Source organism: Megalops cyprinoides, chromosome 6 (assembly GCF_013368585.1).
Source record: "Megalops cyprinoides isolate fMegCyp1 chromosome 6, fMegCyp1.pri, whole genome shotgun sequence".
In the NCBI taxonomy this organism is placed as follows: Eukaryota; Metazoa; Chordata; class Actinopteri; order Elopiformes; family Megalopidae; genus Megalops; species Megalops cyprinoides.
The window spans coordinates 30405068-30475963 of NC_050588.1; the positions used below are offsets into that span (position 1 = coordinate 30405068).

The 70896-nt window shown below is 40.8% G+C and overlaps 6 protein-coding genes, 1 long non-coding RNA gene and 1 other non-coding gene across 9 annotated transcripts; 3 read left to right on the forward strand and 5 right to left on the reverse strand.

The window, feature by feature from the left end:
- The first annotated feature begins 305 nt into the window (after nt 1-305).
- On the forward strand, nt 306-2385 carry LOC118779056. Its single transcript, XR_005005027.1, has 4 exons — nt 306-570; nt 867-1136; nt 1347-1487; nt 1756-2385. It is a non-coding gene; the product is annotated as an uncharacterized LOC118779056 (long non-coding RNA).
- Nucleotides 2386-5450: 3065 nt separating this feature from the next.
- Nucleotides 5451-10944, forward strand: si:dkey-222f2.1 (keratin, type II cytoskeletal 8). Its single transcript, XM_036530916.1, has 9 exons — nt 5451-5857; nt 7205-7413; nt 7536-7596; nt 8147-8242; nt 8679-8843; nt 9096-9221; nt 9459-9679; nt 10127-10173; nt 10416-10944. Exons 1-9 carry the CDS (start codon nt 5558-5560, stop codon nt 10526-10528), a joined length of 1338 nt encoding a protein of 445 aa, XP_036386809.1. The 5' UTR covers nt 5451-5557; the 3' UTR covers nt 10529-10944.
- A 3399-nt stretch (nt 10945-14343) lies between these two features.
- LOC118779854 (pre-miRNA 5'-monophosphate methyltransferase) lies at nt 14344-16255 on the reverse strand. Its single transcript, XM_036532154.1, has 2 exons — nt 16046-16255; nt 14344-15541 (listed from the first exon to the last, which is right to left on the reverse strand). The coding sequence occupies exons 1-2, from the start codon at nt 16253-16255 to the stop codon at nt 14963-14965; spliced, it is 789 nt and encodes a 262-aa protein (XP_036388047.1). The 3' UTR covers nt 14344-14962.
- Nucleotides 16256-16935: 680 nt separating this feature from the next.
- On the reverse strand, nt 16936-17009 carry trnai-aau. The gene has a single exon. It is a non-coding gene; the product is annotated as a tRNA-Ile (tRNA).
- A 116-nt stretch (nt 17010-17125) lies between these two features.
- On the forward strand, nt 17126-18292 carry LOC118779931 (cytochrome c oxidase assembly protein COX14 homolog). Its single transcript, XM_036532268.1, has 2 exons — nt 17126-17234; nt 17906-18292. The coding sequence occupies exon 2, from the start codon at nt 17916-17918 to the stop codon at nt 18093-18095; it is 180 nt and encodes a 59-aa protein (XP_036388161.1). The 5' UTR covers nt 17126-17234; nt 17906-17915; the 3' UTR covers nt 18096-18292.
- Nucleotides 18293-19032: 740 nt separating this feature from the next.
- On the reverse strand, nt 19033-40460 carry cers5 (ceramide synthase 5). 2 transcript variants are annotated; one of them, XR_005005029.1, is made up of 11 exons: nt 40204-40460; nt 30357-30462; nt 28284-28414; nt 27527-27584; nt 26817-26867; nt 25624-25716; nt 22874-23002; nt 22483-22589; nt 20537-20693; nt 20114-20263; nt 19407-19466 (listed from the first exon to the last, which is right to left on the reverse strand). XR_005005029.1 is itself a non-coding variant. In XM_036531154.1 (10 exons), exons 1-10 carry the CDS (start codon nt 40374-40376, stop codon nt 19290-19292), a joined length of 1182 nt encoding a protein of 393 aa, XP_036387047.1. In that variant the 5' UTR covers nt 40377-40460; the 3' UTR covers nt 19033-19289. The 2 variants fall into 2 exon arrangements, 1 of the variants encoding a protein (XP_036387047.1); XM_036531154.1 differs by lacking the exon at nt 20114-20263 and having other exon boundaries at nt 19033-19466.
- Nucleotides 40461-45244: 4784 nt separating this feature from the next.
- gpd1b (glycerol-3-phosphate dehydrogenase 1b) lies at nt 45245-53191 on the reverse strand. Its single transcript, XM_036531159.1, has 8 exons — nt 53102-53191; nt 49834-50011; nt 49385-49525; nt 48513-48651; nt 48007-48119; nt 47512-47748; nt 47227-47333; nt 45245-46076 (listed from the first exon to the last, which is right to left on the reverse strand). The coding sequence occupies exons 1-8, from the start codon at nt 53143-53145 to the stop codon at nt 45980-45982; spliced, it is 1056 nt and encodes a 351-aa protein (XP_036387052.1). The 5' UTR covers nt 53146-53191; the 3' UTR covers nt 45245-45979.
- Nucleotides 53192-53629: 438 nt separating this feature from the next.
- On the reverse strand, nt 53630-70505 carry smarcd1 (SWI/SNF related, matrix associated, actin dependent regulator of chromatin, subfamily d, member 1). The gene is made up of 13 exons (XM_036530931.1): nt 70293-70505; nt 64477-64649; nt 64247-64289; nt 63049-63171; nt 62298-62420; nt 61455-61571; nt 61121-61222; nt 60398-60559; nt 59933-60030; nt 59667-59802; nt 56741-56863; nt 55907-56008; nt 53630-55126 (listed from the first exon to the last, which is right to left on the reverse strand). Exons 1-13 carry the CDS (start codon nt 70485-70487, stop codon nt 55073-55075), a joined length of 1551 nt encoding a protein of 516 aa, XP_036386824.1. The 5' UTR covers nt 70488-70505; the 3' UTR covers nt 53630-55072.
- Nucleotides 70506-70896: the final 391 nt, after the last annotated feature.

A 70896-nucleotide genomic window follows, 5' to 3' on the forward strand; every position in this document is an offset into this window, starting at 1 on the left:
ATCTGGCGACCATATTTGATGGGAACATCATCTCTCATTGTGACAGCAATAAACAGAAAGATTTGCCCCGTGAGGACTGGCTAAAGGGAATGCTAAGCGCAGATGAGCTGGAAAAAAGACACAAAGAGTGTCAATATGGAGTGGCGTGTACAAAGTCACGTTGTTAAGAGTCTTGGAAGTGACAAACAGCACTTCAGGTAAGCAGTAAAAAGAGTGTGCTTTGGTTTGGTCATGTCTTTTCACAGAAAGAATTCACATATTTCAGAGCTACTCCAGCACAGCATGTTTCTTTTCCAGGCCTTCTACAGAGACAGCATGGCTGTTCTGTCAGTACAGATGGATCATTAGCTACTGGATCTGATAAGTGGGGCTTTAATGGAGAAGACTTCCTGACCTTTGACTTGGATGCTGGTACCTGGAGATCAGACTCTCCACAAGCACTTAGGGCAGAGCAAGAGTGGAATCAGAGGACATTAGGCAATAAAATTTATAAAGACTTTCTCCTAAATAAATGTCAGAATTTACTGAACAGGTTTATGAAGAAAGAAGAGGAAGGAATGAAATACACAGGTACGACAGAAACATTCTACAACCATGTCTCCAGTATAAGGGAACTATTTTCCAGCACATATACTTTATTTTCCTCTCGCATCTGTCTAATACTGCAGCATTCAAATCTGATGCCCAGTCTACTGACCATTATTGATTTTTTTTTCCCCAGAACCTAAATGCTTAATGTTGTTGCTGTTTAATCAATGACCGCAAGTATACATATTGTGTAATACCAATATGTTGTGTATTATATAATACAGTCACTGGACAGCTGACTATAAAATTTTCTACTAGTTTTTTTGTGTGTGTTTCAGTCCCTGAGGTGCACACATTTGCCAAGTTTGTGCCAGAGAAGAAGGCCGTGTCTTTACGGTGTCAGGTGGCGTGTCGTGACTCAACAGGGCTGCAGATCCAGGTGACACGAGGTGGACAGGTAGTGGCTGACAGGAGGACAGCCACAGGGCCACTGCCTAATATGGACGGGACAGTGCAGCTGAGGCTGAGCATTGAGATCAGTCCTGCAGACACACGGGGGTATCGCTGTGAGATACACAGCAACACGGGCAACATGTCTGTCACATGAGGTAAGGCCCTCACTGGTACATCACTGAAAAACCACAGCTATTTGATTGATGTACATGCAGATAAAGTGCACATTTCAATATATTGTAATCTGTTTGTGATTCTGTGAGCAATTTTCAGTGTCTTTAAATTCTCTGTAAGTATAAGGAGACAGTCTGCTGACAATTTCATTGATGTTTTGAATTAATTATCATATATAATCTGTGTTGTAGTTGACTTCATGAAAAATAAGTCTGTGGAAACTTCCCCAAGCAGAACACAATCGAAGACCTCAGACCAAGCCCACTATCTAATTCCCTGTATTTCGTTGGTGGGAATACTACTTTCTTGTTTTATTTTGGTGAAAGTGAAAGGTAAGAGTGTACTGCAGAGTTACTATTTTAGTGAATCTGAAATAATTGTCACAGTGTGATCTCAAATTCCCAGCATGTTTGAACTCTACACTGTATGATTTAATTAGTTGAATTTATTATATGGTATTAGTGTACAAATACCTAAAACTGTATATTTACAGCTACATGCCGTAGTCAATAGACAAATACTAAAATCAATTAAGGAGATTAAGTCCAGTCTTCTACCGTGATTCTTACACTGTGTTTTTTTTTTTTTTTTTTTTTACAGACAAGCCAAAGTCGAAACTGAAACAGACAGCTGTGGATCCAAGCTTGGTGAAGTGGTTCATGAAGATAAGAGACAACATTAACTTCATACTGGCAATGGTGACAGACATCATGATCTTTGAATCAAACACCCCAGAATGTCACAGAGATATAAATGAGCAATGGCATAAAATGGCCTCAGATGATGATGAATTTTATGCTCCTTGGAAACACAGGCAACAGCACACTGAGCTTGAGACTTCACTCTGAGATTTTGCATCATGGAAGAGTTTGTGGTGTTATTCTTTTCCTTTGTCTGTAGAAAAACAGAACTATGTACAAACCAGGGTGCCTTACACAGCAGTATATGTCTTAGATGAAAACCAATGGACCTTCTTATTTTGTATTATGTGAAAATATAGAATTTAAATCACATGTTAAAAGAAATGTGCTGCCTACCAAGTAGCCCAGTGGTCAAGGAATTTGTTAAGATGGGAAGCTATCTTGAACTATCCTTCACAAACTGCAGTGCATCTCAGCACACATATGATAGATGTTAGATAATGTGGTGTGGTTTCCCACTAACAACTGCTTCAATGAAATGGCCAGCAGAGGGAGATAGTGTGTTCGTTGTTTACAATAAAGTTTTAAAATAACCCCACGTCTTTTGTCCATGGGAGGGCGTTGCAGCTCTGGAGCTCTCAGACTGCTCCAGCATTGTTAATGTTGCACAACAGAAGCACTCCAGATAGAATGCAGTGCTAAAGGTTGATAGTCAAGTTATCAAATGCTTTCTCCTGCTTGAGATGCACAGAAATTCCTTAATTAGCTTTACCTCTCCTATCAGTTATGTCACTATCTATCTTACTATCATTTGTGACCTCTCTTCCAAATACATACTCTTAAGCTTTATATTACTTTACAGCTCTCTACATTTACCTGACTGTATATTTTATTTTAAAAAGTTTCATTTTAGTTTTAAGACTTAACATTCTCCATACTAACTGCAGTATCCAGAAAGCTGTTCTTGTGTTGCTAGCTGTCAGCTCATATCATTCTGAAACCCATCTGATACTGTCAATTTGCCATTTTTTGCTCATGTTTTCTTATTTGTTGTGGTTGTGACAGACACAGTGCATGACAGACAGAACGTCAGTGTCGCTGCTGAAAATACCAACAGTACTGCAGCTACCAACAGTGACTGTGCCCTCAAGTAAAATTCTTAAAAAGTGAAAAGAAAAGGAGAATGAAGCTGAAAGTGAACAGATAAAACATCAACAGAGACAATATCTGCTTACTATGCAAAAAAAATAGATGAGCTTGAAATGAACACAAACAACATGCATCATAATGATGGATTTGGGGTGCCACACAAAACCCTGGCAAGCTGGTTGGTGTGTTCTTGGATGTTAGAAGGAAATGGGGTTATTCAGTGTAATCAGAGAAGCACTATTCATGGCTAAAACTAGGCAATTGTATCGCTGCTGAGTTTCCCCTGTCCCATTTTTGATATATTACTAAAAAATGATCACAAATACTCTAAATACAGATGAGACTACTCAGACCAGAATATGTTAAAGTTTCAGTCCATCATTGTGCAGAGCTGCGTTTCCCACTATTAGTCTTGGCAGCTCACTGTGATGGTATTCCTTCTAGCTGAGATCTCCAGTAATTGGGTTTTGTACCCCTCTTTTAGAACAAATTCATATCAAATAATCTGCGAACTGATGATACTTGTAATGTCAGATAACTTTTGAATACAAATTGCCATTTTACTGAAAACAAAGAGCCGTTGTGTTTTGTCATGTTTTCCCTTTCCACCTCAGATACCTTCCCATGCATTTATTTTTTTGTCATATGCCTAAGACTTAGATTGTCTGCATAAGATCAGATCAGTTTCATTTCATTTCAGTTCATTTTATCCTGGTGTCTCTGTCAATGTAATTGGCCTTTTAATGGCTTTCATTTTCAGATGTTATATTGGCAGTCTCCTCTGATCCCTGTCGTTTCTGCAGCCTTCTGCCTTCTGCCTGTCTCTTTATGTAGTTAAAAGTTGTGTTATGGTAATAGACTATAAACTGGGCCTATCTACTAGAATAGATAGGCCCAGCCAATGATACAGCAGACAGGATTTAATGTGGCCTCTCCCTTGACCTGTATTGCATTGTTCAGTTTGCCAGTAGGTTAGGTCTCTCTGGCATAGCTCTGGCAGCCTTTTGAGGTACGCAAACTTCCCCACAACAATAGGGTACATACTCATGTAACTGAGCTGTGCATTTCAAGAAGGGGCGTATCAGATAACAAAGTCCTTTGCTGAACACAGCAACGAAAGCATGAAGGCAACATACATAAAAAAACAGAAATTGTGCATTTCAAATAGTGTGTCTGAGAACTAAGTGAAGTATTACCTTGGCCCAACATGCTTTCACTATGTTTTTGCATGACTTTGGTATTCTTTTGACCTTTCACTTCCACATAGCTCTGGAGTAATTCAAGACAACAATCTACCCAGAAAAAAAAGGTCAAAACAAACTCACTATAAAACAACTTTGCTTTCAAGGGCAGGTAAATTGAGTTCAGTGGGCAAGCACTCTCAATCTGCTTTAAGTGTTCTATACACACTATATCAACCAGCTTTCTGAACAATTTCCTTTTATTCCATTCTTTCTGCAAAGACATAGGCACCACATCCACATATCATTTTCATCTGCATGATTCCAGCAGCTGAGCACACAGGAGCTGCAATAGGACATTTTCTTTCACGAAATTCGTCTTGAGATAACTTTAAGAACCACGAACAAAGCTGACTTTGCTCGTTTTTGAAATTTGTAGATTTAAGTTTTTTCTACATATGTGAGAGTGGTTATGCGAATTCTCAACATACCGTGTTCTGTAAATGGTTTTGTTAATCTTTTCATCTCCCCCCATTTGTCCTGGAGGAATACTATTGAACATACTGTACCTAATGCCATCTGATTAACCTGGCCCTTTTATCAACTTCAGACAGCACTGCAGCAGCCAGACCCCCCCCCCCCCCCCCTCCCCCCCACTGGCATTTACAGTATGTGCATCTGTCTAAAATGTGCACCTGTCAAAATGTTTTCTTTTGTGTCCTTGTTGCTTCACACTTTCCATGGAACTTCATCTCACAAATACTTCTGCAGAATTTTCTTTGCCATTGCCAAAAAAAAAAATAATAATTAAAAACTTGTCTGACACTACCTCATGCCAGTTCTTAGCCATTGAAAGGAGGCACACCCTAATTATTTTGGTTAACATGTCATTGTACAACTAAAGAATATGACAGAGGAATGTGAATTTTTCACATTTTCACTGAAATATTGTAGATCACGAGTAAAAATCAATACACATCATATTTTGACGTGGAACTGTGGACAACCCTTTGTGGGTGTACATGTGCTTGTGGTGTGCAGTGATATGCTATTTTGGTATTAATGAGTAAGAAAAGAATGTTAATTACATAATAGTTTTTTCTTTAGAAAACATCCCTCCAAACCCTACCGAACCACTTATAATTAAATTTACTGTGACTGCTGAGAATCCAGGCCATGATAAATGATAATACAGCTAGACACTGAGGGAGGAGTTGTTGGTGGGGGGGAGTTGTTGGTGGGGTCATTAGCAGAATGCCTAACTGGTTCTTCCACATTAAGAACACACAACCCCGGCCCCACCCAGAAGTGAGGATAAAAGGAATTCAGTCGCCACAGGGAGGCTTATCTGGGGTCAGCCCTGCTATCCTCTCCTGCAGCATCCGCAGTAAGCCTCTCGCTCCCTCTCGCCATCTCTCTGCAACTTCCACCATGAGTGTGAGGATCAAACGTGTCAGCTCAACCAGCAGCACGGTTAGGACCACTAAGTCTGGCGGCTATGGCTATGGCTATGGCTTGGGCTTCAGTGGCCTCTCCCTGGGCCCCTCACACGGGTTCAGCAGCAGCAGCAGCAGCGGAGGTGGCTACAGCAGCATCAGCTCAGTGACAGTTAACAAGAGTCTGCTGGCCCCCCTCAACCTGGAGATTGACCCCAACATCCAGATCATCCGCACCAAGGAGAAGGAGCAGATCAAGAGCCTCAACAACCGCTTCGCCTCCTTCATTGACAAGGTTAGTCTGTCTGCTTTGGTCCCAGCGGTCCATGCTTAAGATCAGGGCCAGGGACATTTTTTCCGTACATGCATGGATGCTAATTGCATAAATGCAGCCCTGTTCTGTGCCACACATGTTTTGTAAAGGTACCAGTTGTGGCATTATTTATTATAAAATTTTACATACTTAATTCTATTTATAAAGTAATTTGGAAATATGCTATTTAACAAATAAGAGCAGATTATGCAGGATCAAAACAAATAAATACATAACAGAATCCATGCTCAAAATTATGCTGACATTATACCTTTTATCTGTGCAAAGTATTTATCAGACTGCACGGTTTCCTGTTTCCCCAGAGTGGATTAAAGCACAAAAGGCACTACTGTACATTTTGTACTTCCACTGTCACTCTACAAACGCATATTCCAAAATCACTTCCTTTCTAATTTCAGGTGATAACATGAGCCACTTTGCATAACAGACACAATGAAATGTGTTCTAAAACTGTTCATTAATTATCGTAGCATTTGTCACCCCATGTCCTCTTTCTAACATTTTGGTAACCTAACAATAAACAGGTTGGACTTGGTTCAGTCATCTGAGATCTTAATACTGCAAATAAAAAGTATGTTGGCTGCTTTTTTCACATGGAACAAATGCAACACAATACCTTGGCCTGGGGCCTGAAATGGGAACTTCAGATTTTGAAAGCACTGGCTCACTGTTGCCACTAGTATACCATGGCACCTATGTTCCAGTAGAGACTAAACACTATTTCAAGCAGCTGATTTCATTTAAAATAATACTTACAATCTGGTTCAACAGGAGGACTGCTCTTCAGAGGACATTAAATCACAAGTCATTTTAAAAAGTAATTAACTGCTTAGTGTATAAACTCTACAGGTGCAAAAATATGTGGTGAATACTAATGCACAGATTTATTGCACTTGCGCTCTAAGAGGTTTACAGTGTACATGTATGAGTAACACAGAACCTCAAAACACAGCAGAGTAAGAATCTGCACCACAGGCTGTGTCACTGATCCTCCCTGATTTTCTGGGCCACAGGCATTGTACAGGCGCTTAGTGGGATAAATACGGTACACTACACTGCAGCAAAGTAGTTCATGGGAACATAAGCTGGCTGCAACAATAGTCACAGAAACACAAAACTAAAGGAAAATGTTTAGTTTCTATTAGGATGTTGAATAATGTCTATAACTTATCTCTACAGGGGAACTGCTTATCCCCCAGGGGTCCATTGACCCCTGTGCTAGTCCCTGAAACACCCTGTATAACCATTACAAAGTGAAGGTTCAGAATTAACCCACCAACACTAAAACTTTCCTCTGTCCCCTGACAGGTGCGGTTCCTGGAGCAGCAGAACAAAATGCTGGAGACCAAGTGGGAGCTCCTTCATAGCCAGACCACCAGCCGCTCTAATATTGAGCCCATGTTTGAGGCCTATATCGTCAACCTGCGTCGCCAGCTGGACGTGGTCAACAACGACAAGACCAAGCTGGACGGAGAGCTAAGTAACATGCAGGGCCTGGTGGAGGATTTCAAGCACAAGTGAGTGTTAGGTCCTGCGAATGGAAGCACAGTAAATACAATAAAAATACTATTTCACCATGTGATCGTAAAAAAAAAGGTGAATCTCTAAGACTTATTTTCTTAATGTTGCCTCGATCCAGGTATGAAGACGAGATAAACAAGAGAACCAGCCTGGAAAATGAATTTGTCGTGCTAAAAAAGGTGAGGAGAAGTGTCCCTCTGTGACCTGCATTGTGTTTTCACAGAATGGCTTCACTTGTGCCGCTCCTGTGCTCCTCACTGACCCTGTGCACATGATACCATTACCTCATTTCCTTATATGGTAGAGGAAACACAGAAATCCTCCATAACCCCCTGAGATGAGAGTCTGAAAAGAACAGCCAGCATTGATACACATGACAGCACACTGTGTGAGTGAGACACAGGAGATGGGCGAAACTGCCCCACCTCACAGAGAAATAATAAAAGGCCAGGCTGTCAAGTATCACATCACTGCTGCAAAACAATTGCAGAGAGAAAATAACCAAACTGTAAAACTGCCACTGAACGACCTGGGTGGAACATACTTGTATGTCGTGGAGCTCTGCTCTGAATCTCAGGAACAGGGCTAATCCGACCCCTTCTTAGAAGGCCCAATGGATTACTTTAAATAGACACTCATGCTGGGATTGGTTGCTTTTTGATAATAATGACATGCTTCCTCTAATTGAACTGGGGGTTCATTTAATAGCTATCTGTTTTGTTCTCACAGGACGTCGATTCTGCTTACCTGATCAAGGCGGACCTGGAGGACAAGGTGGGAGCCCTGACCGAGGAAATCAACTTCCTGAGGGCCATATATGAGGAGGTAATTCCCACAGACAACATCCGCTGCTGGTTTCTGTCATTGCTTCCTTTGAAAACCAGAAAGTGATCACCATTGAAACATATAGAATATGGCACATAAAATACAGTAAAATATGATGATATCACACAAAAACAGCTTTCTTCTAATTGTGCAAGTCAGCAGTTTGAGAAGAATTCCGTGTGTGACGATCTGGAAGGGTATTGTCGCCCCTGGATAAGGTGTAGCGGTCTGTCTACTGCTGGATTATTCAGTCATACAGCATTTCATTGAAAGCTTTCCTTTCTTCCCCAGTTCTGAGACATCTAGTGGTTTGTAACAGAGCTGCTGGTTTAATTTTTTTTTCCGTGATAGGCCATGATCTCTGCTACAATTCATCGTGATATTCAGTCACTAATGTAATGTTTCAACACTTATTGTTGCATTCATTCCTCACCAGGAACTCCGTGAGCTGCAAGCTAGCATCAAGGATACCTCTGTCATTGTCCAGATGGACAACTCCCGCAATTTGAACATGGACCAGATAGTGGCAGAGGTGAAGGCTCAGTATGAGGAGATTGCTGCCAGGAGCCGTGAGGAGGCAGAGGCTTGGTACAAGACTAAGGTGAGAGACAGTCATTGAAAGACCATTCAGATTAATTTGGTTTGTCTGGGCTGCTGCAACCCAGATGTGCAGTGTGCATTTCATTGGGATGAAGGTCACACTTCCAAGACTCCTTTAATTATTAATTATCAAATTATTCACAGAAACTGAGGTGCATTCCTCCCTTGTTTGTGAATGGTGAACATTTCTGTGTGAACAACTACCTCAGATGGACACCTCTTTTCAGTCGGTTTTCTCCCTTGCGCTCATCAGTTTGACCAAATATCGAAGAAGGCTACTGAGTGTGGAGACGAGGTGCGCAACACAAAGCTTGAGATTGCAGAGCTCAATCGCATGATCAGCCGCCTGCACAATGAGATTGATGCTGTGAAGGGACAGGTAAGACTTAAGATCTGTTCACTGGGTCTTGTGGAGCAGATCTAAAGTAGGAACACACAATAGTACATAAAAAGTTATTCTGAAGTAAAGATGCTCTACATCAAAGCTCTCAGTCTCTCTCCCAGGAGAGCTCTGCAGTCAGAGTAAAGATCATACACGGTCCTAGCTATTTCATGGAAAGACTCATTTTGAGGGTTGGGTACCCTGTGTAACATTTCTTAATGTAATGTTGCTTAGCGTGCCAACTTGGAGAGCCAGATCACGGAGGCAGAGGAGACTGGAGAGCGGGAAGTGAAAAAAGCCAGGGCCGTCATTCACGGCTTGGAGGATGCTCTGCAGAAAGCCAAGCAGGAAATGGCCCGTCAGCTGAGAGAGTACCAGGAGCTGATGAATGTTAAGCTGGCCCTGGATATTGAGATCGCCACCTACAGGAAGCTGCTGGAGGGAGAAGAGGACAGGTGAGGAAACAAGGGGTTAGCCTATCACAGATGAATGCTCTTAACTACTGAGCATTCATCTTAATGAGCATTTCACGTGGAAAAGAGAACTTCATTTGAAATGAATCCCCTTCGTAACAGTATGACATGTGAAATGAAATTTATTGATAGCATTCATACGGGCACTTTGTTCAGATTTGTACAGAAATGAGAAAATTTAAGTTTGGGCAGGTTATATGTTATTTTATTTTGATAGTAATAGACAGTAATTCAGAATGCATGATCAAAAACCGTTGATAACCACATAACCAAGTAAAACCTAGGAAAAGTTCTTGCAGTGGACTACAGGTTGCTATTATGGCAAGGACAAGCAACTGTTCTGCATAGAAAAATCAATGGCACATAATTCTTGTGGGTAGAAAATGAGACAACTTCTTAATCTCCAACTTTTTCTCTTTTTTCTCTCAGACTTGGACAACAGTCCATAATCAGTATCCAATCAGTGCCTAGCTACAGTAAGTATTATGTGAAAATAATGGTAAACTGTATATTTACACATCTCATTTACCTTGATGGATAGTTATAATTCAGTTAGAAAAAAAAATACATACTCAATATACATCAAAGAATTCCTTGCACTATCACCACAACAAACCTCAGGAATGTAGAATTGACCTTTTATTGTTCTAGCTATTTGCAGGCAAAACCTTGTACCTGCCACCTCAGCCTAATTTGCTTCCCCTGTCCTGTCTCCCAGGCTCCAAAATCTCCAATGGGTTTCAGCAGCAGCAACAGCAGACCAGCTCTGCATCAAAGGTTCTGATCAAGACGATCGAGACCCGTGACAACGCCAGATTCAGCACCCACTAGGAATACTCTCTCAAAATGTGTGCTCATTTTTGTAACCCAAAGGTCTTTATGAGCCAGAGCCCCTGCCTCTATCTGCTCCTCTGCTGTAACTATGGTGTATTCAAATTCAACTAAGGTGTATTGAAACAGTCATTTTTTTACTATTCTGATTCATGAGGTGGACCTGATCCTGTCAGAGATCATGTATAATCTCTGTTACAGTCTCAATCTTTGTGTAAGAACTTCAGTTTTTGTACCTTTGTCCTTATACTCTCACAGCATTTACAAAGTAACTCATTATTACTATGAGAAGATTACAGAGGTGCATCACTGTAAATGACTGTCAGTCTTCTATGTCTTGAGTGAAAATTTCTATGGAATGGCAATGCATTATCTCTGAGTGACTCTATCCTCACAATATATAAATACAACAAACATATCTGATGTTTTTCCTCCTTCTGGCACAAAATGCCACAGAATAAGTGGTTCCTGCTAAACAGATCAGTTCCTTTTCCCACATACTAAACTGAAGTTAACTGAATTGTCTGTTTATAATTTTGTCCACATATAACAGGATAACCTGTAAGTCTTTTACGTCTGCTCATTTAACAGAAAATACCCATTGGCTGAAAGACATCTGATCTGTGAGCCAAGGTGGACAGTATTAGACATTACTGCATTTTACAATCCTACCTAAATCAGATTACAATTGCAATCCTACCTAAAGCAAATTCCATGAAAAAGTCAATATCCAATGAGTTATACTGGCTTGCACAGCACTCAAATGTAAGGAAAAGAAAACACACAATTCTTGGATTTTCCCTTAAAATGCATAACCTCCCACAAATACTGCCTAATTAATGTCTACAACAGCATTCTTCAAATCTCAGATTTCACATCTTTGTCTACCATGGTTTCATTTGGTTAAACATAGATACAAGCATTGAAATGTAGGGCTGTGGCTTATTAAAAAGATGTTAAAAATATTTTCAAATATTTTCATGGACAACATAACCTTGTATGTTACTGGTTACACAATCCATGTAGGTGGGCATAATAACACCACACCCAACACCAGAAAATGGCATGAAAATAACTCACATCCAGTGATGCATACCAGTGTTATCTTATCTGCTGAAACACAGGAAGGGTGTCATAAGAATATAAAAAAATATCCTTGTATTCAATAATGTGCTTACTATGTACAAGCTGGTTGATGGATATGATGTTCTGAATAACATTAATTCAGGATATGCTCAAAAGCAATTATATAAAGTGATTAACAAAAATCTTCAGTGGAACTAATAACTTACAGACAGTTATATTTCTGATGGATACTGTCTCTTGTAGTTGACAGAAAGGGTGTTCTCACAACAAAGTTTTAGGGTCAAACCATGTGAAAAACACATTCTGTATAATTTTTTAACATTCAAGCACACAACCTCCAATTTAAGTCTCTTATCATATTATGGTTTGATAACTTCAGCCTTAGAGAAATGAAACATGACATGGTATACACTTGTCAGCCTGGTTTGTCAGGAAGCGTTCACAGTGCTAAGATTGTATCTACAGCAAACATCTAAATTGGAACACAAAGTCAAATGAGACGAGCAAACTACAGTTTGAAAAAAGTCACCAGTATATTAAATCAAGGACACTTTCACAGGTTAGCTAATGATTCATTCTCCATTCTAACTACCACCATTCTAACTATTTTCCATTCTAACAAGTTACATTCTAAGCTACATTCTCTACAACTAAAATATGTTTACATATATTTACAAAACATTTACATTTATATACATTCAATTTAGGATAGAAACAATTTAGAAACGCCTGTTGTGACAGGTCCAAGTGAGGGAAAGTTACAGAATATATTGTAGAGTGTGTGTGGCCTCCAAGCTTTGTTTCACCTTGTACATGGAAGAAAGAGTTGGGGACAGGGGACTGTGGTCAGAGAACATTTATTCCCTGTTGTTACAGGATAACTGTGGGTTGTGCAGGTTGCAGAAAACAATAAAGTTGCCTTTGGTTTTCTAACAGTCAAAGCGACTTATCCCCCCCCCCATCCTTATTGGCATCCTCACTACAGGGTGGTGAAGGGACACTGAACTACAAAACTGCACCAGACTGGTGCATACCAGGACATTATCCATGAACACTACATTATGAAAAACCCCTGGATGCCCTGAGGTAGAGCTACACTTTCTTGTCAGAAGTCATCAGCAAATGCATTCCCTTGAAACTGGGTGGAGGTGGACCTGTTTTCACTTTTCACCCTTGGCTTGAGATGCTTCCGTGTGACAAGGATGCCACATAGCATTGGGAGGGGATACTACAGCGTGCCAAAGCAGTCATTACATCTGCTTATCTGTCATTTATCAGCCTCCCCTGCATCTGGGTGGGGAATAAAGATAAGACCGAACTCCTGGTTTGGGAGGACCTGACAATACAGCATTCAAGACCATTCTAGTTTACACCAGCAATCAGGCAGTACAGCTGGTGTACCTGCATACATGATCAGACACCTGCAATCCTCATCAATGCTACTGCTCAGCTGGTCCACAGTCTCCTGAGGTACTCCTGCATCTCAAACTTCCTGATATCCCCCAATTTTATACCACTAATGGTTCCAATCCATTTTAAATGGCTGGTGTTGGCCTATCTGGTGGCAAGGGTAATGACCCCATATGACATCATATCTGCATCATATCATAAGCCCATGCACCCAAGGTAGATTGCTCCACTCTGCAACTGTCTATCTCCTGTGTAGTCCCACACCCCGGTTTTTAGTCCTGAAGTGGTAAAATAAGATTCCAGACTGAAGACCCACCTCTTCAGAGTGCAACTTACCTCCCCGACCCAGTCCTATCTCATTTTTACCTTGTTTGTGCAGTGTGCACTTTTGAATTATTGCAATTATGAAATCACACATGCAATTGTTGTCACCGTCATTATTCAAGTAAGAGAAATACTCTGATGTGGTCAGTTTTGTTCAGTTGTCCCGCTGTTCCTGCAACTTTTTCAGATGCATTTCATACATCTACTTTGTAAGTAACTCTAAACAGGAGTGTCTGCTAAGTGCCAATGTAAATGTACCAGTACATGAAAATAAAAAGACCTATTTTCCTACAAAGAATGAGAATACAATTTAGTTCTTCAACAGAAGCTATAGGATTTTTTTCTTAGAATATTAAAACGTAGTTCTATAATACTAGTTTAATACTTGAGGACAGTTATGAGAACATGAAAGTATGTGGCTGCCCTGAGAATCACACCTGTGCATTCATGTCATAGACCATTAAAGATTTCCTTGGAATTGTGTGGAGGCGGAGCTGTTTTTAATATTTCACTCTGGGCCGAGCTCATATGAAGATGCTACTAAACTCATATGTTTGGAAGGACCCCACAACCGAGAATGCAAGCTTGGATGCTTTTGCCTGCTCTTCTACAGTCTATATGACAAAAGCTGCCCTGTATTTAATCCATATAATGTCAACAAGCTTATCAGTCTCAGCCCTTGGACCAGTTGAAATAGGTAAAACAACCAGTAGGCACTTGTGCTGCAGTTTACATGGAAAAATCTGACTGCAGCATTATTTAATATGATCAAAACTGCTATTGACTTGCATAAAAAGTCATTAGCAGTATTATTTAAATAATTGGTAAATTCTAATTAAAACATTTCCAAAATGAATTAAAGTTACCTTTTCAAAAACATCTTAGGTCTAATATATTAATACAGTCTTGTGTTTGATCTTGTCTTAAATAAAAAAAAAAAAGAAACATCACTGTTGTGTGACTAGTAATAAGACTACATGTGCATCAGACAAACATTTTCAAGGCATGGTAATTCCACTTGATTCATGAATGTTATGGTGGGTGTGGATAGTAATGGGTGTTCCTCATATTTCAAGATGAAAAGTGAGATTGACTTTACATTTTTGACTTTACATGCATAATATTAGCTTGCATGAGGGTCAAAGTAACTCAGGAAATTCATTTTGCAAGTTTAAATTTCTAAAGATTTTCACTCACTGGTTTTATTATAATTAATTTTAAGAAAAAAACAGGGGTCCCTGCTATATGGCCCAAATCACCCTCCCACAACACTACATACCAATGCACACCACCACCACCTTGCGTTAAGAAAGTAACATCACATTCATATGTCTCCATTACTGATTGCTGTCACTGACTGCTATCTTTAAAAAATCATCTCCTTGCGGTAATCTGATGGCCTCGAGGAAAAAAGAAACCACCGGGCAATACTCAATTACAATTAATACAAATAACCATATGCAAGTGGTTAAAACTAAACTTCAATTCTGCTCCGTCTTCTCTGGCTTCATGAACATGTCCATTGGCATCCGAACAAAAGAGAACGTAAACACCTTGTATTTTGTCCGCAGCAACAAATCATATTGTAATAGGTCTAATTTGTGTTAAAACGTATCACAGCTCTCCTTGTCTCCCTTCACGCCTCCTGAAGAGCAGCAGCCTACGGTCCCAGGTCGTGTTACCGAAGCTGCGCACTAGCTCCATGCCACAGCGCTTCTCTAGATGCTCTCTGGCATGTTCTGCCATGTCCCCGCGAATCTCCAGTGTCCTGAAATGATCAAAGTCGTTGCGGCCCAATTTGCGCAAACGACGGGCAGCTGAGCGGTAACATTTCCAGGGCTGAGCCTCCAGCAGCAGGTGATCGCAGATCGAGGCCAGGCGAAAGAGTACTTCCAACAGGGCCGCGTCACCATGGTTTAGGTGGACCCACATGGTGACCGCCAGACACACACACAGGTGAAAGCGAGATCGCCCAAACCTAGCCAGATAACTCTCTAGCTGCGTCCGACATTTCACATCTTGGGTAATGTCAAGAGGAATGAAGGAAATATTATTCGGGAAAGGGTTAGATTGCTCTGCTCGTAAGATAAGGTCATCATCCAGGTCGAACCCCAGGAGGTGAAGTTCTCTCCCTGCCGTACCGCCACTGAAGTGGTTCCCTTGAAGATGCTTGTACAGTGCTACACTTAAATCCTTAACAGAAAGCAGAGAGTAATTAAAATTGCTTACCAAGACAGATTACCAAATGGAAAATTAATGAAGACTTAACTAACCCTATGCATGAATAACAGGTAAATCTAGAGTTCACTAATGGCTAGCATAGTTAGCTACATTAACTGAAACTATTAAGCTAGTTACCTGCCTAATGATTGTCGTTAGCTAACATAACCCGACATTCCCAGCTGCCTGATGCGCATAGTTAGTTGGTGAGCTAACATGGTACTGGTGAAAAATCACTCTACGTTACATGTAGCTTGTTAGTTAGCTAGCCATGAACGGGTATAGGGTAACGTAAGTTACAGCTCTTTCAACAGAGTTGGGGAAGGCTGTCTGATATCCTAGCGTAACTCACACACCGGTACAGTAGGTGGCAGTACGAACCTTACAGGTTGTTTTCTCCGGCCATTAAACTACAGTAAAAGAAGGGGAGGTGGCAGCTAGCTAGCTAACTGGATACACCACAATGCACATACTTACCCCCGAGTTACAGCCAACGTCAAGCACCAATATAGTATCGCCGCTCTCAGTGTTGTACCCCATATCCTGAAGTAGGGTATTCGGTATGAGATTCAAACGATTCTCCGGAGGGTTGAACGTGTAATAGTTTATAAAATTTCCGTAAGGTGCTGCTCCAGGCTCATTTGTTTCATCGTCAACGTGACAATCGTCGGCGTTTGGTACTGCCATTTCTATCCGACGTTAAAATGGGTCCGGAGGAAAAGTGGTGCTACGAGTACTTTGGTGTTATGATACCCCCCAGTGTTTGTTAAGGTGCATTTCTGTCTGCAAACTGTTTTTTTTTTTTTTTACAGGGCAGTTGGTAGTAACAGTAGCACGGCTAAGTTTATAGTCACTCAGCAATACTGATAACTATCAATGTTACATAGAAATGTCAAATAAAATTATATCGAATAATACTAAAAGATCACAATGTTCGCAGACAGATCACAGAAAAACTTAGATTAACTACACAGCAAGAGTAGTCTATAAAACTGCTTCATATAGTCACAAGAACAACGGTAGTTCTACATGCTGAACACAGTGGACCACTTGATATTTATTATTAACTGCGATCATTCTAGTAATTTTTTTCTTAACTATCTTAGTATTATAGGTCGCATTTAACAGGCGTTGGATTCGGTTACTGTTACAAACGATACCGAATTCAGCCACTACATTAACATAAATTCTTTCATGGCTCACTTAAACTCTTTTAGCTTGCTACACTAAGACAGGATACCGATTCTGCCTTGAACAGATAGCACACAGTGAGCTGCCTTTCGGGGTGCAGATATTTTCTCTGCCTATGATTTGAATTGAAATGATGAATAAGTAATAACGGATTTTGGGATCGAAAAGAAAAGCAATGGCCCGTACGGGGATCGAACCCGCGACCTTGGCGTTATTAGCACCACGCTCTAACCAACTGAGCTAACCGGCCTGTTTTTCACGGTATGCAAGACACAATTTGTTCCTCTCTGTTCAGTGTTGTTTTTCGCGTTCGTGAATTTTTCCCTTCCGACTATCCATACATTTTAAGGTGTTACGTGACTGCTCGGTAGCCAACATACGCTAGCTAGCTGCGAGTTCCGTATTGCACTAGCTACCAAACTGCCATAGTGACATTGAACAAGTCTGTCTCGGAGCATTCCCTGTTATTCTGAAGGTAGGTGTGAATGTTGCACTTTAAACAGAGTAGACTAACAGAGAAAGATAATATTCTCAATATTCTTTGAACGTTATTTATATTAGAGCAGCGTTTCCCAAACCTCTCCCCTTGCCCCTTGCCCTGTATGTTTTAGATCTCTCCCTGTTCCAACACAGCTGATTTAAATGATCAGTTTGTTATTAAGATGCTTCAGGAGTTCATAACGAGTTGATCATTTGGTTTGGGAAACGCTGTGTTAGAGGAATAACTGGTAAATAAACTAAGAATGCCTTCTTGGCTAGCTAGCTATAGACAGCGTCGTTTGTTAGCTAGCTAAAAAGGCACGTAAAGTGACTAGAAAGTAGCTTGATGCTTAAGAAGCGAAGGTGTGTTATCCGATTCCATATTTTATCACTGGTAGAAAAAAAAACATGTCGCTTGCAGGTTACCTTTTAAGTAGCCAGCGAAGCTTCCTGCTATCAAGCTGAGCGTTTCTATAAACTGGCTAGCTAATTAACGACCGATTTGTCTACAGAGACCCCTGGACGTTTTTATTTAACTTGTGAGTTTGTTCATTTAGCTACCGTTACATCACATGTGACTTAATAAATGTGCGGGCCTTTAGCAAGATGATATTGTTCTGGTTCTGCTTCTTACTAACAATGTCTTTCTGCTTTTACCTTTGACAGTAAAGCCACTATGGTTTCAGGAAAGAAACTGGCCGATGTTGGATACCGGCTTTTCTCGGGGTCCATGATGCTGTTGACGATTTATGCCGGCTACCTGTGTACCATGCGAGGATACCGGTACATGCAACGACAGAAAGAACTCAAGCTCGCTGCGGAGAGTCAGACTGACTCAGAGTCCCTGAAGGACTGAGCTCTTGCTCTCAAGTTTATCCCACAACCAGTCTGTGGAAATGAACTTATTTGACCCCAGAACCTGAGAGACTTTTGTTTCGTCTTGTATTTTCAAGACGGAACATCCGTTAGCACGTACTTCCTGCCATGCTTTGAATTATGGGAAAAGTTTTGTTGCCTTCTTTCATGTGGAAGTTGTTGTGGTGCGGGTGACGTGGTAACCAATACATTTGCTCACAGTACAGAATTGATCAAATGTACATAAAGTAATAAAACACGTTTGACAGAAGTCATACAAATTTGTTTCCTGTTTAATTCGTCAACCTCAGTCAAATAAAATCATTATCTTAGTACCGGGGGGAGTTGTATAGCCCTGTGAAACCACGGTGGATTGGTCACCCGGAGTAAAGTCCTGCTGCTGTTATTAAACCAATATTATTTAGCTACCTTCAAAATACAAGCATGTCTCAAGAAGCAACCAAATCTCATTCAAAACCCAGCAGAGTGGGTATTTGCAAAAACACATTAGGTATGGTATGTTCAGAACAAGTATCCCACATTCAATGTTTTTATACTAGATTACTTGAACCCTTGCCTTAGTTTGATAGATACTGTGCAGTTACCAGTGCATGTGATGGGAGGTTATCTGAGAGGCAATTTCAAAGAGGCACAGGAATCACAACCACTGAACAATCAAATAACATTTTAATAAACTTATTTGGTTTCTAAATAAAAATCAATAAAACATACAGAACAGAAACAAATAAAAACAGGCAAATGAGTTGAACCATAAAATAAAAAGCAAAACTCAAGTACATTTGACCAATAAAATAAGTGGGACAGAACTACTTCATCTTCAGTAAAACATGAAGAGAGGTTCAAAGATTGCCACCCCTCACCCTCCTGGACCATTGGGAAGGCACATCACCGATTTCATGTCTTTCATTTTGCAGTTTTCTTTTTGGTGTTCATAGCATGTGTCACCTCAGTGTCCAATATACCCGTCATTTCTGTCCGTTCACAGTCTCCGTGTGTTTTCAGTTGCGGTAGTGATAGAGGTGAGGAGTAGGTATAGAAATGTAAAATGTCCAGGGAGATTTTTTTTTGTTGTTGTTGGTCAATAAGGGGAAAGGAAGTGAGGACAAGGGGAAATGTGTCTTTTCAAGATGTCGTCTGGCAGGAGCCGCTGTAAGGTGCACACATCTCCTTCACTTCACCAGGTAGAGTGGTCCTGCACCCACACTCCGGAAGCAAAGTGACCGTTGGTTCCATTCTCGCCACCCTTGGGCGATGCAGCATTGTTGTGGGAGGGCATTTTGCCCTTGTCTTTTGGGGTTTCGGTTTCCTCTTCCGAGCTGCTCTCGATGTCGCTGCGGTCATCTTTGGACACCTGTCAATGCAGAAGTAGGACATTGTGTGTGCCAGCAGTGTGTGCAGTTGGTCTGTTTAGCAGGAATGTGTTATTTTTACAAGTTACTGGTGTCTTTACTCTAGTGTGTAACCAATACACATTCATCATCGCAAAGAACCACCATTTGTATTGTTTATCTGGAATCAAAATAAATATATATAAATCTTAACTTACTAGATCAAAAATATGATGACTTACTACTAAGGCAAAGACCTTTGCTGCCTTGAGCTACTTATGAGAACTAACCCCTCACCCCTTGAAAGAAAAGGTTAAATAACGAGTTAGGGGGAGTAACTGCCTGACCGACACACACAGTTTTTTATCCTGTTTTGTACAACAAGCATAGTTATAATTTCCCCTTAATTTGCATACATTTAATTTCCCTTTACGTTTAACATCCAACAATGTGTGCCACAGGGTGGCAATGTAGAGCGACTGAAGCCATTTGTGGAAACGCAGGTTTACCAAGTGGGAAGTTCAATAAATTCAGTACTCTGTAGGGGTTAATGGAGAGCCACACATAGGGATAGGAGGCCTGCCTCTATTTAAGGTTGTGTAAGCAGGAAAACAGTGAAACAGGAGCAAAAGAAAGAAAACCAGAGGAAGTGAAAGGGTAAGAGACTTACAGCAGAGATCAGAGGAAAGCACTGGTCTCCAGGAGAAGGGAGACAGGGAGGGAGCTAAAGAGAGTGAGCAGTTGGGGAGGACTCTCAGAACAGAGAGAGAGAAAAAGACAGGATCCTCGCTCCACCTGAAAAGGGGCAAAAGGGCCATTTCTGCAGAGAGAGGGGGCAATAGAGAGTGAATTCACACATTGTGCCACATAAAATTAGTCGCAACAGTGTAGGGTAAAGAAAAGCAGGGAAATAGAAGGCAAATTGTTAAAACATATATAAATGAAACATTGTCATGTCTAAAGATCATTTATGAATACAAGATGCAATTTCTTACCACTCATTCATAGCAACTCACTCATACAGACAAGCAAGACCAGGGAAGCACATACATTCTGTACATAGACAAGATGCAAAATGAATGTCAACACCTACCTTTCCACGGACTATGGCTTTGAAGGCAATGCGGGCAATGAGGTAGGACCAGATGATGTGAAGTGCCTGTAGCACCAGCAGCAAACCGTTGAAGAGCCACCAGGAGGGGTAAGGTCCAACAATCTCCCAGCTCTCAAACAAGGTGGTATTGAGGATCCTGCAGTGGACAAATGCATACACCACACACAGACACACAGACACACAGACACACACAGACACACACAGACACACACAGACACACAGACACACACAGACACACACAGACACACAGACACACACGTTGAAGCGGCCCACTTAGGTATGTCTTTGCTATAGTATCACTTGTAGCTTTTCCACTTTCTACTTTTCTGTCACTTTTTTCCTTCAAAAGATACTGGCAATATTTATCATTTTCTTTTGCATTAGGTTTAGTTATTTGTTACTTTCAGTTATGGCTATCCAGTTAAGACCATCCAGTGCTTCCAGTGCTTTCTCCAGCCTATCTCTTGCCCTGTCCATCCACCATGCTGGACCTGTACTAATGAGACTTGCATTTTTTGGTATTACTATTTTCTGCATTATAACATTGCTACATCATCATCTCAGTATCACCACACAGAAAACTCAGGGATACCACAAATCCATGGCGTTCCACAACCTTCAATAAGGGGGCCACCTGTATAGCATAGAACATCATGTGGTCCACACCACATGCTAACCTCAGGCGTCAAAACGCACCTAGTAAAAAGTCATGCTTTTAACATTTGGCCTTCAGCTCACTGTGCTTACTTCTTCCTGAGGTATTCCTCATGTCAGTCACACATGCTTCTCAGTGAAGGTAGGAAAAGGCATGGAAGGAATTTAGACATCCTGATTGGACAGTAGCTCGGACAGGTCATTCCATTCTCTCATTGGTGAGACACTCAGTGTCCTAAGGCTTAAGCGGTATGATGTAGTTTGCCAAACAGACACAGTGACCCTTTACATAAAAATCTCTTTGTAAGGATTATTACAGAAGGCATGGTTATTGCTTCGCGGTTATTGTTTCGTGCATGACTAGTTCTTCGCACACACATTCAAACTTGTTCCTTCGATCCACTGTTTGAGGCAGCTATTTTTCCACTTTGTAGCATGTCAAGTAGGCTGCACCCACTGGGGTTATCAATTAATAAAAATTCAGTGAAGCATTTGGAGAAACACCAAAAATCCTGCTGCATTCCTTCACAGAAGTGGTATGTAAGTAATGCGTTTTGATTTCCTTTTAAATGGTTTCTAAAAGGTTCATCCAGCATTGTTGTTAAATTTGGATCTATGTCACATAAGCTAGTTGTGATTTAGCCGCTCAGTTATTTTTTCTGGACTCAAAAATTTAACTGAGCAAAATTTTTATTTCTGTTGAATACTAAACTGTAATTAGTTTGAGGGACAAAAAACAACAGAAATGAGCTGCAACTGAAGCAGATAACTTTTAACTGAATAATAAGTTTAGTGTACTCCAAACACTGCGGTTGAGATACACTCTGTCGAACTGTGCTGAAAGTACAAGGTAGCACCAACAGCAACCACACAGACTGTTTTACTAATACTGCTGATTTTCAGTTATTCAGTGACATGGCAACATTATCCATGCATGCCATACATTATCATAATTGCTCTGACTCACCATTTGAATGAAATGAATAAATGAAGACGCTGGAGAGAAACGCGCTGTGGGTCAGTTTCAGTGCGATTACGTGACAGCCTTATGCCAGCACGATCTCCCCCGAGTAGAGATGGATTTCAGTCCTCAGCAACACTCATGCAACACGTCATCCCCTCAACCAAACCCAGACATTGAATATAGCTACTCAGGTTACTGCCACCCTAGACACACTTGCCCTCTTATATGCTATGTTCCTCGAAAAACTTTTGAGATCACTCTTTATTACGGTTCCCTCCGTCCCATTTACCCCAAAATCAGCTCTTACCAAAAGGGGTAGATGACAAGCCGAGTGCCAAAGAAGACCGCGCCGAACAGCACAAATAGGGAGTCGCACAGTCGCTGATATTTGGCGTAGTTTGCCAGCTTAGCAGCCTGAGAAAGACAAAGGGAGACAGAGGAGCCAAGTTGAAGGGCGACACAAAAATGTCCAACAACACTTGCAAGGATTCCTAGGAGTATCTAATTTATTAGGGGAATGACAATACATTCCAAAAGCTCCAGAAAGCGCAGGAATTTTTCAGCGGTAGAAACAGATAAATTGACAAACATGTAGTTATCATTAGTTGCACAGCTTGGTAAATTTGCACTAATTTATCCTTCATCCGTATCACTTCTGCGATTAGTGACTATGCACTTTGCAACTCCTGACCGCTTACCTCCAGCAGGAAGTCGGAGGCATCGTGCACACACATGACGAGAGTGCCCACTCGCACCATGTTGTTGACGTATGAAAAGCTGATTAAGGAAACAGTTGCCAGGTGATGGATGAACATGATGAGGAAGTCCTGTGATGAGGAGAGGCAGACAGACAGACAGACCATGTGACAGAGTCCTTCTTTAAAGCCAGGGCCACATTATTCCAGCTTATATAGCACTCTTCTGACTGAGCTAAATTCATCAGAAATCATAAACAGTGTGACAGCTTCTACACTTCACCATTCCAAGCAAAAATCCAGTTTGACATTATTCATGTTAAATATAAGTCTGCATATTGAACGTGTCACATCAATAAAGCTCAATCTACCAAAAAATGCATCTCCCTTTTCTGCCAACACAATTCATAGCAAGTGACCAACTACCTGTTTTTCTCTGCAGAGGGCCGAGGGTAAAAGCCTATTAAAACTGTTATACACATAATTGAAAAGACAGCTAAACACAAAGAGATCACAGATCAAACACAAATGCAGGGAGTGGTGTGGGGTTAATGGAAATAATTACGGGAGAGGCACACAGACCTGGTTACTACCCCTCATTTAATGCACCAAGCCCCTTAATGCTATGTCGTTACCTTCACTTGCTCCACAGGTTTCCACTTTACAAACACCATAATGCGTGAAGACCTGCCTGTGTGAGGTTTTTATCAGAGTAATTACGGTCAATGCAATTACATCTTGCTTAATTGAAATTCTGTGAAAGCACATGGACCTTTTCCCAAAGCATATGGAAAAAATATCTATACCTATATAGCTGATAATGTTAAGTAAAGTAAGTGGTGACATTTCATTTAGCTAGCCACCAATTATCTAGCACATAACTAGGGAAGATGTTATATTTCAGCATTAAGGATATGAAGGAGATTACTCTGTACTATATCACATCACTCATATTACTCAGTGCTTATATCAAATGTTATTAATCTCAAACTTAGATGACAGCTGAATGACACCAATCCTAAAAAGAATATTTATTGGTCTAAATAAACTAATGGTGCATTGTTGTTTAAAATCAGGAGTTTTCATTTATAAATTCAACCATGCAGTGAATTTCACATTTCGGGATTTACAATGCAAAGAAACATTTTAATACCCGAACTGCCTGCCCACGGCTCTGTGGTTTTGTCACCCCAGAAGTACAGCTTGGTTTTATGTAGATGAGGAACACATTCATACCCACATAAGTCTACTACTGTCACTTCCCTACAAAATCTCTCTATCTTTTTTTGGTATTTTCTATTTTAGACATAAAACGGTTACATTTTCTACCCCTTCAGTCACAGTGAAAAAAGGGGAAGTGGACATTTTCGCTATGTATGTGTTACTTTTTAATCAACCTCATTTCTCTTCCTTTAGCTGTACTCAAATACTACTGGCAAGGACGAATTTACATTAACCTTGAATATTTCATAGCTTACAGTATATAGCCAAATAAACTTAAACTATGGCAATTAAAAAATATCAATCTAGGTTTCAAAAGGTAGTTGTAACAGGTTTTTTTTTTGGCAACATCAATATAACAATATAATTTTTTCCTTCCTGTGATCTGTAAATACTCACGTAGTTCATTACGCCCGTTAATTGAATTACACAAGCTGTTTCTTCATATTCAAAACACACATGGCTTTTCCGAGGAAAGCACAACTGATTTCTCCCTCACAACTCTGTGGCATATGTGATTAACAAGAGCTCAGAAGAGGAAAAAGGAGCAATTTGCTTTGATGCAAAAGATTTGTTTAAAACTCACTGGCATCTGTTTACTGCCCGTAAGTGAGAGTGTGAGCTTTGCATTTTATTTGTGTTGTATGAAAAAGAGGATTTTTGCTCCACATCTTTCTGCCACTGAGAGCACATAAAATAAATAATAAAAAAAGCTTCAGACTGAAGTCCACAACACACCACATGCCACATAAGACATCAGGCATTGAGTAGACAAGAAATGAACGGTGACTGACTGTAGTGACCTTTTTTCCACCCAGCTCTTCCTGAAACATTTTCCTGTTAAGATTCTGGATAATGGACAGACTTGTACACTGCACCATGACAAAGAATATACGTAAGGCAAATACGTCACTGGCATTGGTTCTGATTCATTTTAAGTGTTTTATGTACACAAATGATTTGGATGTTAAAAAGAAAAACAAAAACCAACATAGCTTGATGTCAGTGCTGAGCTTGAAGGTAACGCTGAATGATGCAGCCTCAAGCTGTACGTGAACACACCACAGGGAGGTGCTACCATGCACCTCCAGTGTGTGGGAACTGCCTGGAAACAATCAAGCCCTACTAGTCCTGCCTCCTTACACTTCCAACCAATAGAAAAATAAGGAAGCTCCGACCCCATCTGACCCATGACTTTCACTCTTTCTTAATCTCAATTATTCCATTACAGTTCAGTTACATCAAGCTGTCACATGACAATCGATCCTTCCATGCAGAACTAGGAAAAATAAACTGTGGCCTCTCTCCTGCAATAAACAGGCCATGAAAGGGCTCTGAACCAGCTTCAACGCAAGTCTAACTGCCAAGCGCTTTCTACAAAAGCAAGCAGATTTCAGCAGTGAAGTAAAGAGCAGAGATAAACCCTGGATTAGATCCGTGTGTGACAGGGCACTGGCTCCTAAGCTCCCCTCTTAGCTGAAGGGAGCGGAGTGTGTTGCCCAGTCAGTACACCGGGCTGGTACCTCTCTCACCTTTCTCTTGATGTCTGTGAACTGGGAGAACATGAGGGACCAGTAGAACGCCAGCTCTGTCACATAGTAGTAATACAGTCCTGGGGAGAGGACCTTCAACAGAGAGAGACAGACAGAGGGCAGGGTGGACATGAAAATAAGCATGTTTACCAGGATTTTTTTTTTTTTTTTTTTTTTAAAAACACAGGGGTAACCCTCCTAGAAATAGGGCAGCAAAGATCTTTGCATTTTGTTACACAGTATTACTTTAAGAGACATTCGTGAAAAGAGAGAAATTTGGGAAGGGTATAGAAAAACTAAAAACTGAATAATGCCTTTCAGGCCAAGAATACAAAGAAACTTTTAACAGTTAGTTATACTTGCAGAGGTGGAAGTGCTATTTTAAACAGCTGCTTTACATGTGAGATACTCTGTGGTATGTGCAATTGAGCAAAAGATGCATCGTGCAGCTGATTGCAGAGGAGGGTGGTGTATATTCTCCCTCAGTAAACATGACCTCATTCATTATGGCATTGACATAGCCAATTACCTAACATCAAAGCCTTGATTTCCTAAAACGAGCACACTGAAATATTGCAAATTATCTTATTAATGCTGAAGTGAGCTTGAATGCAAATTGCCTGCAATTTCAGAATTGCTACCAACTAGAATTAGCGTGAATGAGTATGTCAGCAGCTGCTGAGCAAGAATGGCTTGTCAGAAGTGTCCATAAATGAGCACAAGCATAATCACTTCATCTGTCAATTTCCACGTTTCCTTAGTTTTGCAACCTGATTCCATACAGGCAACTGCAAGTTGGTTGCATGTTCACACACAAAAACTTTTGTAATGAGGAAGCATTTCTCTGATGTTGTGTATTATCTGATGTTGTGTATTAACAGCTGGCACCTACGGAGGGAGTGAGCGGCAGCTCACAGTGCCACTGCTGGAATGGATCTGAGGTCTGCAGGAATTCAGAAAAAAATCATGGAGCACCCTTCTTAAGGTCTCAGAGCCAACTGTGCTCAGCTCAGCTCACAGTCCCATGCACGTGAGAGCACAGCATTATTGTCAGTACGTTAAAGGTCTGCTGCGGTGCCTCCCTCCTCCTGTCCAAGGGGTCTCTGTTCAAACATGCACCAGCAAGCAAGCACACACATGAGTGTGAGGCACGCATACAGGTAAGCTGTAACTTTTTCAGCAAAATACCTCACCTGATAGGGATAGTTGTACCAGCAATGCCGCGTGTCCCACATCCAGGGAGACTGGAATTGACAGACAAATAAAACAAAGCCAATTATGTTTTTTACTCTGCATGACCATGGACTGGCTTACTAAAATCAGAGGCAAGCACTTGACTTAAATGAGGCTCATCAAGGTCACCTTAAAATATATCATCCAAGGGCCCCCCTCACACCTAAATGCAATGTAATTTATTAACAGGTTATCAGGTGTCACAGACACTGATGAAAACAAAAGACGAATAAAAATGATTAACTTTAAGAATGAACTACAGAAATGGCTGGACTGCAACAGCACTGACAAAAAGACCCCTAAAAGGGAATTTCTTTAGGAAAAGCTGTCAAGAAATATTGAACTAGGCAATGGAGATGAGGGAAAAATTCCTTTGCAAAACTGGTTTGTCTCTTTGGACTGCACAGGCCTTGCCTTGACTCATATCACATCCACTAATATCTGCTAATTTTATACCAAGGAAAACAATGACCTGGAATTCTCTTTTCAGTGCTCTATTTGACACACCTCTCACAGCTAACTTGAGCTGGGCACTTTGTTCAGTTTCAGGGGGGTAAATGCACACACTCAGTTTTCTTTTAAATCTTTTCCTTTTTACTTCCAGCTTGGAATGGCCGAACAGTGCTTCCCCACCCATCCCTACCCCTGTTGTCCAAAGGAGTTGACTCACCTGCCACAGAAATCGAATCCCATAGGTAAATATGTACAGATAAAATGTAAACCTCCACCTACACACACATGAAGACAAAGAGTTAGAGACACAAAGCAAAGTATAAGTAAAACAATGACAGAGCAGACAGCTCAGATTTAAAACATGCTAAAAATATATACAGGATAGCATAAAAAATTTACATGCCCTCTTCCTTGTCAACAAACTACTTCCTCCTAAAAGATCACGCCATTTACATCGACGTGTGTAGCCTGACCGGTTGTGAGCAAAATGAAACAAGACGTTAATTATGAAAGCGATGAACTGCACTTTCAGCATGACAGGCATCAAACATTCATACATTCCTTCTCTAACGGCTTCAAACACATGACACATACACTAACAGCCACGGTGACAGTATGTATAAAATGAGGTATGCATGTCTTCAGACACAAGGGCAGAGTTTCACAGGAATTACATGTGAGTGCAATGCCCACAGTGGGTTTTTCAGAAAGAAAACACTATTTTTTTCTGCATTTATTATAAGCCATTTTGGCTTACAAGCAAGGGCTTCTCCACACTCTGTGCGTGTCTGAAAGGAAAATTCTGTACAGAGTAAATCCAGGACAAACTGGATGCACACACTGACAGCATTTTAGATAACGCTGCTATCTACAGCATCTGCAGTGACGTACTGGCTCAAAGGCACACAAAGAGATGCAAACACAGACACAGCACCAAACACAAGGCCAAACACACAAGGCCCCCCGGTACCCACATGCTCTCGCAGAACTTGGTGAGTGTGCTCGGCTTGTCCTGGTTGCGCCGGTGTCGAAACCAGCGCTGCACCTTCCGCACCTCCCAGTCCAGCTGCTTAGACAGGCCGTCCAAGTGCCGAGAGTCTGGGTACTGCAGGGGGGACGGAGAGTGACAATGAAGGGTGGACTGGGGCGTAAGGGTACTATGAGCAGCATGCAAAAGTAAACAGCTAAAAAACCACAATGTAAAAGCAAGACTGGTCCTCAGCAGAATGCATACCAAGAAGGAAAGGGGGGGGGGTTGAGATTTCCAGTAAATTCATACATTTTCCATGGATGCACCCTGTATTGCAAGCACCCTGTATTCTTAGTCTGGATCAGGCCCACCCTTAAAATTATTAATACAGTGTGAATCCTAATTTTTAACAATTCCCTAATTGCTGGATCACAGATTTTTGTTTTTACTGAATTCTGACATCATCAGATAAGCAATCAGGCACCCTTTAACAACAACCGAACATCAATGTACAGATCATGCTTTCATAACATGCACACTGGGAAGACAAAAGCTTCCAACTATATCCATGACTGCTATTGAACTCAGGGACAGTGCTGTTGTGAAAAGGTGATTCGTTGATGTGGTGATGACATGTAAAATACTCTAAACAGGATATTTTGGTGTTATCTGTGAAAAGCTGTTTCATAATTGCAAATGAATGAAAGTTCACCTGCAAACATGTAAGACATATTGTAGCGACACTTAGCACAATATTTGTATGCACTGCAATTTTACCTCAACCAACAGAGATGGAAAGTGCATACTTGCGATTACTGTACATATTTCAAGAATGTAACAAAATGCAGCACCGATTGCCCAAATGCAACAAATTCCCTAAAAGAAACACCTCAGGCTTTATTTAATGTTAGTATATTTATGATCTTAATTTAATTTCAGAAATTATCATTCTGGTATGAAATTTATATAAGATTTTACCTCTTAACAAAGGTAAAAGAGGTAATGGAGAGCATTTTTTAAGCAATTTTGCTTAGTTCAAAGTTATAACTTTTAAAATCTTAAAAACTTCAAAATTCAGTTTTTACTTGGCTTGAAAAGAAGCCTATTAATTCCCATAAATTCCTGAAAATCTCCATGGAAAATTTCCTATTTTGAAAAATTCCCAGAATTCTGCAACCCTAATTCCTAGCCTAACAGAACCCTATTACTAAGCCCAACACAGTGGAAGCACGACAACAGTTGTGAAACTGGGTGGTCCTCGTATAACACCATTTCCGAAAGCAGCTACGATTTCCAAAACATAGGTCACCCACTGGTCAGCAACGATTTCCCTGCAAGCTTATGCAGAGGGTTTACAAAATCAGCTATTGTTTTCACAAGTCTGCCTGGCCATTTATCATGCTTCCCTTGTTTTACCGGCACATTCTGAAAAAAAGCTACATAAACCTGTCATTTTCTGGTTCCAATCAAAGTTTTTTCTGCCTTTTGGTGCTCATATCTTTTTGCCATGGTCAGTCTTCTTTATCAACCCTCCCTCTGCTTCTTTGCTATTGTGGATCTAAAGGAAACTGCCAGCCACAAAGAACTGCTGAGCGGTTACATTGAAAAAAAAAAGTGTCAGTCTGCATTAGCTGTTCATGGTCCTTCTCGTGAGCTTGGCTCATAAAATCCAACACTAAGTGCAATTCCAAAAATGTCTGACTCATAGGCGCTCTCAAAACCAATTACCACAGCCCATAAGCACCTCATGCACTACGACATCTACACTGTAAAGCCAATAAACAATTAAGCCAATTTGCGCAATGGCTATAATCAGGGACAATATAATTCTATGCACTCTAGACTTTGACAGTTGTCACAGCAACCCTAAAAATTAATCATTTCCTCCTTGTGCTCAGAGGTAATCATTTCACAAAGGTTCATCCATAACCAGTTCAGACGATTTTCAGTTACCTTGCTAACACAGGGACGGGGACTGACTGACATGTGCACAGGAGTGATCCCATAAACTCCACTCCATCTACAGGTGGCAGAGGTAATCAGCACTGACTCGCAAGGCTTAGGCTTAAGCAGGTACCTTTGAGATGGATGTAAACACCTTCTCCAGGACGGCATTGGGCTGGGCTCTCCGGGTCACCTCCGCCTGGATCCGGAGCACGTAGGCGCATGGTCGCGCAATGAACCTGCAAGCAGAGGAATGACAGACTGAGTACAGGGGCCACCGGCTCCAGCCTCCGCAAAGTGCACGGCACCTTACAGTTCATTGACAGTCACACAACACATTTCTTTCACGCTGTCTGCATAGATGTGTTAAATCCTGAGGTAGGTGCGGGCCAGAGCAGGAGAATATTACTCTGTGGAATCTGAGGACTGGCATTAACGTGGGGGTGACAAACAATTCATGACAGTGGTTAGAAAGAGAAATCTCACATAGAAAACCCCTGACTGTGCTCCAATACACTCCCATACCTCCCATCCTCCTACTGTAACAGACACACACATCAAAACCTACAACACAGGCTGCTGGCTTCCAGTGAAATCTAACTCATGGGGGTTCATTTCCAAGTCTAACTCCCAGGGGCATGATACTCTGATCTAAATCCCTGTTCATCTCACTGTGCGAGCTGGCCGATCTGTCTTCCGTGTATACTCACAAACATGTGACGCAAGAGGCACTATTATGTTCCAGGGCAAGGGATATCTCACTGGAGTGCAGAGCTCATTAGCCCTTAATAGCTTAATTAAGGTCATTAAGTAGATGTGATTTCATCAGTTTTCCTCTCCAATTAATTGGTATCTAATGGCACGTTTACAGGATTCAGCTACATCTTCAACATGGCCTGGGCGTGTGTCACACTGCATCCACATTGTGAGGAATGGGGATTTTTTTTTCCAGCAGATGTCTTCAATAAATAAACAGTGCTGCAAAGAATGATTGTGTTAGAATGGCGACATTCTCAGCGGCCATTACTCTGCAGCCATGTATCATCTGGCAGAGTGAGGGGCTGCTGGCCTCTTAACACTGCAGGAAGGAATCCTGATGGAAGGAATCAAGGTCAGGTATGCCTGCAGAACCTAAATGACCATTCTGAATGGCTCCAAGGCCACACTGTACAGGCCAGGTACACTCATATGCAGCCTATGCAAACACAGCATTAGCAGGACAGAACTAAAGCTTACAGGGGTGCTTAAAATCTATAGGAGCATATCCTTCAGTCCTTCAGAACCATGTGATACACCAGGGCAACCTAAAGAACACCGCCGTGGTTGACACAGTACATTAAATGAACTACAGTCTGATACTCATTCTCATTCTGCCAAAATAAAGTGACCACTCTTGGCAACAATTTGCTTCTGATTATGTGAGTAGACTATACCTGAGAGAAATAGAAATACCTGAGTAAGGTGAATCAGTGAAAGAAGTGTAAATGGGTTGTCCCAGAACAAGGGTCAGAGACCACAGAAACATATGATCATTTTAATTATGCCAAAATAACAGTCCTCACTTCTGTGACAGTACATTTTTATCATGAAATTAAAAAAAAAAAAATCAGGAATCAATCACCCCAAATCCTCTTTCCATAAAGGAGACTAATGAGGCCACTTACAGCTTACAGCCACTTAGCTATTGATTCTTAACTGACACTTATACCTAACGGGGTGTCATTAGGTGCCATTACCTACAAAAATACTCATTTCGATATAAAGCCATGAAAATGTATGAGGTCAAAATGCCTAATTATAAAAATGCAGGCTTCACCTCACTCGACTGTCATCAGTGCTATACCATTTCTGTTCACTGCCATGCATCAAACATAATCTTTCCTCCCATAAAGTGAATCTGCAAGGTGGGACGGGGGGACACTGAAGCTTTTGCTATGCTGACTTGTCCAAGGTCAGCTATCATTATGAAACGGGCAATCAATGAAAACAGCATTTTTTACAAGCTGTCCTTGCATGTGTCAGGAATAAAGTGCGACAAACAGTAAAAATGTAGGGACTAAATGGCCCTGTGCAGTTCAGGGAAGGGCAGCTCCATTTCAAGAAGACAGATGGTCTTCCTGTCACAATTCCACCTTGGCTGTCCCACCCACATCGTCTCTATATGCCCGACGGAGAGGACAGCAAATCAGTTTTGTCGGGTTTTGGTGAGTCAACAACCTGCAGGGAGCCAGATAAATCTGTCAAGAGGATCTTCAAGACTTCAGCACCCAGCACCGGCCCACGCAATACAAAGCAGGGATGACAGACAGGGTAAGTACTGTCATAACCAAGAGGAAGCAGGCATCATTCTTTCTTGAAGTAAAACATTCCTGCACTTCCTGAGAACCTAACCATGATGACATCACCTACCACTGACGCCACAGGATCTGAGGACGACCCAACACGATGAGCACAGATGTATCAGGAGAAATTGTAAGTCACACAATCCTTACTCACTTCATATACTTTACTACATGAACATCAAGGATAATTCCTTGACAAATCCAAGGATAAATCCCCATCACCATTATTAAAATCGATTTCACAATAACACGCAGAAGCTGACATCCATTTTGCTGTTCCTGTGGCAACTGCTCAAATTCAAGGTTTTTGTCATGCGGTGCACTTAAATGATCATTGTTACAAAATAAACTAGTGAGTGTGCAATAAAGTATGTTCCACTAGCCAATTTTAATTAGGCATATCAATTGTTTTCCAATGAGGAAATTCTGACATCAGCAAACAGCAATACAGCAGCTCTAAGATCTGTAAGAGGCTCTAAAAATTAACCAACAATTAACCAAAATTAACCATACTGCCCGGCATTGTTGTGGTCTCGTACCACTCAAGACATGATGACTGCTGTCATTCACAGCACCTTCCACCAATCAGCAGATCCATGCTGCCTCATACAGGGAGCAGCTCAACTTTAAGCACCACCCATTCTGAACATCTCCTGAGCAGGACAAACCCTCTAAATGCCATCCTGAGAAGAATTAACCTGCCAGAAAACCTATTCTACGCAACTCTGTATTTTTAATTTTTTTTTTTTTATTATTTTATGCGATCTTAACTTACGCTGCTGAGACATAAAACTTCTTTTACAAGAGATACCTGGCAAACAGGTCAGCTCATCATACAAAGAACAACCATACAAAGAACAGATGAACATTAAGGTAATGTTCACATACAGAACTCTGCAGTTAGCTTTATCATCTACAGACAAGACCAAGGTGTGAATTTTCGCATTGGTCTGTACGTGTGCACAATTATCAGACAGATTCTTGATCCAAATGCATACTGCCTGATGTATGACTCATCATCATTGTGTGGAAGTAAGGGCTAGGAAAGCACAGCAGAATAACTACAGCAGTAGTTTGCAGTGTGTACTTAACACCTCTAGTTTTGTGTTGTGATCCCCATCCCTTGCTTATATCTGATAATGCACACAGTTGATTAGATTTGTGGAGTCCCCATTCTAAAAGCATGTCTGTGAACAATAAGGAAAAAAAGTGAAATTCAAACGTGGGAGAGTAATTACTGTCCCAGTCTAACTTTACGTGTATATGTGATTACATCCTAATCTCATGAAACAAGCAGTGTTGGGTAACTTTACTCCAATGTTTGTGGACAATGTGATTACAGGTCTGAGTGTTTGCCAGTGGAACCACTCACGTCAATACAACAGTATCTGATGATGAGATAAGGCTGTTTAAATTGTTAGGTGCAATCCAACTGATATTGAGCTCTGCTCTCCAGCATATGCCCAGAGCAGGCAGTTGAGGAGAAACCTATTCTGTCACAGGCTGGTTGTTTACAAGTTGGTATGGACAGGAGGTCGGTAATTTACTGCAATTTCAAGAATTTCAGCATGACAAATCGAGCATTCATTTGCTTATGTCATATTTTTCATTTCAATGATATTGTGCTTGTTTAAATATATACTTTTAACGAAATAATTACCATTCAAGTTAATTAAAACCCATCTATAACTTGGCTGTAACTGCAAAGTTAGAACTACATTAGAGCTTGACACACTGATTTTGTCAATCTTATCTTCATTCCACACTGGAATTAATGTTGCACCAACCAAACTACAAGCAAAACACCCTTGCTAACATATGGAATGACTAGTATAGGTATTAGGGGCACCATTACACTTTCCTCTTCAGCAACATATAAAATATAAATACATACCTCTGACAATATGCCTAGCATTTTGTGGTAAAATTTTATTCAGAGATGAGTGAAGAATATTTTCCTACAGTAAATTCAGCCAGACTCAGTTCTCACATCTAGATTTGTTCAATTTCTTTGTTAAATGGTGCATATTCAGGCGTAACAGCAGTATCTAAAGACATGCCCCATTTATGGATGGATATTTGCGGATATTTGCAAGGTATAACCAATTTTCTTGCGCACAAAACAGCCATAGAAAACCCTACTGCTGAATAATTTCTTTCTGCAGTCTAATCTCAATGCCTCAATATTCTCAACCTGCCTTAACTGGAAACTGGATTGCAAACACAGTCAAAAAGGTAAATTGTTTCCATGGAGAAACAAAATCAATATATACCACTACAGACTAAAATGTTTTACAGTGTCAAAAAGTTGATAAAGCTCATGGGTGCGAGAGGTTCAACGTCATGCGTTAAAACACAAAGCACAGGTCAAATAGCCCTTGACTCAGGAGAAGGCGACTAGAACAGGGCCAGAGTGACCTTTACTCTCTGCATAGCAATACCATCTTCTCCAGGACAAAAAGCAAGGGCTTCGGTTTTTATGACTTTGTAAGCACGCACTCCTTCAAAGTGCAGTCAGGTGATACATGGCACTGTATAAAGTGACAAACACCAACAATCTTTTGTTATGAAACATGCAGATGGAGACTGGTGTGATTGTGGGCTGTTCTCATCTGTGTCAAATTGAACAAACTGCAGAAAAAATACAACATAAATGAAACTGGGGCTTCTCAGCATTAACAGAGACAAACTGCCCATGTCAGGAATGCATGCATTTCCTTCTGGAGAGAATGCAAATAAAATACAAATTTTTCAACAAAGGAAAAAGCAAGTACTGAATGCAATGCAGACAAGCTACATTTTGGTCAGAAGTATGCCGCATCCGTACAACAAGTTATCTTACAGAAACATCTGATTAAAGTTCTGTACAGATTAAGAGGAAAAACAGGTAATTTGATCTCTTGTCAATGTATTTTCTGTGAAGCAAACAACCTGAGGAGCATAAAAACTTCGTCTCTGGCCGGGTAAGTCTCTGCAGTGGAGGAATTTTAATCCAACCAGTTCCTTCTGCTTTCTCACACAAAACTTGTTCCGTTCCTAGCGCAATGTGAATGTAGCACAACTCGTACATCAAGTTGAACACAACAGGAGAAACGAGACCGGGACCACAGCGGAACAGGAGGAACAGGCCTGGAGCACAACAGCTGAGCTCTGTGTCGTTCTACGTAGCCTGTAGACCGAATCCTTTCTGAAACAACGCGTTGAACCTGACAACCCTGTCACCTACTTAGAACATTCAGATACATGCCCTGTTCAAGAATATGTCAGGTCTGTAAATTCAATTAAGGACAAACAAGATACACTTGAAAATAATGTCTTGCCTTAGCTGTCAACCTGAAGAACTATTCAAATAAATCCAAATGACTAGCTGAACTGAACTGGTGTAGTAGGTTCAGGTACAGCAAAATGCTCTTGGGTATTTTCTGAAACATAGGTTTTTGTTTTTTTTTTTTATTGTGTGCGACATCCAATAGAGTTGACCTTTGGATCACTGCCTCATTTCTGAGTAGGTTAAGCACAGGTAAAGGCTGGGGGCTGAGGCATTACAGCCTGACCCTGACACCTTTACAATGTAGTCAGTCTGTGAACAGAAAATGGGGGTAGGACAGCTCCTGCACCTTTTGTATTTACTTATCTGTTGTGAATTGGCACCGCTGTTAAGGTGATTCATCATCTTTAAAACTGTTCTAAAAAACTAAAAGTATGCAGTGTGTGTATGGAGGAAATACCATGGGACTGGAGCACTCAGAAATCAAGAGCAGCAACACTATATGCGGTCTGATGTCCCTGATAAATAAATTAATGAGTCAATGAGACAGCAAGAAGAGATGCAATACACACAGAGCTGTGCATTGATGTGGGATGGGTACTGACACATAGTCCTCCTGTACAGTCATCAGCATTGAACTGCAGGTTTAAACAGCACCACTCTGATTGCTAACACTCATCTTTTATGATGTGGGAATGAAGGAATGAAGTAGAAGAGGATGATCACAGCAACCATGCATCAAAGCAGCTACTTGTGGAAGGTCTAGACGTTGAGCATGAATTAGGCAGTACCACCAACAGAGCAGCAGAGTTTTTACAGCCCGTGCCATGAACTCTGGAAGTCATGACTTCATTTTGGGTTGACCCCCACTGCACCATGACTTCATCCTGGCTCTTTGCCTGAATGAAGCAACTGGCCTCCAGGCTAGAGGATCTGATGGGCTATTCCCTGACCGGTGGAGAGCAGACGACTTCAGAACACAGAGAACAGAAAAACAATTTTTTCAAATGGGCTGGAGCTGTGTGGCTTTCAGCATCCCACACGCAGATTTCCACTGAGGCTGTCCTAGGGAGTAGGGATCCTTCCATGTGGGAGTTAGCTGCAGAGTGTCAGACTTATACCAATTACATCAACAGGATTACGGTTTATCACTTCTGACAGCTCCACATTTGAACAGGTAAGAAGTGTGCATGACACAATAGACAAGAGGACAGAACACTGCCAAGGGAACACATTTCAAATTAACAATCTGTTCTTAATATCAGCCAATCTGCATGACTTTCATTCTGGCTCTTTGTTGCAACAGCTCACAGATATCCAACAGGCAAAGCGGCACTAACATGTCTGCATGTTTATATCATTGTCACTCGTTCACTTCATCAGAACCACTGGTTATTCAGGACTCATTCCTCCCTTCAGAAAAAAAACACACACACACACACCTTATAATTAATGTTTAGAGTAACCAAATTATGATTGAAGTACCTGCCTATAATGCCACAGGAAGGGAGAAAAATGTGTGTCAAACACCAAAAGCCTATGTGTCACCAGAGTTCCCCCCAAAGGGAACCGGCATTCCAGACCAAATAACCAGATGGCACAACTCCAGCAAGAGTTCATCTACCACTCTGTGTCATGCCCTCCAATTGTGCAGATTTAGCTGGTGCACTGCCCAGGTCACCCCAAGCGGACACACAAGCAGTAAACTTCAAGTCCACATTGCACCCAACTGCCAATAAGAGCTTATTCACCTGCAGCGTAAAGCACACCGCAGCACCCTTGCATGGGTGTTAACAGAGCTTTTATCACAGACTCCATGGACTACACAGCTTTCATGTACGGCAATGATCAACGACTGTGCAAGCTTATTACTCTGCTTTCCAAAACAGTGTGATTCGGCATAATCTCCTCCAAAAAAAGAAAGCAAAATGAAGCTTTTGTTGAAATACAAACTGAGTTTTTGAGCTTCAAGAGCACTCTATGTGTATGCACTAGGGAAATTCACATTAGGACAGGAACACACTCCTCTCCCATGTTTACGCCCCACAAAACTAACACTTTCTGTTGTTTCTACTAGCCTATGTCTGAAAGAATAGCAGACATTAAAGTCAGATAACTTGTACTTTGTGATTATTTTTCTTTAGGTTTGGGTGCCTTCTCTTCTTAAGTCGTTCACTACACCTAAGTAGGGAACGGGGTGTTGAACCAGTTCTTCAAGCTGTTCATCAGCGGTCTAAATAGTTAAGCAAGTACTAGGCTTTACACATTAATGAGGTCATAACCGTAACCATAACAAGTACAACCGGACCCAGAAAATGCAGTTTTAGATGAGGACCTGAGTAAAAGCATGGGGAGAAACACTGTCATTACCAACAGGTTTCTGGAGTTAGCAGTCGTTATCATCACAGACCATGACAGACTTTAAACAAAGATTGGACGCAGTTCTGCAGACGCAAGACTGTCTTCTCCCTGTGAAGACATCATACTTTCATTCTATTAAATTCTTTTGCCCAACTTATTTTCTAGGTTATGAGATAAAAGCCATTTAGTTGTTTGTCTGCCCTTAGGCAGCACATTTTTCAAAGGTACCCAGAGAAGAGGGATATTATTTACAGTACATAAGCAAATAACTGGGTCCTGTAAAAATGCCTTCACCATTCAGCACTCAAACAATAGCCATGTCAATATAACTGACATAGGTCTCTGTCCTTTTCAGCATCTCTAAGGGCAGAATCATTAGTGTGGTGTAGTGCTAAAGAGTGCAGCGTGCAACCCAAAAGTTGCCTGACTCCCAAATTCTCTGTTGTATCCTTGGGCAAGATACTTTACCTAATCTGCCTCAGTAAATATCCAGCTGGATAAATAATGCTATGCCACTGCTCTCGCTCCATTAGTAATACGACCTACATGACCTGGGTAACAGGATGGCTTGTTGGTTAAGAACCTGGTGCTGTAACATGAAGGTTGTGGTTTTAATTCCCGTATCAGGCAACTGTTACACACCTGTTCAATACTATTAACCCACCCACGCCCATCGATACAGAATCTCACAGGTTACAGACATTGGATCTAGTATGATGCATTTCTTGCCCGTTCCTTTAGCTAACGTAAGGCACTACCAAGTGAAGCTAAAAATGTGTGGCCCAAAACAGTCATACAATGTGGTCTTTAAATTGACATGCGACCCAGACAGTGGAAAGTATGGGCACCTATGTTGCGACAAAGCCATGGTTAGCCACACACAGTTAGCTGTGTGTTCATTAGAAAAGCAAAGCAATGCGCCAAAAACAAACCAATAAAGCAGCTTAGCCAGCTATCTGTCGTTTGACGCAATGGTTAACTTTAACTAAAAGAAAAAAAAAATAAAGCCCACCAAGGCAAACGTCCGATGAAGGATCTTCCAAATCCAACTCGCTCAACAGAAAAATACGAGCTGTCACTCCCAAGCAAACACGGGTTCACTTAGAGAGGTTCCCAACTTTGCCACACTGGGATCTAACGTTACACTCAAGACTGAAACATCCACAATTGTCAATAGCAAGTGCGATCACAAGACATAGCTAGCTGGCTACCATTACTAGCTAGGTTCTTCGCCCAGCCCGCTTCTGGACAATGTATGGTTTCATTTCACAAATAAGCATGATTTCAATTGAACGGCAGATGTGAGTTAGCTATGCAAGTTAGTCAGCTACACAGCTAACAAACGTACTGCCAAACGAATCGAGACGAAACATATTTTCAATAGTTGAATACAGTTGGTTGATTTTTTTTAAATTGTAAGCTTGGAATCACAAACGCCACATGTTAGCTACCCTGGGAGATTACAGATAGCTAGCTATCTGGCTAACAAGCAACCTCGCAAATCGAATCCATTTGGAAATCTCTGCATAGCTAGCTAGCTAGATTAAATTGTTATAAAATTCGTGGCCAGCTAGCTACATGTAGCTTGCTGGAAACTTTAGGACTATTAGCAACGCCACCCAAGCAGTCCGCTGTAGTGGTGTAATTTGTACACAGGCAGGGCCTAATAATGACACTCACTTACCTAGGAGTAACGTTATCTACCTTGAATAGCGTGTAATATCTAAATATGGATCTACAGTTCTTCAAGTTCCGCGTTTAGAGACCCTAACTTCAGCACGATGTCTGAATCCAACCCGCTAAAAACGTAACAGTAGCTAGCTTGCGGACATATATCCTATAGAGTTGGAAAGGCGTAGTCGTTGCTAAGCTAACTTATAAAACACTTGTTAATTGTTAGTTGGCTAACTTTGTTATTCTAAGTTCGAGATAGCCTCCTGGCCAGTGAAGACAGTTTGAGTATGTTAAAAGTGCGTTCATGGTTGGCATTAGCTTGATGGTTAGCATACCTCTCAAATAGTATTCTGACAGCAAATATGCCTAAAGCCAGCGGCAGGGCGGAGAGCAAGTGTCCGGCTTTGGGATACTCCACTCCAGGTGCAGGGTCCGCAAGGTCCGCCCAAGTTACATTGTGAGGAAGCCAGAATCTCTCGTTCCAAAACCAGGCTGAGAAAGCAGCCATGTTGGGGCAAAAGGAAGACAGAGAGACGGGAAGGAGTACCAAAAGAAAAATGAGGAAAAAGAGTTACCGCCCCTTTTCTCAATGGTGCGGATGAGCAGAGGTGTTTCTTAACCGGCAGCGATGTGGAGGAAGTGGAAAGCCCCACCTCTCCAGTAAGCCGACATCATCATCATCACCCACTCTCCACTGTCTCCGTGGACGGGGTAATTTAACTGGCACTACCCTGCCCGTTTTTAATCCCACTCAAATCCCGTGGCAAATAGGATATTCATGAAAATTTAGATGTTACTGTACGCACTGAAATACAGCAGTAACTAACAGTTTGTTTGCTCAGATGATCGCGCTGAAAAACACCACATGCAAATAACTAGGGAAGTGTTGTGCCATTCACACTAATTTATGATGGACCATTACTATCTGCTTCCTCACTGGTAAGAAAGTAATTATCAGTTTTAAGCTTGTGTTAGGAAGAAATGATGAACACTCACACATGAAATTTCCGATAAAGGCTGTATTTAAAATATGTTTTGTGTACAAGCAGTTGATAAGTTGTCGCGTTAGATAACTGCAGCTGCAGGACCACGTGTTAAAAACACAAACACTAATTTTTGCGATGTATTTCGAATGCTACATATTTTCTTCGGGGAACGAAATATTTAGCTAACTAGAAGAAGTACACATGATGAATCTAATCGAACAGCTGCCAAACGAGTAACTTGGGCGAGTAGGTTTGAAATGGCACTATCTACTGCTCAGCATAAGTATTGCAACTGTTTAAGAAGTATAGGGGGCTTGTCCTGGAAATAAGTCCCAATTGGTTAATTAGGGCCAGTTGCCACGTCTTTGGCAGGGATTTAAACCTTTAGTTTAGTCCGCTGACCCACATGTAATGGGAATAGGTCAAATGCAGCTTTCGAAGCTGAAGACCAAGGTTCCTAGCTAATGCCAAGCTTACACCATATGACTTTTCTGTCCTTGTTTCAATTAGATTATCAGTTCTGTAAGGTGGAAAGTATGTCTCAAACAGCATTAATTGATGGTAGACTTTAGGTTAAAGTGTGGAGTTAAAATTCCCCAAACACCATTTTAAAAACACCTGTTTCCATCATGGTTCATGAAAAAATGAGGGATCAGATTAGATGTATTTGCTTTATTTACTTTACTAAAGGTAAACACACACACACACACACACACTCAAGAAAAACCTAAACAGGAGTGGACATTGAGCATGAAATCATAAACCGCTAACTCACAAATTGTTCACTTAGCAGGCAGAAAAAACATTCCTTGCAGTGTCTCTTTCAGGTCTTTGTATGGTCATGACATGATTTAGTGCTGATGTCGAACAGAGCTAAACCTCCAACGGACTAGATCTATACTGTGAAGTACAGCTACCATCCTCTTCACCACTGTTGTGTATTTTGAACTGTGTACTCATTTGTAGTCAGTTCCAACTGGCTGTTGGGAGCCATCCTAGGGAGCTTGACTCTCACATATTTGAGTGCAGTGCCAGGGATGGAACATGAATTGGAACATCCAGGAATGGTCAGGAGCTGGTGATGGTAATTATTGAGAGATCATCTATCCCCTCACACTGACCAATGAACAATCATGAGCTATGAGCACCCCAAGCTTGGAACATGGTCAGGAGGTCATGTGAGGTAAAATAATGGCAAAATCATACAGTGCAAACTTGGCATACTCTTGTTCTGACTCTAGGGGGTGATATGACATTTTGTGTAGAGGACAGTTACATGCTTACTATGCACAGTGCTAGCAGAGACTAAAGAAGTAACTCTTTGGTTCAAATTATAGTTCTACACCTGTTCCAGTTATGCTATAGTTCAATGGTCTGTTTGTCTAAACTCCAGGTTTAAATTTATGATGAAGTCTCTGTTGCCAGTGTAGCGGAGCTGAAGTAGCTCGTGTGAGTCCTGCGTAAAGCCTTAGGTAGCGGGTAGCAGGTAGCCGAGTGGTTGCAGCGGCTACGTCACCCCCTCTGAGACATGGTTAAGTAGCGTTGTCGCCGACAGGCTAACGGCAATTTGCCTTTAGCTCAACTGGCAACGACGCTGGCTTTAAGGGGTTGGCAGCGAGCAGTGAGAACCTCGGTTCGAAACTCGCTCGCTCTCCGACCCAAACCCGTTACATTGGTGCCGAAACCCGGGATCACTGGCTAAAGCACAGCTTGGCCGCCAGTGGTCGCTGAGGAGTCAGAGGAGGTCAAAGGGGGGTGAGTGTAGCGGAGCTGAAGTAGCTCGTGTGAGTCCTGCGTAAAGCCTTAGGTAGCGGGTAGCAGGTAGCCGAGTGGTTGCAGCGGCTACGTCACCCCCTCTGAGACATGGTTAAGTAGCGTTGTCGCCGACAGGCTAACGGCAATTTGCCTTTAGCTCAACTGGCAACGACGCTGGCTTTAAGGGGTTGGCAGCGAGCAGTGAGAACCTCGGTTCGAAACTCGCTCGCTCTCCGACCCAAACCCGTTACACCTGCATGCCTTAACATAGAAAATGAAAATCCAATAAATCCACAATGATATTATGCTTACATATTCTACACTGTATTAATATAAAATACAAATATATTCTAAAGTGGATCAATATTGCCCTTGGTAGTCATACACATTTCCACTGTTTCCATTCCCATTTAACACACATATTTTTATTCATGTTCATTGTGTCCATCTGTTTTAAGCCTCTGGATTCATTGCAACACCCACTTAGTTTTTGATACAGTATGTACAGACACAGAATGCACATTTCCTTTTTGCAAATTGTAATTACAATTAAGTTACAATGGTGCAAATATCTAGCCTGTCCCAGAACCACCTTCCCTCATTTCCTTGGACCACTAATTATAGTTCCACCTTTGCCCGATGGGCAAGGATATTATTAGCTGTATGGGTTGGCTGGTTGACCCAAAAGCTATTTCAACTATTTCAGTTGGAGGTCCAGTAATGGACAGCAGTGAACCTTCCATGTGAGGCATCGGTAAACTTAAGCTCTAATATACAGTATGACTAATTACATTTTGTTGGAAGTTCATACAAATCTTGTACAGTGCACTTTGTGACAGAACACTTTGTAGCAGATTAGAAATTTAAAAATGACTGTGAAATGCTCAAATGATTACACAATGATACAACTGAAACAAGTGTAAATTGAAATCAAACAGGTATTAAGGGTGAAATTTAGAAAATAATGCATGTAATCAGAATAGTAACTTGGTAATTATAGAATTATAACAATGTAATCCATGGTGCAGGTGCTAGGGCTCTGTCCATCAGTCCACTCCCTCATGAAAAAAAGACCACAACCACACATATGCTTGGTCATTATATCAATTTCCCTCCTCAGTCTGCACAATCACTTATCATCCTTTACTCCATTGTTTTAATACACCACACACCTTCTAACCAAAAAAAAGCCATTTTGTTAAGGTGTGAGGACAGACACAAAATGACATTGCACCAGTTGTTCAACCCTCTGACTGAACACACCATCTTTAAAAATGAGCTGAGAGCACACTGCATGATTTTATCCCTGATTTAGTCCCAAGAACATGTATACTGTATGATTATTGTTGAAATTTGGCACATGCACAGTGAAATCCTACACTGGTTTAAAGTTGTAAATCTTCTTATTGTGTCAGGTGTTTTCTGTAATAAGTGGGCTTGTTGCTATTGTAAGCACCCATGAGCTACAATTCAATTTCAGACAAGTCAGAAATTGTTCTTGTGAATTTTGTTCAATGTCGGTTTTGACAGACAGCAAAGCACACTTATTTAAAAAAATAATAATAACTGTGTTCTAGGCTTTTTGCCTGTAAGACAGTATAGACCATGGCATTGGATCCTGTGCAACATTCCATACCAACTTGTGTGTGTAGCTTACATATATTCATGTAGTCTAAATGCATTTGGCAAGCTCAGTAAGATGGAGAGATGCTGAGAATAAATAATGCATTTTATGGACAAACCTGGAATATCCGCATTTTTTGAGGTAAAAGTGACAGGGAAAAGCTCTCTCCACATGAATAGTAGCATGACAGGAAATACAAACAACAGGGTGGAATCAGTCACTGATGGGATTCCCATCCATCTCTGATTGGAAAGTTATGAAAACAATCATGTGGGATTTAATATCTTATTAGCCCTAATACAGATCTGTCATTCAATTACATTACCAAAAATGTAAAATTTAGTGTTGATTAAGCTGAAGTATTGTCCGGAAAAGGGTCCGGTTTGTCCATGGAATATATTTCTTGCCGAGAAGACCTAAAAACATGCAAGTGATGTGAAGTAGGCCAGTGACATCACTACGTGAAGAGAAAATAGGAAGTGATTAATATGGTTTGGAAATTATATGAATCTATTGATGTACTATATGAGTATAATCTATCATCTGTATCATTTATAGAGCGAAAAAAAAATTCTCTGTCACATCTGAAAGGAAGAAAGGTTAAAGCCATCATACTGGTAAATGGTAAAGGTGAAGAGTTTAAAGTAGCAGAGGGAGGTTTGTCAGATGAAGATCAAATGACATTGAAGGAGTATGTGTGTGTCTGAGTGGTGGTGGGGGCTCTCTGGGCAATAACTTTACAGTGATGGTCATTTTCAAATTTTAACTTCTAAAATACAACTATAAAGTCAAATATAATGTGTACAATTGTGTACTTAGTGAGTGACCTATTCTCTCATTTAAAACATTCAGTTGGTCCTCCATGCCAAAAAATTTAACCAGAATTTAACCATGTCAACATTTTCACCAGCCATGACAGACAAGTCAATCAAGATATGGGCCCAAGTTTGCATTCCATAACCCAGTACATACACTACACATACAGATTGTTTCAGACATAGCCTGAAAAGCTTTTGGGTTTAAATAAATAGATTTAATGTTGAAATACATTTTTTTTTCATACATTGACAACATTTTCCATGTACACACATGCCAAATTTCAAGATTGAACAAAGAGAGAAAATAACCTGGGCAGTAACTGTGGCAATGATGGGCAGTGAAGATAAGTCATTTATTTGACAGAATCCTAAATTTAACAGAGCAAATATAACTGTATGCAAGGATTAACCAGTATGTGAAAAGGCACTTGAAGGCACTTGCATTTTCAAAGCTTGCCAGGCCAAAGGAATGGCGAAGGGAGTAAAACACAACCTTCACAAAACATTCAAGTATCACTCTTCTTACACTTAAGAAAAGGGATTACCAATACTTAAGACAACAGAGGTGTTTACTTTCAATGTGCTTGTCCTGTAAAATGAAATTAAATAGAACAATGAAAATTTAAAAAGTGGATTATCATATTATGAAAAAAAAATTGCCACAACTGACTTCTAAAGTATTATGACATTTTTAGTAAGTCAATCAGTATCCAAAAATGAAACCCACAATGAAGGAGACGAGTGACATGAAAGAATGCTGCCACACTTCTTCAGCAAAGCCGAAAAATATTTCCTGCTTATACAAAAAGCATTGAAATTTGGTTTGAAGTTAGAACGTTAAGATGGCAGCTGTCCTTCAAAACCATTTTCCTCGTCCACCTTGGCACTAGTTCCCCTACACCTACACTTTAGTATCCCGGGAAGTGGGTTACAAGTGTTCTGGGTGGTTCTGCAGACAGGTGATGAACTCTGTGACTGGATGTTTCTCGAAGCAGATCTGATATACTGCATTGAAGAGAGGAAACCTGGGGAGGGAAAAACAGAGGGAGAGAGTGGGAGTAGGAGGTTACAGTCCAATGGGACAAAGGCGTGAAAAGTATTTTAATAAAAAAGGAGCATTTTTATTACTACTATTATTACTACTAGTAGGAGAATGATTATTGTGATTAACATTGTTGCTATGGGTATTAAGATGAAAAATCATAATTATTAAGTGCACAGAAAGCATGGACTGGAAGCCTAACATCCTCTTTGTGAGGCAGTATGCTTTAAAGACTGACTCTAGTGATAATCAATATATATATATATGTTTTTTTCCCTTTTACGCAACCCTTTTTTAAAATTGCCAATTGCTCATTAGACTCATCTCATTATGATAATCTCTGCAGTTGCACAGGAGTTATGAGGTGAGAAAAATGCAATCTTCCTATACACCCACTTGCGGTCAATGGCTGTTTTTTGCACTGCAAGTCACACAGCACATGACAGCAGAGTGGGTGCTCATTGGAGCAGAGGCATTACTTTTAGGTGCCTGTTGAATTGCAGGGTGCCTGGAAGTAGTGAAACGAGCAACCCCTGCCCAAATATCCACCCCTGTCCTGGGTGGAACAAGGCCAGTTTGTTCTGTGGCTATGAGCTTATGGTCATCAAGGTAAGAGACTTAAGACAGCACTCAAACTTCAGTGCTTTCCTGTTTGCCTGTCAGTGTCTGTTTTCGGTGACTCACTCCCTTCCTTTCACTCCCTTCTCTGGAGTTATTTCTGTGACAGCCCAGGGTAACAGGACCTCCATTATCAGAACACATGCTTATACCCACCTCTGATAATTGATAAATACGTATGGAGATTTGGTATTCTGACATCGAAGTCTCAAAGATTACGCTTTTTAAACTCAGTTCCAACATTTTCACCATTTTTGAAAAAAAAAGGGGGTGGGGTAAAATTTCACTGAAGGCAGACTTTAAATATCAGGAAGAGGATTAACAATTAATGGTAAAACTCTGCAAAATAACCTCTTTGCTGTGTCATTTCTATTACTAATATTAGAACACTGCTTTTTTGCTCATTGTACTTCAAAGTTACTCAGCCATAGTGTAACTGACAGTTGATAATGGAGAAAGTACATTTTTAGACTAACATAAATTCATTTCACAATATAAAAGATCATATAACATACTTGTTCACCATATTTTTGTGCTTAAGGATGTGGTTGACTTCAGCTGCAGTTGCTGGACCTTGCAGTTTCTGACCGTTCAGCATCTCCTTCTCCAGTTCCTCAATTGTCTAGAGAATTGCAGACACACTCATGTTCAGCGACAATAGCGCACAGAGAAAGCAAAAACCAGAATAAACTCCCATTCAGATCTCAAACTTCGGTTTAAAATGGACACATAATTTATTTGAACAGAAACAAACGCACAGAATATTCCATCCCACCTCAGAGCTGTCCCCACAACCTCACCTTCCCTGTCTTGGCGAAAGCTTCTGCAATTTTGCGGTTGCGGCCACCATAGCAGGTTGTGATGAGGTCAGCGACCCCGCAGCTTTCCAGAAAGGTGGTTGCAGAAACAGGCCCAGAGGTGCAGAAAATCCGTGCAAAGGCAATCATCTCCATCAGTCCCAGCCGGATGACTGCAGCCTTGGTGTTGTCCCCAAAGCCGAGGCCATCACAGAAGCCTGCGCCCACAGCCACCACATTCTTGAGAGGGAGATGCAAAGAAACATTTTTCTAGCCTTGGCCTGTCCCAGTTCATCATAATTGTGATTGCAAATCTGTAAGTTCCCGGTAACAACTAAAGCTGCCAAAACATTCTATGTGTCGTGGCCCCTGCCAAAATGAGTTTAACTTGAATGGATACATTTATGTTCTATTGCACTGGAAGTCACTCTGGATAAGAGCATCTGCTAAATGCGTGTAATGTAATGTAAAGGTGATGTAATTTGTTGGAGCCCTCACCTTAAGAGCGCCGCAGATCTCCACAACGTCCGACTCTTCCACCACCGTCACACGGAAGTTAGTGGTCTGCATCAACTCCTTCAGCAGAGGGCCATGTTCTTTGCTCTTACAACCTAAAACAACAATACGGATCATCATTTCCCATCCTCTCAGAGAGGCATTGCAAAAATAAATTCTATAACTTTAATAAAGGGAAAAAACTCTCACTTTAGAATATACATACATTATTATATATAATATACATGTATTATGATAATATGTATAAAAATCCACACTGAACTATTCAGTCCTGTTTGTTACATATGTCTTCATCAAGTCATTCTTGTTCTTTTCTTACACTGAACTACTACAGCTGCTGAATCAAATTAGTCTCACATTGAGATAACATACTTATCAGTTTATTCAGTGAAGAGAAAATCCACAATCCTGCAATCCACATCATCACAACATTTAATTAGAACACTGCCAATGACTGTATTTGATTGTATTTTTAACTCTCCCTGTACCAATGGTGGTTTCACAGAACTTTTCGTCGGCCACTTCATTGGCAATGTTAGCTCCCATCAGCACAGTCATGGTGATGCCCAGCCTCTCTCGGATAACATCAGAAATCAGCTTCAGCCCGTCAGGACCTTCGTCCACACCCTGAAACGCACAGTCTCTCGTCACATTACACTATTCGTCAACATTACATACCACTCAAAATCTCACTCCAGTCTTTCAGCACAATAATTGAAATTGCAAACATTCCTGAATGAATTGGTTTTCCAATTCTTATATAGTATTCCATTACTGCAAATCTCCCTCTTATAAAATTCTACATATATCCCTCTTACCTGGGCTTTCCTAACTGCACATAACCCTTTACACAACAGCCTCACCCTTTATAAGTGTACTGCCTTCAAAACACATATACTGTACATTTAAAAAGGCTACCACTTGAGTCTGCTTTTCAGGCTGTTGGTTTATCACTGATGTGATACTAGCTATTTTGTTCTTATGCCCTTGTTCTTGTGGCTATTTTAACATTCACTACATTTGTCCTGCAATGTTGGCCTTGTGAATTGCTCTGGATAATAAATAAATAAACATAACAGAAAGGAGCAATAATATGATCTGGTACATTACTCACACAACTGATGTGGATTACAAAATGTTTCATTCAATTTATGTATGCGTGCAATAAATGAAATGCAAGCAGTAATACAATAGCATTAATAGTGAGCTGGTGAAATCTAATATGCTTACTGTTGCATTGTCATTGTGTTGTTCACTCAATTTTATGCAATTTCAAAGGCACTTTGTAGGCCTATAAAATGTCACTGAGAACACGATCCCCACAGGCCCAGTGGGAGAAAGAGGTTTCAAAAGCACCCACCTTGATGAGTGACATTCCCACAGTATCCTTCTTGATGTGGTCCTTAATGGTGTCACACACTCTTGAAATGAACTGATGTGGGACGACAAATATCAGGATGTCCGCTCCTTTCACAGCATCCACCAGCTCTGGAACAGCCAACTGGGAAAGGTAGATGGCATATACAAATAAATGCAAAAAAAGTCTTTCCACTAAATTAAGAATGACATTGCTAGTGGTTATTCAACCATTATGAGCTATACTGGTCTTGCCATCAATTAGTTTGTTCTCTTGCAGACAGAAATTATCAAATGTGTGACTAGGTATGAGACCTCAACAGTCTACCCATAAGGACTAATAGAATATTTAAGTATGGCAAATATGACCAATTTACACTTCTATGCTTAATGTAGTTTTAGTATATACAGTACACACCCCTCATCATAAATGACATTTAGTCAGTTTCTTACCACATTGGGGGGCAGCTTATGTCCTGGCAGGTACTTGACATTCTCATGCTCAGTGTTTATGATCTCTGTGAGTTTGCGTCCATTCACCATCTCCTCAAACACCCACATGTTCACTGTTTTTTCAAACTTGGGGTTTTTTGCTGCGTTTGCGCCCACAATTTTGGCAATGGCAGAGCCCCTACAGGTTAAAAAAAGAATGCAGATTTCATCAGGGCCTCCAAAATAAGGGTTTGGGTTGGTCTGATTTCCATGTCCTGCCTCACTTGTCCTTGGGGCATTGAGTAAATGTTACAGTTGTGTTTTTTCTACTATATGTTTGTCTTTGTCTTGTACTTTTTCAGTTAACTTGCTACACATCCAGAGTCCCAGAGGAATGCAGAGTGAGCAGGTTTTTTTACCCTTGGCAAGCAACTAACCATGATAACTCCTCAAATCATGGACTTGACTGACATACTTTTCTGCCTTCCCCAATTCAGACAGTGTTAGAGTTTAAAGAGTTCCTGAACATCTGTTATATTGCCTCCATCTAGGACTGGAATTGAGTTGTCCTAGTTTCCTACATCAAGAGAAGAAACAGATTTTTGAATACTGCATGAGAAGAAAATATGATAAAAATAATCAGAGGAGAAGAGGATATGTCTCAGCAAAATACAATTCAAACACAAAAGCATTTTCACCCCTACAAAAAGCTGAATGTTTTATGTAGGAAAATCAGGCACTTTTTAAGCCAATCATTTCCCTTGAGTGGAAGTGAATCCCCTCGACCTAAAAACAAGGCATTGCATTTAATTCACAGCTATTCTGTGGTTGGCAAATGAACTGCAAGTATCAGTATAGGCCAGCTCAGATATCCTACTAAAGGGCAAAGCTGCACCCCAGCTTTAGAACACAGATAAAATCTCCCACACTAAATGCATGAGTCCTACACAAACAGCTACCATTGCACTACACATTATGAATTACAAAGGTTTTGAGCAGATATTTAAATTTGTTTTTAATAAAGTAATATTTGCTATGCCAACCTACAACAAAACTGGTTAAATATGCAGATAGGATACTTTATTTCCCGGTATTCTGTTCGGGAGCTTTTAAAAACTTTATTGAGCACTAGAGCCAGACTCCAACCAGGCATGACAGTCCTTGGCAGGACAAAGTTCAGTTATACATTGCATCTTTCCCATACCACCCTCCTTCCCCGAGTCTTGTCCTGTGTAAATTATACTGACTTTTAGAACACATATCTTCCGAAGCAAGAAAACATACAACAGAAAAGAGAACATACACAGAAGAAAACATACAATAAATAGTTCTGAAATTAACCGCATACATCCATAGATTTTAAGCACAGCACGCTATCGTGATTTATCGTTTGGGAGCGATTGTTAATTGTTATCCCTTAATTGTAATTGATACAAGAGATAGCTGCTCATTTTTGAAAATGTGTTCAGTTACAATAATACATCATACTGGAGACTCTAACCGAACACTGAACACTGCAGGCGGGACGGGGTAAGAGAAACTTTACTGCTGCGTACCCAGTGGTGCGTTGCCGTGGCAACAGAGCTTCCTTTCGTTCTTATATTGCTCTGAACTGCAGCGGTAAGCCGTAATCATTAACACTGAGCGCTTTGCTAGCAGATTTTTTTCTTCTAGTTTGACAGCCAGATGTGTTCTGGCTTCTGCTACATCTGCATCACTATTACTATTTATTATAAACACATAATTCGTGAATTTAGGGACCTCGTGTATGAAAAGTGCAAACAAAATATTGGGTGAAAATGCATTATGTATTGCACCAACCAGTTTCAATTTTACACTGGAACGCATTACTGTCATCAAGTTTGCATTCACGTTCACTGGCATGGAATATGCTATGGCTGGTTTTCTCCGTATTGCGACCGGATTCTGCAAGTCATAAAATGGACAACCTCTAAGATTCCTGCAATACGTCGAATAGTTTAGCAGAGTGTGCGGCTCCATTCATGATCTACCAAAAGTTCCAACCAAACTTCAAATGCTGTGGCGTAGAGAATGCAAATTTTACTCTGTCGAAGAACAAACGCAGGCTTCAAAGCACACGCAGGTCAGAAATATTTCCGCTTTTACAGTCAGCATGTTCCTCGCCAGTAAATAACCCCACGCTTCATGCTATAAAATCAAAACGCACCTAAATGTGCTCATGCTGCAAAATGAAGAGTCTCTCCTACACATTTAAGAATGACTACAAAACGATAGTCTTGAGTAGGCTGATCAATTATAACATTGACTAAACATAACAATGTCTAAACGATTATAGAATATAAAAACGCTCGTGTTGAGACAGCAATTATAATGGTAAGGGGCAGAATGTAACACGATACATTACCGAGCTATAAATAGGGCTTAGCCCATAGCAATAACTAATAACACTGCAGTATTGACTTTGATACTACTGTACTGCATTTTCTAGAGAAGTCGCTAAGAACTTGATATTCTGAAACCACAAGCTGTCAGACTTGATACATTATAGGAAATTTATACAATATAATCATTTCTTAACGGCAGCTTGCAAGTAACCACTGTGGCCAGTTAGCTAGCCAACTAAGAGACGATTGACGATACCAAATACAGACACGACTATCCAAATAAACCCCCTGTAACCAAAGATATACATTGTTACATATAGTCTCAAAAGTTTATATAGGGTTCGCGCCACAATTTAAAAAGGACCTAAAATATCGAGCAACTTAACTGAACGCGTTTGCATTGTTAGTATACCAAATCAACGCAACTGATCAACAATAATATACATAAAAATCCTAATAATAATAATGAACTTTATCGCGTTTTCTCCCATTTCAAATTACGAATCGTTGGCTACTAGGAAGTTGTTGCGGAAACACCAGTGCAGCAAGCAGATACCGCTATGAAGATTTTTAAAAAGATACTAAGTGGAGTAAAACAACCGGATTCATAGCACGCGAACCAGTGGACTTGAGCAGTTGAACTTGAACCCATCACTCAATCGAGTTGGCCATTTGTGCGCTTTCAGCCATCAAGCTAATCAGACAGCCAGGTAAGAATCAAAGGCTGACTGTCGATTAAACTACAGTACATCTTTTCATTTCAACCTGTGTCCAGGTGTATACAAGAAACCAATACTATCCGAACTGCACAAGTTAACTGTCCTCACCAACTTAATGCAAGTGTCCATCACCTCGGGTTGCACCATTCTCTGAAAACTATACATTGACATAAACAGTTCTGTTTTAGAGATGAAATCACCTACCAGTTACCAGACCCGATAATGCAGACTTTCTTTGGTGCTGCCATTGTGTGACCTTCCAGAGCGTAACTACTGCGACTGTCCCTGGGTGCAGTGCTCCAATGCTGACGAGTTGGACTGAACGGATATGTATTTATACTTTGCGAACGCCGCGGCAGTCAGCAATCGCTCACGCCCCCCGAGATTCACTGGTTTGTGATGTGAAAACAATTGCCAGCTGATTATTTATGCAGATGGGTTACCACATACATCCTCTAAACGCATTTCTTCCTTATATTTTTCTTATAGAAATGCCATTTCAAAGCTAATATTAATGCGCACGTAAAGTTTCACTTGTCATTCTTCCATACGGCATACATATAGCAGTTCGCTCATTCTGAGGATATAGCCCATAGTCTGTCTAAGGAAAAAATATCATACTCTTCCTGTCAAGGTAAGACAAAGTAGTATTCACTCAAGATGCTCTTTATTAAAATTTGGGGTTAACACGTACAGCAAATAAAAAACTAACAAAACATTTGGTCCATAAACGGTGAGGAAAAAAACAGAAATGATCATAATTTCAGTGTCAACATAAACTAGAATGAGGGTGTGGAAAATGGACAAGTGGGAGGAAATAAAATATTAAACATGTACTTCATAGCTCTACCATTTCCTAGCAAAACTAGTAAAAATCCAAGAATAAGATCTTACATGTGTCACAGCTTTACTACTTTTATGTATGACCTCATTTCTCAAAGGTTTATGGCTTCCACACAGTCGATACTATTTAAGACAGAGAAGATTAAACTAATTTTCGCAATAACCCTGGAGTATCCTTTCCTTAACACTAGTGTCACAGGTAAATATGACTACACCAGTACAGGACTTCCTTCTTGTTCCACGTGTAATCACTGGATTGCTGAACTAGCTGAAGATATTTAACTGAGCATAAACTTGAGGACAGGCAGTCCTTGGCCTTCCATGTTAACATAGTCTTTAGTGTTCCTATCCACATTTGCCTTGCAGGTATTTACAACCATATAAACATCTGTGGTACTACATGCTACTCTTTAAATGCTCTTATACAACTAACTAGCAAGATAAGTCTTGACAGAGCTCAGATTATCAAAACCTGAAAATGGCCCTTGGCAACACAAGTATATATAAAAAATACAATATAGCTACTACAACAATAAAAACTGTCCATTCAAGACAAGCCTACAATGAGCTGCTCCCTACACCCGTTCTCAGGGCAGGTTGGGGAGAAGATTCTGCAACATCAATATATATGAGAATTCTTCAATAAGAGATATGTGAAAATAATATTTTGGGGACTGTATGAAGTATGATGACGACAGCTACTCTTGTGAGGCATGATCACCAAGTCACACTTCTCAGTTCCCTACAACCATGACACCACACGGAGTAAATGCATCTAAAAATCACTTTCCAGAATTTGTAGGAATAGATAAGAAGAAAAAAAATGCCGTGGCACAGTGAACATTTACACAAATACACAAGGCGCTGGGATTTTTACTCCTCTCCTTCTGCACATCCTTGGGTTTTCTGACAGTGGGTCGTCCTGGGCATCTGCCTTACAACAGCAGAGGGAAGGAGTACAACAGTAGTTGAGGTAATTAAAAAGGTATACAGTGCATCTTCTAAAGTGTGTAGGATTACAATAAGTTGACTTTGGAGATGAGGATAAGCTTTAATGACACACTGAATATGGCTAGGTGCAAATCTTTTTTTTTCTTAGACTATTAACTGTGGAATGGAATCAAAGAAAAGAAAAAAAAAATCAGGGCCTCATTAATGGCCTCTCCAGCTACAGCAGGAAAAGGGGTCTAAAACAGTTAACAGCAATTTGCTCTCTACAAGCTGGGAGTTTCTATATCTGCGTGAGGTTAATAATAAAGTCCTGGGTTGGACAAATATATCGCAAATCTTCTTCCCACCAACAACCCCTCTTGTGGATTGTGGGCTCAAGGTCTATGTGTTTCGGATTCCCAGGGCCTGCTCCAGCTCCTGCCTTCTTTGTTGCACCTGAAAGAAAGAAAGAAAGATATTGTAGCACAAAAACCCAAGACACAAGATCAGCACACTGAAGCGGCACCATCCAATGGATGCATATCCAGAGGTCACCACAGCAGAGAGCTTTGAAGGTTATGGTCTCATTTTCACCAATCAACAAAGCCAAGCTATATTAACATCCCGCCGTCCAAATTTAGGGTGACCGTGAGCAAATGTAACGCTACATGTCAGAGGACAAAAAAGCCTTGAATGTGTGAACACAAGCAGCAGACTATGTATTGTGGTACAAGTGGATCCTGGATGCTGATATGGTGATGTACTTCTAACTTTATTCCCTGGACCTAACCCAAGAAATAAACAGACAAGGGCGTAGCTAAGCAGCAGTTCTTTGCCTCCCTGTAACCACAGCCATACTTGGTCTCAGAATCCATTTATTTCCTTCAACATTAAGAGCTCCAAATTTTTCATCCTCTCGATGTTCTCTTTCTAATGATTCAACAAAATGAGGTGATTGGTTATTGCCAGAACTAGGACAGAGCAAATCTTTGAAATGTTTCTGGCACAGTCAATGAATAGATTCAGAGACCATTACACATTATCACGAATTGAACGTTCTTCATTTTTGTCATGAAATGAGAGCAGGGCCAACAATTTCACACTCGCTGCCATTCTGAGAAAAAAAGGCTGCTGTATAGATGTCGGTGTCACTACTTGGTGAAATCAGTAAGAGGTCCATCACAGCGTGGTACAGTGGCAGCTGCTGTGAAATCCACACAGGCATATTTCACTTACCTTAGAGTAGAAGTAGCGACACACCGCTTCCTGGGCCCAGGGCTGGAAGTAAAACTCTGCTCTCCTCTCCTCCTCAGGGTTTCCCACTACATCTGTCATCGTCTGGCAAAAAAAGAGAAAAAATAAATAACTACAGTTACCGCATTTTTACCTTGACATGATTATGTTTGGTTCCACTGAGCAAAATATGAATCAAATAAATGAAATACAACAAGCTGCACATTTTACAAACCATCTGGGCATTAAGATGCAGAGCTCCACAGCTTTGATTAGTTGTCCATGTTATTATGGGGACTCTAAAATCACACTAACCTGACTAATTATCTGCAAGGGTCTCTACTGGTGTTTGTTTCACAAAATTCAACACAGCAACGAACTTTGGACACATCTGGCTTAAGTGGAGCCCTCTTGTTATCGTTGAAAGTCCTGTCACGCTTCAGCTGGCGCTCTGCCAAGAATCATTTGTTGAACCCATGTATGCGTGAAGTGGACAGAAACTGCAGCGTGTTCCAGACGGTGAACCATCCACCCATATTTAAGTGCATCAAAAATTAATGAGTCAGACTGATTCTGTATTCTGAAAATGGAAGAAACTGACCCTGGGCCTGAGCAAATTTACACAGAGACAATTTGGCAAATCCTAAGAGAACTGCGCGGTTGTCTCTGTGCAGCACAGAATAATTTTGAGTCTTAAAGGAGTCGACTTGGTCCCAGGTGCATTAGGCATTTTAGTGAGGAATTATCTGAAAAGGCTATGACTGACTGAAAGAAAAAAAAAAAATGACTGAAGGTGGTAGTCCCTGTATCCCAGGCCATCCTTCCTCTGCCTCTTACCTTGAGGTCCCTGCACTGTGACTGCAGCCAGTCGTTGATGAAACCCTGCGGGTCTCGAGCGAAGCTCAGCATGAACTCCCTCTGTGTCTTCAACTGGTTTATGGTCTCAATCGTCTCATGGATCTGCAACATGCCACAAGACAAATACTTTTATTGTTACTTCCACACTACTAGACTGACTTGGACAAGATGGATGTATCATTTTTGTTTTGGTTAACCTATTATACACACAGCACAAAGTCTGTCACAGTTTTCAAACCAAATACACGAACAAAAATAATGCGCAGATTCTGGGCCAGCTTTGATCACACAATATGTGGCTGGAATTACTGAAATGTGAAAAGTGCAAGGAGAGTGAAACCCATAAAATGAGGAACAAAAAAAAAAAAAAAAAAAAACAAGATACATTTACATTTATTTATTTAGCAGACCAAAGTGACTTACAAAAGTGCATACAGTAAACAATGTGTTATAGAGTTCCAACAGCAGTTAGGCTACAGCTGCTAAATTGCTGTAGTCTGGAGTGCATGTCTATTTTCTGAGCATCCCGAGAGGCTAGTTAAAAAGGATTTAAGAACTACAAGCAGAGGTGCGATCCAAATCTTTGCACTCAAAATTATCTCAAAATCTCAAAATTGATATGTGGCTTTATTAATAATAATACAACCTTAAGCATTTACACATTCGTTAAAGCAAATAATCAGTGTCATGCTGTTGTGCTCGTTAGAGAGAGAGAGAGAGAGAGAGAGAGAGAGAGAGAGAGAGAGAGAGACAGACACACACAGAGGGACAGAGAGAACTGGAGGGTAGGGAGGAGAGTGGCTTAGAGACAGTAGAAAACCAGCTGTATACAATTCATCCTCTCTGTTTAACACCATGTCACACTGGCTGAGGGGGAAAATATAGTCAGAAAAGTAAGCACTGCAAGAAAAATGCAGCTTTGATACATGTAGTAAGGAACGGACCATTAGACAACTGTTTAAACAGGGATGTGTCACCCTGCCCCACTATCAGTTCTGCATGTTTGTGACTCTGTTCTTGCCAAGAAAACAAGGCTGCACACGTCAAACGCTTACGCAGTTACCTTGGATGTGCAATCATACAAGTCACTGGGCGGTGCTCTTCTGAAGTGTAAGGGCAGCCAAATTCTCCAGTGACAGAGGAGTAAGATGGATGCAGGAGAGAGCGTGCAATTAAAGTGAAGCAGACTCTGCTGAATAGCTGCCAAATGCTCCAGAACTCAATGGAACACTAACTACAGTGCAGAGAACATAACTTCCACACGATCTCCACCTGTGCAGAATCTTACTTTGCTCAGAGATGCCAAGCTGGAAAATCACAATTGCTTCAGCAATTCCTGAAATGAGGGTATAAACTGCTGTGAGAATTATACTGTCCAGCATTTAATTTGCACACACAGATTATATCCCGACTGATGCAATTTTCTACAGCTAACAAGCAGTGAAACGCATACGAGCCACACGAAATGCTTTGACTGGCTAAATGAGCAATTTACACTATTCTGCCAAGTTGTCTCTCCATTTAATAAATGTACAATGAACCCAACTCTAAATGATTCACACACTAATCGCTTAACACAGTGACAATTTCTCCAATTACAGGCAATGCTCAGTTTGTGATGATCCCGTTGACAATCTGCACTTAGTTATTCTACCAGACAAAATCTAGATTTACAACATCATTTAACAGAAGTCCAAACAAATGCAATTACTTTGGTTTAGCTTGAACCTGAGGTTTTACAGGCTAATTTTTTTCGATGTCAGATGAAGGAATGACACCATCAGTGGATAATGATATTACGACAAAAACAGTAGCATACAGCATACATTGAGAAGGGAAGGGAAGACCAAAATAATTCAACAGCCTGACAATGGCAGCTAAAACACCGTGACGGCGTGAAAGCTTAGCTGCAGGCAAGATATTTCCAGCTTCTAGTGTTGCTGCAGGCATCACAAAACTTTTAAAATTATGGACATACGATCACCATCTTTGCTGTGTCCCTGTGAGCCTCGCAGTGACAGACTGAAGGGGAGAGTTTTCTTCAGAGAAAAGGTACGCTGGGGCTCCCAAAACACCTTGTTGCCTGTCACTCATGAATCACGTGGTGTCTGTCTATACTGCATATTGGCAATGTCATTTACATATGCAAGTATCTAGAAAGTAAATCTTATAATAACCTTATAAATCTTACAGAAAATAGATTCACTTGCCTACAATCGTTTACATCTGCATTTCCAGGAATACAGCGTGCCCTGTCCTTCATATCCTCCAACATATTAAGGAAATCTGGTGTCTCTCACATTAAGCCAGTTGGTCACATATGGCTTCAGCAGCAGTACTGCTGTAAAGGATGACCTTGTGATGATTTTTTTTTCCCCAGCAAGAGTCACCACCCATGATAATCAATGACATCTGTACAACTGCTGCGTCATCACTAACTACTACGATAGTCCTGCAAGATAGTGTGTCCTAGATTAGTACATTCATTTTGCAGATCCCTCTCAGTTCCTTTGGTAATCTCTACATTCTAACACAACAGTTATGCGTATTATGATAAAATATAAATACGCATGAAGAAAAAACAGCCATCTGAAAAGGTTAACAATGTCAAAACAATACTGTAACACAATGCAGGGGCAACAGTGGGTACTATATTCTGACAAAAAAAAACCTAATGTAAGGATAAATTCATACAGATGCTCACGCCTAAATAGTTTACCTAGAAATTCTCTCAAATGCCCAGAAATAAACATGGGCTGCCTCCCACTTTGCAAGTGAGCCAGGGAAGTGTGTGAGCAACACAGGGGGTGAACAGCTCACTTTCTGACAAAATAACAGTAAATGTATGTGTACAAAACATGTGGAACAGCATAAAACGTGGTTCTGTATCTGGTACCATCGTTACCTTGTTGTCCAAGCCTGCAATCTCCTGTTGGCTAGCAGTAGACAGCAGGAAGGAGTTCATCTGTGTTTTCAGAGTATCATCCACTTCTACATCAATGTCATAGCAGGCTGTCTTCTTTTGGTCATTTGGGTCCACACTATAATAGAAAAGGTCAGTTTACATAGGTGTGCATCACAGAAACAGCCTAATTTAACATTCTATCAAAGACAAGAACACCCGCCTAATCATGGACATAGAGGGCCAGAGGTCATGGAAACCGCAGTTACCTTATGATGTGGTTAATGATGATAGGCTCGGGAGGCATCAGCAGAGCGTGCAAACGCTGTGGAATCTCAGAGAACTTCATGCGATGGGTCTCAAATATCTAAAGACAGGGATGCAGCATTTCAACGATGCACTAGAGTACAGACTGAACTCAATGCAGATAACACTTGTATGAAGCTGATGGACAGATAAATGAAAGGAATTTTGAGGTCTCTCCCTTCAATATTTCAAAAAAAATTAAACAAAACTTAATTTTGTGCAACAATATCCTGGAATGATTTTCAATCAAGAAGTGGTAAGCTAGCTAGGAGTTACACGTCTTCTTACCAACAAAGATTCTGAACAAATCTGTGAACACAAAGTTAATGGAAAACTCAACCTGCAACCTGTTGATCAAAAGCGAAAATGATTCAATGACTGCAGCGCTTAACAGCATGCTATAATCTCAACATAACGATGGCCCTTACCTGTTGGAGGTACTTGTCACAGTTGATGAACTCGCGCTCATGGGGGTCCTGCAGCTTGTGCGTCTTCACATACTGCCACAGGGCCTGGATTATAACAGGCCTGGTCTGTGTGTGGATGCCCAACATGCGGGCCAGGCGGGGGTCCAGCTTGAACTGCGGGGGCTGAGGGTGTAAGGGTGAGAGAGGAATGGGGGGTTTCAGAGAAATGAGAAAAATTATACAGGCATAAGGACAGCAATAAGACGACAAAAAATGGTTAATACTGAGGCCTCATTTGCAACCAATCTGCCATCCATAACTCACTTCTGGAGTTAACTGAACACATATATTCTCACAAAACACAATCAAGAACTATGCTGAACATCTATGTTAAGCATTCCAATGTAGGGGACCTGTCTTGAGATGGCTAAGTATGCCTGCACTGCTGTAGCTGAACCATTGTGAAATGAAAATGACTCCCCCATGTGGACAAGTTTGTCACTAGCTGTAGTCAGTGGGGCACAAGAATGCATTATGAATTTCTAGTCACAATTTAAAATCAGCTATGGGGGGGTAAAACCATGCACGTGAAGAACATTTTGAAATTATTTCAGATTTCCGGAGAAAATTTTAGTGGCAAATAACTTTGTGTTGTACCACTTAAGTCAGTACACACAAGCCGTTCCTTTGAAATGTCCACAGTTTACAACATTGTTTTATATGATGACTGCAGAGCTGCGTTACCTGGTAGTCAAGCATGAGCAGTACAGTACAGCGCACCCCCACATCACCTGGCCTCTTGACCTGGAAACCATCAGTCTCCTGGGTGGTTGCAGTCCTGTGCCACTGAACAGAAAGGGACAGCACCATTTATGCTGATAGGAAAGCATGTTAAAGAGATCATGATTCAGATTGACTGGGCACCATCAAGAAGTAGCAAGCAAACAAACTTAAAAAGGGGACCTCACCCACCCACTCTCCACATTGTGCTATTAATTGAACATGTCCTCAACCACTCCCTGTGTTGTGCAGGAGTAATTCAGTATGCTCTCTAGAAATTATTATTAGGAAAACTTACCTCCACCAAGTGATTGTCGGGACCATACAGATCCTTGTCCAACTCGATCACCAGTGACTTGAAGAAAGAGGAAAATTTCCTCTTCTGTTTTGTGGCTTCGTACTTGGACACAGCAGTCTGAAAAGGGGATACATGTTAAGACTTTTGTCTGACTCCTGCAATTCAGTTTCACACACTCCTCAGTTATGGTCGGGGTGTGTGTGTGTGTGTGTGTGTGTGTGTGTGTGTGTGTGTGTGTGTGAGTGAGATGGGGGTTCGATGAGATGAGAAAAAAATGCATGTCCTAGAGCACACCCTGACACATTAATGCACTGTATAGGCTGACAGAACCAACGCTTTGATATGTCTGCCTTTTATTACATGTGTTTATAGAGGTTTACAGCCGTGTACATTTACTGTTGACCCACAAGGTTCACTAACAATACAGCATCTAAAACAAGAACATAGCAGTATTTTTCATGCAGGAAAAAAGATACTGCGAGCAGATTAATGACATGTGCAATGTGAACAACACACGCTGAAACTCGCACAGAGTAAGCTGAAAAAATTAATTACTTCTTGAACACCCTGAACTGTTGGCTGACTGTCTAGCTGACTCAAATGATTACCGAGTGTCCGACATCAACTATAGATTACATACATGTGCATCGTGAGGAGTAACCATTGCACTAGATTGCAAGGATTGTGAAAGGTATAGATAAGGCAGAAAAAACTAGCGTACACTGCAGACAGTAGCTTGCACGCAGCGAGTTCTGTGAAATAACCCCCTAGTCTCAAGCCCAAAAGTGCAAACTCTGAAGCTCTGGGGGCCTTGCTGTCTGTCCCTCTGTCTACTGCACTTACATCCTCCAGGAGCCGCCCCTCCACACGCAGCTCCCAAGATGCAACAGTGCCCTCTCCATCCTCCGCATCTGGCTTTGCAGGGTTGAAGGTGTTTGAAATAAAAATACGGAGCTTTCTCTTTTGCTACAAAGTAGAAGGAATTTAAAACAAAAAATAATAAGCATGACAAAATAAGTATGTGGAGATATTATAAAGATATTTTCCATTGTAATACCAAGCACATGTAATAGGAAGGACAACATGTGGTAAATCATGATAAACTATTATTATAGAGAACAGAATTATAAAAGACAAGTTCTGGAGGGGAAGATCATTTTATAGTAGCTCACAGAAAATGATGAATACGGTTCTCAAAGCAAAATATTTAACAATACTGTAATGTACTTCATGTCAGAGAGGGATGCCATATCCATCAGTCTTTCTGTATATGGCGAGACAAATCACCCTTAGGCACCCTTGACATAACTTGAAAACAAATGGATGTCACTCCTTTATTTCAAATAACATGGTTAAATAAGGATAATCTGCATTGTTAACTGTTCACTGTATGATACATTTAACACCAACTACAGCTTTATCATCCCTGGAAGTAGTCATTTCTTAAACAGCAACCACCTGTGGCACATATGTAAGAGCTGTCACTCAGAGGTAGAGTAAAGACAGCTATTTGTATCTAGCTCAAGAATCTGTTGTAAAATGTCATCTAACACATGTCTCCTCTGCCATCAATTTGTAATCTGAATCTCTTTACCTTGATTGGTCTTTTGAGTGCCTCCTGGATGTCTAGCCTTTTCCGCATAATTGTCTGGTCAAGCTTCCGTTCGAATGCTAGCAAATCCATATAGGCCTGAGACTCTGGAACCAGTTCCCTGATCTACAGAGAAAAGACAAAGGTGTAAAGGGGTAAAACCATTACATTACACTAGAATAATATGAGACAAACTGACAAGAAATACCCACAAATACACAGGTGATCAATTAAATAAATAAATCAAGAAACATTTATGATTCACAGTGGGCCAGAGGGCACATGTAGCAGTGTTACAAGGGGAAGGATAAATCAATATCTGTAAAGCACAAATGAGGCATTTAGTAGCAAATATAATTCCCATAACCCTCCTAACCAATTGGATATGAAGCAGAGGTCTTGACAGCCTTGAAGATGTATTAAAAATCAAAGTGAAAGTATCCAGCTTTTCTCCACAATTTGATTCAGACTGAAACTATCCAGTGTATTCAGAAACAGGAGCAGGTTCACAAATAAAAAAGATATAATAAAAAATATTCTACCCAACGCCCTGAACTGCCAAGGACAAAATTCCAGTCCTTCATTTTAATTGTTTCCTCAAGGGCAAATTCATTCATGTCAATAGCCATATTTGAATAAAGCTGAAGTGCTTTAGGAAAATCAAGTTCAATGTGCACCTAATGCATTGAGGAGAGAGGCATACACCCATACACTTGAGGGATTTTGTTTTGTTTCAAATAAAAAAAAAATCCCTGTTAATTCTATTTTTCTTGTTAATTCTTTTTTGTTTGACATTTTGAATCCCCTCAGTTTTAGGCAGATTACACGCCATCTATAACAGCTATCCACACATACCACATATCATTCTGTTCAGAACTAATTTGTCTAATGGAAAATGCCATCACGAACCCTGACCATGACATCAGGAATGTAATATGCTCTTTTATATGAGGTTAAAAAAAACTACTTAAAATATTAAAATATGTTTCTACGTCCTAAATGACTGAGATATTGAGCGGAGATAGGAGCAATATAGACTGCACCGCTATCATGGAGCCAGTTTTGCATTTAATGATGATATATTCGACACTTTTAAACTGACAAGCCTGCTCTACACAGCAAAACAAACAAGGTTTCTGTAAGTTATACAGCGGAGGAGGAGGTAAGCTCATATGCAATCCTGGGGGTTAAGGACACTCACCCTCTGAGGTAGAATTTTATCAGCCATCTTCTTCTTCTTAGCACTGTAGTAGGAGGGAAAGATTACTCAGAAAGACACTAAAGACAATTGCTGAAATACATTCTTCTTATGCTAATACAATTCAGAATGTTGTTATTCATGAGAGCATTCATGAGAGCATACAAAGAACTGCTGCCAGAACCGTGAGAGTCCCTGACCCACCCGACCCCAGACTGCCTCCCATAACTTACTGTTGATTGCGGTTCTGCTGTTGAACCTGTTGTATCTGTTGAGGAGCGGGTCTCTTTCGGGATGGGTCCATGACAGGCATCCCGGGTCGTGACACTGGGCTTGCACCGTATCCAGGAGGCCCCATGGATGGGCCCTGGGGGGTCATGCGGCTGGAAGGGGGCATCCCGGGTCTCTGCCAGGGGAAAGAATGAAGAGCCAGAGATTGGGTCAGCGGCTTGGTAAACCCATTCTAATTTAACATGTTTTTGTATGGCTTATCACACTGGTGAAAGAGAGTTGGTCACAGTAGTTTACGTACTCAAATCTAGGCAACTCGCAATTGAAGGCTGATGACAATCCTTCCTAAAATCTCTGCCTTGTAATCACTGCTGAGTAATCAGAACTACAGCTACACACAATTTACTGACAAAGTCAAAGCACACCACAAGCTTTGCTATACTTCCAAATGGAGCTCTGATGCAAACTGAATACAATTCATTTTAAGTAAAGAAGGCTTCCTTAATATTTGCTTGGCTGAAAGATTGACATCTTATCTACAATTCAAATGAATTAAAACTATTTAAAAATAGCTTTTTTGTACTAAAAATGAAACAAACCCCATAGAAACAACTGAAGGTCAAAGAAAATATATTTATGGGGAAAAACTGCTGAGTGAGTCAATCAGAAACAGTTTTTACCAGTTCCGGTTCCATTAAGGAAACTGATTTATTCCCCACACATTTTACTCTTTCTTCCTCATTTGGAATACTGGCTGTCCTTTCAGCTGGCCCTCACATTTACGTTTGTGTGTTGTTTTGCAAAATCTTGTAACTGAAAGAGTGCAACCGATATCGAACAAAGAAAAAATGAAAAATGATTAAATATGGCTGCGCATCAAGACTCAACATAACAACTTGGCCGTCTAGGCTACCCTATAGTGTATCCACCATGAAAAAAACAGTATGCTGCCAAAGTACATACAGTAGCTATCAATTACCAAATAAAACAGCCCATCAGTACATTCCCTTGCCTCAGTCACTACTGTTAATTAGACACTTTATCTGCGTGCAGCATTCTTCTGCAGAAGCATCTGGAAGCCTGTTCAAAGCTGTGATTATGTGGCTTTGTAACTAGCCATCATGTGCACGCACACACTGACATTCACAGTCCCCCCATGCACACAGACATACAAATAAATATGCATGAGTATGTGTGTGTCAAAAAACCTCCACAAATCAAACAAAGAAATTCAAAGCTTTCCAAATGCACTCCTTTTCAAAGCAAATTGTAAAATGTATAACTGAAATGTAGCTGTACGTTATGAAAAGCTGCAACAGTGAAGACATTTGCGAATCTACCATCTAATTAAATTGTCCCTGTCACCTTGATCGTTTCTCATGAATGTCTGTGGCTAAGTAACCATGGTGTGAAAATGGCCATATAATGCGTTTACAAGTGGGTAAAAGATGAACCGTAAATCAATTCCTCAACACAGAAATACTGATCATAAGGGTAAAACTGGGGGAAAACGAAAGGCGGAATGACAAACTCAATTAGGTTTGCACAACAAACACTGAATAACATTAAATCAGGCAGAAAAGGTCGAGACTTCAGTGTAGCATGCTAATGACATTGCATGAGAACTAAGGCAGTGATAATCATAGCAGTAGCTCAGAGTGAAATGTATGTACCAAGATGCCTTAACATGTTCAATACACATTCAATAAATGTTTAATATTTCATGTTTAAAGCAGATGTGCTGAAAACTCTTCATTAATTCTCAAAATCTTGAGAATTGCCTCAATCTTCTGAAGTCCTGGTATACCTATAAGCATTATTTTGGTTGACAAAATTACAAAAAGTTACCTTATTGAACACATGTGGTTTGCTAACCACTGTGTATATAAAATTAAGCTACAACAATGCTGTGTATGATTGACTGGCGTCTATGCAAAATAAATCTGAATAATGGGAACTAAAACTTTAAAAGAGCATATGGAGAAAAGAGCAAATAAATCACAAGCTATTCCATTTATGTGTCACTGGAATTGGCTACACGACAGTGGTACACAGCAAACTGGAAGGACTACATGGTTATACATGGCCATCATCAACAGGTGATGTTCAAAATCAAATTCCCCTGTCTTGTGGCTGAGATGCATTAGAAGAACGCAATATAGGGGTCTGACGCTCTTAGTATACAGAACTGCAGTCTTCCACAGGTCAGAACTAGAGACACGAAGCACAACGCTTCATTGCAGTTCTACACAAAAATGAGTGTTTTCCTGTATTTTTATTTTTATTTAGACAGCAAGTGGCTATCTATAGTCATATCTGCAAAGGCAAAACAACTCGGAGCCAGTGAGAGCGATACTTCACCAGAACAGAGAGAATTCACAAGGGGTGTGAGACACCAAGGCGAGGACCAACACTGTAATAACTACAAAAAAAAAAAGAAAACCCAAAAACCTGTTGCCAACTTACTCACCAACCCATGTGCCAGGAACTCAAACAGCCGACTCCGTGTTTCTGAATGCATGGCTGCTGACGGTGACAGCAGTTCCACACTGAAATGACAGATTCCCCCTCCCCCTGGGTGCACACAGCACCCGAAACTGACAGGCTGCAGCCAACCCACAGCCGAAGGCACAGTCCTCACATCCCTCATCACCCGCTCCGCTGTCACTAAAGCCCCCCTACACACACACACACCTCACCACGGGGCTGTCGCTAGGAGGGCTGTGTGCCAATAACATCTCAGTGCTCTCCACTCTCCCACTCCCTGCTGCAGTGTAGACTCTGCCCTCAAAACAGGGTACCCAGCCCCTGATGCAGTCTCAGTCTGACAGCTGCATGGTCCACACCTAAGACCAGGGTAACTGCAATCATTCGTTCATACATTTCCTCCATGCTTTTCAAGACAGGAAAACGTAATGGCAATAATTTATGGTTCACTGGGAAACAAATTATCAAAAATTGACCGAACCATGTAGTGATGAACGAATACCTTTCGGTAAAAGAGGCCCAATCTCTCATTATCTGCACTGAACCAATTATCGTGTTAACTGCTCGATACGGCAGAAATACTCAATTTCAGCACAATTCCAGTTCACAGAAACTCTGTGGAGAGAAATGTTAAAAATACACCTGTCCACCAGATGGCTCCACCAGTTTCATCATCGTATTAGATTTCCCTTCATGCAGACCTCATCCTGTGTTCAATATGGACAGGTTGGTTTAATATCAACCAGCGGCCTGAGGAACAAAACCCTTAATGAAACTACCTCTGATAGAGTACCCCAAACTTCAGTATGAGGACGGGGGAAAACTTCTTGGCTTCTAATCAGCAAAGTCATGACACAAGAGAAAACCGACAATAAATGACCAGTCGGAATGTGCTGACCATATCTGTAATGCCACACAGGGGAACCACAAAGCCAGATAAACAATTATGAGTGCTTCACTCCAACACAGAACCGCTGTTCGTGAAGATACAGTAAACACTTTCCTTGCCAGAGTCAAAGAACAAATATATATTGCTGTGAAAAAAGTAACAATACTGCCATGAAGAAGAAGCGGGGGGGGGGGGAATCAGAACATAACGTCGCCACTGCAAAATGCTGACTAGCGCCACAAAGCATCCGCACAACACTGTTCAGCATACAAAAGTAAAGCCTAAAAACAGTGAAATGAAAGCCTTATCACCATATCTACAGATGTTCAATGGTAATGTCCATTATCGTCAAGGTTTTGTGCCTCTTAAAATGAACGCAGTGGGAAATATGCATGCTTATAATCAATTGATTTTTTTCAATTCCACAGCTGCACAATTAATTGCTGAGGCAATCACAGTATACAATGTCAAATTTAAATGATGTCTTAATTCTGGATGCTGACAATGCTCATTAAGTAAAAATAGCATTCAATGCATCTGCATGGCTTTATTCCAAATTGCTTAATTTGGAATAAATTAATTAAACTGAATGATCATTTCTTCTCTGTGGCTTCACAAGATTTTGTCCATGCTTCTACATCACAAAAGAAAAATTATGGCTAAATGTGCGGTTATACTTCCATCTCATATTTCAGGGTCCCCTTCTATTCCTCTTCGATTAATACCTGAGCTCTAATAATGCAGATGTTCAAACTAGGATTAGTCTGGCAGTTTGAGATCATGTCTCATCATTAATGTCTGAAATTAAACCATTTGATTGGAAACAAACAGAACTGTACTTATATTCAGGGGCTGCAGTGACTTGACTACAAGCCTGTGTACAGCCTGTTCCAGTATTTTCCCTCTCTTTACCCTAAAAGACACTGCCTCAGCCACAATCAAGAGAAAACCCAGCTCTCTCCTGTGATGGTGAGCATGAAATTCCAGCTACATCAACTACTCAGCCCATATTCTTTCATCCCTGCCCCTATACTGCTGTCACATTTATTTCTGCAACCTTGGATTTCCACTGAACAACTGACAGTCCTATAAAGTGTACCAATTCTGTGGTTGGCTTTAACACTGCTTTGTGTGCAAGCCGTCAAGGACACATGGGAGGAAAGAACAGAACATCTTTTCAGAGACAGCATTTCTCTGGAAATGACAAAGAGGACAAGGTTTTAAGGGGGTGGGGGCACTTTGTGAACTGCCTGCTGTAATTTCTATAGCTACTTGCACATAATTCAGAAGGGAACACTGCATCTCTGCAATGAGTTAAAATTACTATTTTGACTAAATCATGAGTCAAATTCGAACTCAGCTGACAAGAAGTGGATGCTAATGACTGTTTTAAGATAAAACATTTTTGGAAGACCTCTCCTGGATGCACTCGTTCCATTTAAACCTTCAGATAAATCTGGGTATATCAAGGAGTCCAAAGGAAAAAAATGGAAAGCCGTGGAATCTTGGTTACACAGTTATCAGTGCAACAGATTCCTTAATATGGCTGGCTACCTAACATTAGTAATGTTTCCAAACCCAACACTTATTGTTCACAATTATCACAAGCTTTGCTGATAAGCCGCGTCCAGTACTGTTAGACAGTTGCTTATAACAGATAGCTGAAGTTCCCTCATTGAAAGAAGAAAGTAAATACAGCTGACCTTAGCTACATTAGTTAAGAAAGCGTTAGCTACCTAACTAGTTCAGTATCTAAATTTGTTAGCTGTTAAAATATGAACAATCTGACACAGACACATCAACGACTAGGCCTATCTCCCGTTAGATATTGCGTAGCTAGCGTACAATTGCTAAAACTGCCAACAGAATCAAAAAGCTTGCCTAATGTTAGCGATCTGGATGACGAGTCTGGATGAGCTGTGAGTCGTTGCGAACCAGAAATAGTTCACATTAGTTAATTAGTTAGCAATTAATTGGCGAACAATGGTAACGTTAGCGAACTAGCTAGACTACCGCTAACAAAGGAGAATATGCACAGCCGAATTTAAATCGAGAAATGTCGGTAAAGTTAACTCTTTTGTGCATGCATGTAGCCTAGTTAATATTAATCACAATGCTAGCTAGTTAGACAAACTAGATGAACGTTAGCTAACGTTACAAGATTTTAGCCAAGAAACACGGGGCTAGCTAAGTGTTAGCTACATAACGTTAGCCACTTTACACCATGATTCCACACTAGCTAACGTTACTGTTTTAATAGCAAACGTTACGTATCAAACTAATGCATCCCCAAAACGTATGTTTTAGATATGCATTTCAGAGTGATAATCACAGCCAAGCAGCTGGCTTGCTAACTTGATAACTGGTATTCTACATCAAGAGGTTTCCATCATTAACCCCGACCCCCCTCCGTTTCCCTTCTCTTTGTTCCCTCTTTCCTACCGGGTATCCAGGCCCAGGCATAGGAGAGCGGTAAAGGTGATTCTGTGCGCCAGATGACGGACCCATCCGTCCGGCTGGAGCACCCGGTCCCATCACCGGCGCTCCACCCGGTACTGGGGGCCCAGGACCCATAGCTCCCCCAACTCCCCCGGTTGGTGCCGTCTGAAAGCTTCCACGAGCCGCCATCTTCTCCATACTAGGCAAGAAGGCGCCGGGCCGCCGGTCAGGAGAGGAACGGAACTATCGCGAGAATGGTGACGTCTCAGTCGGGTTTTAAATAGTTGCGCCTTTTCGGAGGACTGGAAGCGAAGCAAGGGAGAAAAGTTGCAGATAATGTAACGTTAGCTTACTTGCTATGCCTTGTAAATACCGAAATATCTAACATGGTGATTTTTAAACATACACACATCCTTAACACTGTAAACAACCAATAACGTAATACATATTTAATCGCATGGCAATGTGGAATCGTTTGTTATCGTGCTTAACCACCAGGTGGTGTTGTGACTCTTGTTGCAGTTATATTTTAATTTTAATGTATTTTATAGCAGTCGTCAGGAAAGGCAATGATGTTGGTTACTATATAATTAAGTTGCAAGCGTTT

Excerpts from the sequence above, each read along its gene's own strand:
- si:dkey-222f2.1 (XM_036530916.1), top strand. The coding sequence starts at position 5,558 with ATGAGTGTGAGGATCAAACGTGTCAGCTCAACCAGCAGCACGGTTAGG. Across the intron at positions 9,222-9,458 it reads TTGATGCTGTGAAGGGACAG|CGTGCCAACTTGGAGAGCCA; the intron begins GTAAGACTTAAG and ends AATGTTGCTTAG. Across the intron at positions 9,680-10,126 it reads CTGGAGGGAGAAGAGGACAG|ACTTGGACAACAGTCCATAA; the intron begins GTGAGGAAACAA and ends TTTTTCTCTCAG.
- LOC118779854 (XM_036532154.1), bottom strand. The coding sequence starts at position 16,255 with ATGGCAGTACCAAACGCCGACGATTGTCACGTTGACGATGAAACAAAT. Across the intron at positions 15,542-16,045 it reads ACGTTGGCTGTAACTCGGGG|GATTTAAGTGTAGCACTGTA; the intron begins GTAAGTATGTGC and ends CTTTCTGTTAAG.
- LOC118779931 (XM_036532268.1), top strand. The coding sequence starts at position 17,916 with ATGGTTTCAGGAAAGAAACTGGCCGATGTTGGATACCGGCTTTTCTCG.
- cers5 (XM_036531154.1), bottom strand. The coding sequence starts at position 40,376 with ATGGCTGCTTTCTCAGCCTGGTTTTGGAACGAGAGATTCTGGCTTCCT. Across the intron at positions 23,003-25,623 it reads TCACAGACATCAAGAGAAAG|GACTTCCTCATCATGTTCAT; the intron begins GTGAGAGAGGTA and ends TCCTCATCACAG. Across the intron at positions 19,467-20,536 it reads AAGCCATAGTCCGTGGAAAG|GTGTCCAAAGATGACCGCAG; the intron begins GTAGGTGTTGAC and ends CTGCATTGACAG.
- gpd1b (XM_036531159.1), bottom strand. The coding sequence starts at position 53,145 with ATGGCAGCACCAAAGAAAGTCTGCATTATCGGGTCTGGTAACTG. Across the intron at positions 49,526-49,833 it reads ATAAGCTGCCCCCCAATGTG|TTGGCTGTTCCAGAGCTGGT; the intron begins GTAAGAAACTGA and ends TACCTTTCCCAG. Across the intron at positions 48,120-48,512 it reads GTTCTGTGAAACCACCATTG|GTTGTAAGAGCAAAGAACAT; the intron begins GTACAGGGAGAG and ends TTGTTGTTTTAG.
- smarcd1 (XM_036530931.1), bottom strand. The coding sequence starts at position 70,487 with ATGGAGAAGATGGCGGCTCGTGGAAGCTTTCAGACGGCACCAACCGGG. Across the intron at positions 64,650-70,292 it reads TGCCTGGGCCTGGATACCCG|AGACCCGGGATGCCCCCTTC; the intron begins GTAGGAAAGAGG and ends TTCCCCTGGCAG. Across the intron at positions 56,009-56,740 it reads CACAGTGCAGGGACCTCAAG|ACGATGACAGATGTAGTGGG; the intron begins GTAAGAGGCAGA and ends TTTTTTTGCCAG.